The sequence below is a fragment of the Scomber japonicus genome, chromosome 6, assembly GCF_027409825.1.
Source record: "Scomber japonicus isolate fScoJap1 chromosome 6, fScoJap1.pri, whole genome shotgun sequence".
Classification (NCBI taxonomy): domain Eukaryota; kingdom Metazoa; phylum Chordata; class Actinopteri; order Scombriformes; family Scombridae; genus Scomber; species Scomber japonicus.
Window position 1 is genome coordinate 17,698,529 of NC_070583.1, and position 72,089 is coordinate 17,770,617.

A 72,089-nucleotide genomic window follows, 5' to 3' on the forward strand; every position below is an offset into this window, starting at 1 on the left:
ATTGTCTTACAGCACCGTCACTACAAAGACTTTAACCAAGCTTTAACCCTGTTAGTTAAGCTTTAAAACAGCTGCTGTTTGTGAAGGTTTCATTTCTTTGCTGCAGACAGACCAAAATAAAATATATAGAAATTGCACCACTGCTGTGTCACTGTTTTATTAAAGTAATCTTAAGGCAATAATCTACTTTGGTACAACAATTTTCTCTTTGGCTAGAACCAGGAGCAATCTGCCTCTAACATAAGCTGACTAGCAGGGAGCTGCAGGTACCGGCAGCATTTTGGGATTTTCGATTTTCTGTCTGACTCTCAAGTTCTGTGATTGCAAACAATTTGGTCTGACTCATACTTATATATATATATATGTATGAAAACCCACTCAAACTAAGTCAAGGGGATTTGAATGATGTTAGAGAGCAGTACAGCTTAAAAGGTATGAGCAATTTGCAATCAATATATTGTTAATATCAGTGTTTTCAAAAAAAAAATGAGACGGAAACGTTCTGTAACTTAATGACTTAAAGCACATGGGGAATATTGGGTTTCTGTGTATTAAACATTAGAGTCTAGACCTGCTCTATGTGACAAGAACTATGAGATAACATCTGCTGTGATTTGGCCCTATATATATAAATAAATCTGAGGTGACTTGAATTGAATTAATAAAAAAATTGGAGGTATAGTTGATGTTTTTTTGTAGTTGGCATGTTCTTTGACCTGCACAGCTTTGAGCAGACATAGTCCACCTGATATTAAACTGCAGCTACAACAAATAATAGCAGATCAGTGCACAGCGGATGGATTGTTAGTATCCCCCGACGCAGTGGTCATTTTCTCGCCCTGCACCCGCCTTGTCTAAATAGCAAATGCACTTGCCCCGGGCTGTGTGCCCATAGGTGTTACACACACAGGGACAGGCAGCAGCACATAAACATGCCACAAATAAAATAAAAGTAGCCTATTACATCAACATATTGGTTAGTCATAATATGTATCAGATTTAATCAATTGTAAAAATAACTGTGTATGTTTGTTTGTGGGGGGGTCAGCACCTTGGACAGTGCCTCTGCGGACAGTCCTAACAACTGTATGAAAGGTTAAAAGGATTAAAACAGTTTTTCAATATTTAAACATATTCTTGAGATGACATGTATCAGGTTTAGATATTTTCAACAATTAAAACCTTGCTGTGTTTACCTACATGACTGAACAAAACGATTTTAAAGAGAACCAAAGTTGTAATTAAAAGATAAATAGACGAACATAAAGCACCACGATGTCTGTGTGGTGCGCTGCTGTATGCACAGTGACCTGATGGGAGGAGACGTGAAAATATGCAGCATAGAGTGAGTTTTTGGTGTTTTTGTGGAGAATGGGTCTCAGAACCACGTCTGCTTCTGGAGGAATGACGCTCCGCTTCCACTTAGTGATTTTATCAACAAGAAAAGCATCTGAACATCTTAACATTAAAATGAGGCCCTGAATCTGTCAAAAACATCTGTAGCAAAGATCAAAGTTTACAATAGGCAGAGATGCAAATTCTTACAGTGATGGTACTCTAAATAGAGGCAATGCAGCTACCGAGTGGACGCTCATACATCCATCTTTGATCCAGGGCAGAAATTTCACATAAACAGTGAATTAGTAGACTTAATCTTGATGTATTTATCCATTTATCCATGTGCATGGTTTATTCATTTGTACACCCAGTTTTCTAATCTATGTGGACTAAACTTCCTTAAAAAACACTTCTTCGTGAACTGAATGTCACAGGTTGCTAATACAGGGGTCATTTCCATTGGTAGCTAGGCTAAAATGGCACACAGTAATAGACACATCCAGTAATAAAATGTTCATGGTGTTGTCTCAAATGAACCAATCCACAGGGAGTCTGTGAGTTCTCAGAGAACTGAACACACAAAAAATATCTACTTTATGAATTTATGGAAGTCATCTTACTACCCTACCAGATTCTGATTTTTAGAGAGTCTGTCCTTCCTCTCGTCCGCAGCGCTGGTTGGCCACCACTGTCCCGCTACGTCTCCTCGACCTTCATCTGACAAATCCTGAGAAAAGGCTGTCCACGTGTCGTCTGATTGGTGGAATGAGCTATCCGTCCAGCTTGGCGTCCAGTGGGTCGACTCTCCGGCGATGGCGTGGTTTCCAAGTGCTGTTTTCAAGACACAAACACACACACACACACACACACACACACACATGGTTCGTCATATTGTGTAGATGTCCTTGTAGTGTTGTGGTGACATGTTTCCTAAAGGCTTTGCCCTCATTCAGATGACCTGGATGCATGTCCAACTAAACCCACATTGCTTTATTTATGCACTAGCTCGGGAAAGACAGCTCAGATGCTGCACTGTCCTTGAAAATTAGATTAATTATTAGGATTACCTCATTTTATCAAGTTTATTTGTATCAATTTACCCTCCAAAAACATTTTCCCTCTTACACCCAATGAATGAGCCATGCAAGTAGTTTTAATACACACTGTCTGTCACTTTTAGAGCTGCAACAATTGTCCAATTAATCAATTAGTTGATGAAAAGAAAATGAATCTGCATCTATTTTGATGACTGATTTTTTTCAAGCAGAAAAGGCAAAAATGTGGTGTTGGTTTAAGCTTCTGAAATGTGAGGATCTGCTGCTTTCCTCTGGTTTATATCACAGTAGAGAGGCAATTAATGACAATTTTTTACTACTTTTTGACATTTCATAGCAGAAAAGAAAATAATCTGCAAATTAATCCGTTTTGAAAATAATCATTAGCCCTAATCACTATAAAATACCATCAAGCTCTCATAAACCTTTTAGACAAATACAATGAGCTTGTACAAGCCCAGAAAGAGTGAACAATCATTTATTATCTAGTCTAATCTAATTTATATGTCAGAGTTAATGTGTCTGATGTTATGCTATATGAGTGATCAGTCAGATTAAAAATTCAAAGGTACTGGATCAGTATCAGTCTTAGCCCTGTGTTTTACTAGAATCTGTACCAGGAGAGGAAAAATGGGATTGCCGCACCCTAAAACCTTGTTTTTTTCAGCAGCTCTGATCATAAGCAGTGTGTGATACTGTAAGTTGTCTTCCTTATATCGTTATTCGTATTGACAGACCTTGCAGCGAGGAAACAAGTGAGTGAATATTTATGTCATCGTGCCGTCTGTTGCTGTAAATGTTGTCTGCCTTTGCTGAAAAGTTACCTGCTGTATCAGACACAGCAGGAAGGTTTGCATGTTTGACTTTAATCACACTGACATCCCGCTGCAAGGAAACATTTCAGCGAATATTTGGGTCTCACTTTGATGCCTGCTGCCTTCGCGGCTTCTTTTGTTATCTTCCATTACTCCGACGTTACATGATGTCTCTATCTATTGGACATTTCAGTCGTCTTTGTGCGTGCTTGTGTGACTTTGTCTTTCACCCACTGATTCATAACCTGAGGCTGACTGGAGCTTGAAGTCCCAGGCTCTGTGTTTCTCCTCCTCCCTCTCTTTCGCTTTCACTTAACTCAACTCTGAATGATTAATATCATGTAGGGAGAGGGAGAGATTGGTTAGAAATCCAGGTCAGGCCAGACTAGAGTCTCACTTCTGCTGCAGGGCCAAGTGGTGCTTATTGTACCAGGGCACGAAGCAACTCTGCATGTTTACAACAAAACTACCGACATTGTGGGTTAGATTATTTCATATTCATTTACAATAAAGTTGGAACTAATATCATCAAATTATCTCTGTATTATTTTTCTGATTGTTTTCTTCATTCAGTTTGTCGATAAAGTGTCAAAAGTGCAAAAAAGCCACAATTTTATCTTCAATGACATCTTCAGAAGCACAAAAAAGTAGCAAACTTTCACATTTAAGAAGCTAGAGCCTGTTAATATTACATTTTTTCTGTTTTTCTGTTTCTCAAAAGACAAATCAATAATTTAACTCATTGTGTCAGCACTACAGAGTCCTTGGTTATAATTAGTAAACTAACTGAAGCTTAGTGCATTAACAAAACATAGGACAGGATTTAAAGAACAACAAAAGAGATTTCGAATGTTCACATTAAAGTTCAATATTTTGCAAACCTGCTTGTGTTTTAGATTTTTCCACACTGTTTCAATTCATTCCTGTTTGGAGTAAAAATTAATCAGAAGACTCACCAAAGTTAAGTAAACCATCCTAGTGACCATAGAGTATGCATTTTTTTTTGTTATGGGGTAATGCAATGCAGACTTTTTAAATCAATCTGCACTCCATTCATAATATATAACAAAAAATTAAGGCGAATTTGATGTGTGTCGTTAACTTGAAAAATACTGGAATGGCCCTTTAATTCATTGCAATTAACTCTCACTGCTGTCTGTCAATGTTTAAAGTCCCTGCACTGACAAATCTTCGGCAATATGTTAAAATAATTGCAGGAATGTTTATGGGCAGGTAAACTAAGAAGGCATAAATCATGAGTAAACCCCAGCTTAGCCTTCATTTGGCCCTGCAGTGGAAACAGGGCTTAGGTGATTAACTGAAGGGAGCATAATGAGGGAACATAAGGGCTGATTAACACGCTGGCTGTTAGAGAAAAACAAAAAGGTACAAACACTCAAAGATGTCACAAGCAGCTGCATGTTTGTGTCTGCATCATGAGTGCGTCGACTACATAAGAGCTGTCTGCGTTACCCCATAACAACAATAATGTCCCTGTGCATAAATGAATAGAAACCAATGGATGTATATTCTAGTGCTACAACTAGTGCTGATTTTATTGCACTTAATCTCCAGATGATATCTCTAATTAATTGATCAATTTTCTGTCGACAAATTGATTAATCAACCAATCATTGCAGGCTTACTACATTCACATTTCTGGCATATATAACAGCATGTATGTATGTGATATGTAAATAATACACAAGTTACATGCATTCCTGAAATTGTACAAAAGTTTAAAATTGTGCTAATAATCTCAGTGAGTGTTGTGTTACTCCAGCAAACAGCTGACATTTTTGATACCTGTAATCCAAACACTTTTAACTTATTTTAAAAGACACTTCTTTACTTTACTGAAGCCTTTTATGTGTCAGCCATGTTGGTCTTAACTAAAGATCCTGCGACTAACAGGAAGGCAAACTTACTAATTCTCCCAAAGGGGCGAGATAGACACTGAAAGAGAAAGAAAAAGAAGAAAGGGAGACAGAAAGAGAAACCAAAAAACCGTGAGACTCACCAACATTATCTATGCTCCCACAAGGCACTGAGGCAGACATAGCAAGCCCCTTGCTCCAGGCCGGCTCTCCCTCCGCCTGCATGAACACTCCAAACTCATCTTCTTCCTCCTCCTCCTCCTCTTTCCTCCCTCCCTCAGTGGCCACGGTCTCCCCCTCACCCTGCTTCTGCTTCTCCTCCTCTTGGCTCTCCAGCTCTCTCTCGTGTCTCCTCTTCCCTTCCTGGCCTCGTACTCTGTCTCTTGCCGGCGCTCCAACCCGCCCCTCCACTGCCCCCAGACAGGGCAAGCCGGTTGCCATGGATCCCAGGGGGGGCAGAGAGGGGGCAGGATTAGCCACTGAGAGTGCAAGAGAGGTGGAGGAATCAGCACAGGCAGCATTAGTGACGTTAGCGCCGGTCTCTCCATTTATTTCTCCATCTGTTTGCCCGCAGGTGTCTCTATTCTCTGTCTTCCTGCGGCCGTCGGCAGACTCATGTAACCTGCAGCTGTCTTTTAGAGCACAGTCTCTCTTTACTTCTTCGCAGTTATCCTCCAGTATGGCACTGACATCTATCTTTCCTGCTGTGGTCCACTCTTTATCACCATCACCTTTGCCATCCACTTTATCCCTCCTCCAAATCTCCCCGTCTCCATCCCCTTCCTCGGGATTTACTCTGTCCTTTTTATTGTCTTCCTCTGACTCATCTTCTCTATTTTCCCACACCGGCTCACCTCTCTGCTCTGCTCTGTTAAGTTGACTTTCACTACAGTTGTATTCTGTTATGATCCTCCTGTCTGTCTCCACCACGATGGACGTATCTTTCTGTCTAAGACCTGGAGGTGAAGCTTCTCTCTCCTCTAGCTGGATGTTGATGTCCTTATTTTTAAAGAAAAACAGAGGTTGGTCACGATGCTCAAAGTTGCAAACATCCAGTTCATCTTTACCCCCAACTCCAGGGTCTGCTTCCCCTTGTTGATACCCCTCAATATGCTCTTTGATGTCCTCTTGCTTGTCCTGAACCCAACAAGCCTCATGATCTGCATTGCAAATGCTGCCCTCTAGAGGAATGGAGGACTCAGCAGTTCTGGTAGGAGAGACTGCAGTGCTGGTGGAGACGGAGACGTCCTCAAAGCAGTTGGACACAACTTGCTTCCCTTGCTCCACTTCGACATCCAAGCTGTCCATCTCTTCTTCTGAGTCTTGATCTAGTCCCACATGATCAGAAAATCCATTTACACTGGCAACTATTTCTTCACCGGGCTTCTCAGAATAGAAATCATTGTTTCCTGTATGTATTTTCACAACTTCAGAGTTTGTATCCTCTTCTTTCTCTAAAGCCTTGCTGTGAGTTGTTTGCGTTTTCTCTCCAACATCACAGCCGCTGTGGGACTCTGGCTCAAAGTGTTTAGATTCCACGTCGGGGTTTGGTAAAGTTGAAACAGAGTTAGAATACTCTCCCCTTCTCCTGCTTTCCTCGTCCTCCTCCTCCTCCTCCTCATTTTTTTGCTGCTCCTTCCTCACCCCCTTCGCCTCACTGTTCAACCTAGTTGGGAAGCCTCTTCTCAGACTTTCGCCTTCCTCATGCTCCTCCTGGCTCTCCCTTCTCTGTGCTCTCCTTCCACACTGAGTGCAGGTTTTAGGGGAAGCATTGTGGCAGCATCTGGGACTTCTGTATGTCCCCTCTTTCTCCTGTCTGGCTCGCTTGCCATCCTGCTGTGGGCTGGGAAACTGTTTAATATCCAGGCCTCCTTTGTCTCGCTCTTCCTGCCTTTCTTCCACAGTGATTCCCCCAACAGGATCCTCCCTGCTCCTCTGCTGCCTCTCTCTGCTCGAGCATGTTTTCTCTCGGCCTGCTGCATTACCGGACTTCCTCCATCTCCGGCCTGAGCGCACTCTAACCCGGTTTGCTCCAGTCTGTGCTGCTGGAGCTGGCACATTGTCCCTCCTCCCGGCTAGGGTGTCTCTGCCTCCTCCTCCTCCTGTCTTCCCTCTCAGCCATCCCCCGACCACACTGGAGGCTGCACTGGTTGTCACACCAGAACCAGGCTTAGCTGTCGAGTACAAACAGCTTCCTTTCTCTGTGCGGAGAAAGAGGCATTGAGTCTGTGTCTTCCCGTTGCCCTCTGAGGTCTTCAAAGTGGCAACTGTTACCAAAGCTCCAATCCCAGTCTGTCTGGCATCTAGCCCCAAGGGAAGCCCGTACCCCATGCGACCCCACTCCCCACTCAGGTACACATCTGCAGGCCTGGGGCATGAAGTTGAACTCCCTCTGCCAGCAGGTGGGGCTGTGGGGGCTTGTCCTCCTCCCAGCAGACCTCCAGGCTTCCGGCGGTTTTTGGAGCACAGGGCCCAAGCTCGGAGGCCCCGGATCAGCGGCAGATCTCCCAAGCCCAGCTCCAGCCGGCTGGGGAAAGGCAGAGAGGCTCTGGAGCACTTCTGGAGCATCTCCCGAGTGGAGCCTGACACATTCAGGCAGGGGTAGTTGTTGTTGTTATTCTGCTGGAGCATGGTGCCTGTTGTTGGCCTCATCTATGTTTTATTGGTTTGTCCTCGCTTATCCTTTATTAAAATGCAGCCTGTCAGGTCGAGTTGAATTCTCATTTGTGAGAGGGAACGCTGCCACTATCAAGAGTCTATTCTTGATTCAGAGTATGAAAGCTCAAAGGTAAAAAGATCACAGTCTGAAAAAAATCCACTGAGCATTATGAAACCACTGAAATACTCTCAAGAAATTCTTACTGATGCATTCTGACAATGGAGAACGTGGCACTGCAAGAAAGAGCCAACTCTCCTGCTAATCTCATTTTTTAACAGTTCCTTCTGTCAATTTTAGGACAAAATTAAAAAAAAACCTAACAAATCATTAATTTTCTTGACAGAGAGCCAGAGTCGTGCCTCTGCTTCCCTTTTTATTGCTCCTTTATTCTGGGAGCGTCCTGATGAAGAGAAACTCTCTGTCAGACACACAACTGTCAGTGTTGATGATCGAGAAGATAATGAGAAGCTTGTTTTCTTCCAGACTCATGCTTAGCGATGGCGTCATTAGAGCTGGCCTCTCACCACTGAAGACTGACTCAGCTGTCACAAAACAACCTGGAGGGGGAGTGGGACAAAATAAGGAAATTAGAGACTCATAGTGGGGAACTTTGATGTCCTGATGCACTATTTCAGATTCTGAAACAATTTCACCCTTAATTTTAGTTGTCAGATTAATGGAATAGATATGTCATGTGAAAATATAAACATAAACGAGGCATGTTTTACTTCAGATAAAGAGGTGATTTTGTTTCATTTTAGTTTTCGCTGTTGCTGAACCAAATAAAACTACAGATGAGTGAGGAGAGCTCAGTGGATGACAGCTACCCTGTTTGTGGAGGTGTGAGTCTGTCAGAGGTCATGCATCTGAATCCAAGTGGCTCCTTTTCATGCTACTCCTACACAAACAGGCCTTATCTTTTATGTAGAATGTGAATTCACGCCACATCCATCATAATACAAATTAGACTGGTGGTTGCATCAGCCTTACAGACTCCACTTATCATCAGCAGGGCTACACATTTAAACCCAGGTGGTAAATTCACTCTTCATGCCCACACAGTTTTAAAGGATTTACTCCAAATGACTCAATAATCCACCACATAAGAGGCAAAAAAATAGGTTTGGGCCACACATGTCACACTTAGCCTGCTCATATCAAGCAGGCTGTGTACCACAATGATGAAGATGAACCACGTCAAACCACATTGTACCAGCAAAACCAGTACACCTGCCAACATTTCCTGAAAGGAATGCCCATAGAAAAGCTTCTATTGTCTCTCACCTCATTCGAGACCTCGGAGTATCAGGTCCAGGCTTGGGAATAAGTGTCCTTTACTTAATGTCTCTCTGCTTCCTTATTCTTCACACAAGCCTATTCAACCTTTCTCGGGCGCTGGAGCATCCTTCCGCTGGATCAGCGCCACTGCTTCCCTCTAGTCGGCCTGCATCTCTGTCGTTACAGGGCTACAAATCTGTTGAAAACGTGTATTCAGTCCTGTCCCACCGTCTAAATCAGAGCATCACAGAGGTGTTTTTTTTCTCCCTCCGTGTCTCCCCCCGCCTCACTCGTTCGGCCATTGCGCATCATCTCATCGGCATTGTGCGTATACGCCGCATACTGCAGTAGCCTCCGGTGCGTTCAGCGAGCAGGATGACGGAGAGCTCATTTGACTTGCAGCCCACTCTCATGTATGAGGGGTGATCCGTGCCACAAGAGCAGCAAGGGAGATGTGAGGATAGCGGAAGTGTATGGTGTGGTTGATGCCACAATCCGGGTGAGATGGCTGCAATTTCAAAACGGTTTGTGAAATAGCCATGAAAATAAATATAGGCTACAGATTACGGGGACAAGAAGTACTTTCAAACTACTTCATTTAATATTCTGTCAACTGGGATTTGGAAACATTTACATTTACAAATCACTGTTAAACAAATGTTAACAGTATGTTTTATGGTCTGGTTAGGGTTTAGGCACAAAAAAAGACTTAGGTTAGGTTAGGAAAATATCACAGTTTGGGTTAAACGATGACTTAAATTATAAAGTTATTAACATTCCTTGCTTAAAGTTGGGCAACTGTCATGGTCATGGCAACATGAACACAATGAAAATAGTTGTTGTTGGACATAGGAGGCAAATTGTGGTCTCCTGCAGCAAAGTCCACTTTTTGCCACTTATCTATTTAGCCATCCACCCAACCCGCTACCTCCAAACATAGCCACAAAAGAGTCTTCCAACTGAAATTGTTTGAAAGTTGCAAATCAAAGTGTTTAAAAATTTGTGACCATGTACATGAATCAATCGATTAAATTTTCAGGTTCATGAACTGTTGTGAAACTGGGTTGGCTTTTTGTGCCTCTCATGTGTTCATTAAATTGGAGTCACAGAGCTTAGCATCTAATTTCCAAAAAATAATTGGGCCGTTCTTAAAAAACCCTGATGCTCATTTAGCAACACTTAGCTACTGCTGTTTTAAAGATTCTTGTCTTTAAAATTATTATCTAATGATTTTTCTCACCAGTTTTCCAGGTTATGGCTGTATTTCCTCCCAAGATTGATGAATATTACATATGTTGTTGCTCTTTTTGTAAAACAGAAACACAATATGAAAGCATTACATTGGATAAAAATATAAAATATTGGAAATGAATGTCAAAATATAGCCTTCTATATGACTGATAATTAAAGTTTTTGTTGTTAAAAACTGTTGTAGCCTACATGTTGGTAAAGGTGATATGCTATTTCTGGCTACCATGTTTTTTGAATCAGGGAAAATAAGGTACAACTTGAGAAGCATGTTAAATGTATTTTTAATCAAATATTTTTCATAAAGAAAGAAGAGTGACATAATGACAATGTGGGTTACAGATGACTTGTTTTGACAGAGCAGTGTTTTGGAGGGGGTTTTGGCATCAGGAGTGTGCTACCCTTAAAAAAGACAATTCCCAGAATAGTTAACAGTGCAGTTGATGACGCTGCAGTCCTTCGCTTTTCAACCCCCCTGTGGCATTGTTAATATCACATACAGCATTAATCTCACCCTCACACACTCATCCTTGTAGCCTACGTGGCACAGCATCATCAAAGCAGTGGATGAGTGGATTGAGCACACACACACACACACACACACACACACACACTCACACACACAATGAAAAGACTTGATGCACCCCTGCACATGGTTCATCACTTTCTCCTCCAAACTCCATCCTGGTTTCAGGCATTACTCAATAAGTCTTATTCATAAGGTCTCTGATCTACAGCAGAAAGCTCCTTATTCTCACTAATGCAGAATCCCAAAACAGTGAATCCGCTCAGCTTTGACTGATTTAGGCTTAATTTTAAAGGTGGGAATAATGTCCTTTTTCCTCTGCAGGTAATACCAAGAGTTCTGATTTTAACTCAAGTAATCTATAATAATATATTATATATATTATATAATACAGGTGACAATGATCAGTCTTTCTGCATCTGTTACTTTTAACTAGCCATGACTGAAGGGATTCACCATTTTCTTTTATAGTGACCAAGACGTTAAAGCTGCACAGAGAATATGAATAACTCTGGAGGGGTGTGCGTAGCTGCTTTGTTTTTACCATGACTGGAGTACACCAATTGACTTTGAGCCTAAAGTGCCTCTAGTTATTTTTTTTTTACATTGCCCTCAAATCACATGCATAGTGCAAATAAACTAATACAGCCCTGACTGGTTGAAGAAAAACTTCTTGTATCTGTTGTTTTTAAGGAGTTTCCCCCTGAAACACTGACATTGGGTTTCACATTCACTGAGTGATTTCATGCTAACCTATTAGTGTGCACGAACTGTAAGTACTCTGTTGGCCTACCAAGTTAATCAATACCATTGAATTACAAAACACACCTGTTATGACCTGGCCTAGGGGAAACCCTGCTGCAACATGAAAATGAGACTCCCCTCCTCTCAGCTCACAAGAACCACCAACAACAAGGATTTTTTTTTGCAATCCTTTAAATGTTAATTTCATACTTTTGGCTTCAGGGTGAGCTAACAGCAAAACAACAAACAAAAGAGAACTAAAGCTAATCAACCCAAAATTACTCACACAGAAAGAAACAATAATAAATATCACTAACCTAACAGAAACAGGAGAAAATAAACAGAAATGCTACCCACCCCATGGTTGGGGGTGGTTTTGACAGTGGAGCAGTTGAGAAAAGCCCTGGTAGGGGTGCATACAGCCTCAAACTGTACCTGGAACCTCATTTGGTTCAACACAGCTTCATTATCCTAAAGTCAAACTCTCTAAAATGTTTCCTGATGGAGACTCGACCTGTGATAGATGCAGACTCTCACCTGCCTCTCTATCTCAGACATTTTCACAATAGTAATTCAGTTGTATCGGATGATAGCCATTTTTGGCATTGTAGGAGAGAATAATAATAATCTTTGTGGGACTAAACTCAAAATAAAAAATGTCACAGGGCATGGAGATTGATCCTTCTCCACTGAATCCTCATCTACCGTAGCTGGACTCGGTGGCTCAGGGAGGTGATCCAACATCTCAAACTGGAGATTCACAGTACAAGGTTGCTCCGATAAATTTGAGAGAATTTGGAAATCATTATAGGATTACATAAGGGCAAAGCTCCAACCCCCCACCTTCTAAATGGAAAAGTCACATTTAGTTATTATCTAGTATCTATTTCTGTCTCTGCAGCCCATCACAATGAGATAAGCCTCAGGCTTTCACTTTTTACATCTGCTTGTTTGTTAGTATGCATGCATGTATTTGTTTTTTGATGGGTTTTTTGTGTTCTTTTTCTATTGATGTGTGGCTGTTCTGTGTTTTCTTAAAAAAAGCCAATGAAAATATATTTAAAATGGTGATGTGTACTTTAATGGTTACCAAGTTTAACGTTTTGAGTTATTACAAAATTGAGTTGTAGAATAAAAATGTGAGATAGTTAATCCAAACTTTAATTTACAAACCATGAGCATATACATTTTTTATCACTAACTTTTAACATTAACTTTATCTGTTTATTAAGTAAGGAATTTGAGTTTGTCACTTGTCACTTTTTATTTCTTAAGCCTCTCTCGGACCTGCAAAGAACATTAGAATTTTTGGGTGGATTTGTACCTAAAACCTCAAAGGCCACAGCGATCAAAAACAAATCACACATTGTGTAGTGAGAAAGAGACACAAATACACTTAATTGAATCCATTTTTGTGTGAATATTATTTTATTGATGTAACATCTTAACCAACAGTCTCCAATGCAGCTTTGACAAACACTTGGCACTGAAACCCTTATTGTCTAAAAGAAACAAAAATCAAAGACTTGATTAAACCAGAAAGGTAAAAATCTCTATACACATAGATACTACTCAGTGCGTGTTACCTTAACATGTCACTACTCTTGTTCCAGCTTTTTGAAAAATCTATTGTTTTTTCACCTGCAAAACAGGCACAGTGTTAACATTGTTAATGGAAAAACTTGATATGGAGTGGATATGTTAGGACTTCTCGATGCATTTCATCACACATTTTCATTCCAGCTACCAGCCAAGTAAACTAAAGGCAACCAAGTAAAGTAAAAAGTAAGGTGTTCATTCTCAAATGCTTTACATCTTGCTTGAAAAAATAGCTCATTATTTAGGAAAATCTGATCTTGTAAACTGTTATCTGGTAAGTAAATGGCTATAGTTCGTGTAAAATCATCAGTATTCAAAAGTGTATTTTATTTTAATGTCAGCAATATTACAGTAGATGTTTTATTCTGAAATGGCAAGTATTGCATTTGGGAATGAAACCTAAACATCTGAATGTTGAAACAAAGACAGCACAAGGCTTTTCACCTCCTTCTCAAAGCAATTTGGGGCAAAGGTAAAGGCACCTAAAAATGCTTCTATTAATCTGATACCAATCTTTTTAACATACACAGTTTCTTAATAGAGCTTAAAATATGTATATATTAAACTGAATAATGTCAGATTATCAAAAACAAGGAAAATGTGCCTTGGTCCTCTTGTCTTAACCCCCTCTCTACTGTCTTTAGATGAAATAGCTTGTTGGCTTTAGTACAAGATCAAGGCTTGCCGCTTGTTAGCCAGTCTGTCATTGTAGCCTTATGGTAAAGTAGTTTATAGGAGGTTAGTTATTGTTACAGAGTCAAGTTAAAAAGGTTTTTACCTTTAAAACTCCATTCAGTTATTTTGTTATAGTGTCCAACAACACCCCTAAAACCCCAAATTTCCTCCCAGCTCAATGCCAATGTTTTGAAACTCAACACAGTACACAGCTGAGTTTCAAAACATTAACGTCAGTCAGGAGATTAATCTTGACGCTAAAAACCCAATCCTAAAATATACAGTAGTGTAGAGTCTTTTTCTGGCAGTGTACAGGAAAAAAATAAATTAGATTAGCAGCAGGTTGACCTAAATGTTTGAGAGCAACCTGTAACCAGAAGGTCACAGGTTTGATCCCCACAGCAGAAAAAGAGTCCAGAGTGTCCTTAGGCAAGACTCACTCACTGTGACTAGCTCTGGGTAACAGCACCAGCTAAATTCTTAAAATATAATAAAATTATATGGCAGAAAATGAGAAAATCCTATAATCTCAAAAAAAGCTCATGCCTCTTGCTCAAGACAAACAGAAAAGGTTATCAGGTCCAAAAATATAATTTCTACTCCTGACACTTGGTGAATATGAAAATAATTACATTTTGTACTGAAGGGATACTGCTTCAAAAAAGCAATTATAAGTTGTATTTACATAAATATTATTCTGGCCTGTAGTGTAGTGGTTCAAAATGAACTATTTTGAACTTTATAAAACCACAATCAATGATGCTGATGATCAATATGAAAATATGATGAGTCACTGCAGCGCATTTTGAACACATGAACAACAATACATAATGAAGCAATCTGACATGTTTACATTCAGAGTGAAACCTTTAAAACCAAACAAAATCTGATAAATAATTTGGACTAAACTAACAAAACTTGAAGAACAGTAACAAAAATAGTCACATTTAAAATGAAAAAATGGAAGTATATATTACTCTGCTGCTGTAATAATGACAATAATGCTGGTTGATGAAATGTCATTGCTTTTCATCACATTCATACCTCACCTATTAAAATATAAAATAAAGACTTTTTATTCAATAGAGGTTTGCCATGTTGCAGGCTTAGCTTACAAGAACACTGCAACCTCACCAAAGAAAAAAAAATATTAAAAGACATTTAAGATATCATTACAGCATCCTCAGTAGTTCTCAGAAGTCCGACACTTGACGAGTTGTTGTCGTGGTTGTCGAAGATTCACCTGTTTGCATTTCAGTGGTGACCATTTGATGGGTGACTCTGGAGGTTTTTGTCACCATGGTGACTGTCCCTTCCTCAGTGGTGGAGACATGGTGCTCTTCAGACATTTCCTGGGTGGTGAAGTCGACTCCTGAGGTGTGGAGACAGAAAGACCCCAAGACGTTGGCCTCACCTCCAACCTCCCCCTTCCGCTGGGCTTGAGGAGAACCCTCTGGGGTTATCTGGAGGAAGCCTGGGGGAGGAAGTGAGGAAAGGAAATAAGTGAAGAAATTAGAGGAAAGGAAACAAGGAGAGGACAGCAGGCCAGATATCAAGAAGAGGGAGTGTAGAACTAAAGAAGGAAAAGACACTTAGTCTTTTGTAGCAGAGACAAAACAGAAGGTGATAAATTAATCATTTGTACAACAAACACAGGCAAAACACAACACAACAAAAGTAAAAGCAAGGATGAATTGTGTAAAATGTATTGTATATTGTCATAAACTCTGTTATAATAGGTATAAAGTATAAAACACACATACAAGGCAAATACAGCATATACATAGGCATTGAGAACTATTGTTAATTTTGGGTTATTGTGCACTTTTCTCTTTTTTAAAAAGTGGTTTAATATTGCACCTCCATAAAGTTGTGAAAGACTCAAGACAGATTAAGTAAAGCAGTGCAGTGACTTTTAGTCCTTAATAGGCACATTTCGACCCAAGGATCTTTCCTCAGGGGCTAAGAAGCTTTTGAGGAACTCAGTTCCTCTACTTGCATTTCCATTGGAGGAACTAGGGTCTAAATGAAGTTCCAGGGATATTGTTTTATCCCCTGAAAAATCCTTGCCCGAGGGTGAGTATTTTATAAAAGTACAGGGGCTGAAACACAGGCATTCCTAAAACAAGGAAGTACTCTGGTATCAATATTAGGATGAGGGGAAGATATTTCTTTTGGTATTTGTTTGTTGATATCAAAAGTGAAATTAGGCTTTGTTGTTGGCTTCCCGACTCATTTTTAAAAAAGAGAAAAAGAGCGAGGTAACAAGCAGGGAGTTTTTTTCTTGTGTGAATACTGTTTGTTTTTTTATCTGTTTTTTTATTACTCACAGGTCTTATTAGCATGATCTACCTGGTTCCTCAGATGTGGTGGAAACCCAAACAGTATTTCGCAACAGGGATTTTTAGTTTCAAGTTTAGTTCCTCTGGTTCCAAAGTACCTACAACTTTTGATCAAAAAGCGGCTAATATGGGTACTACACTTCCCATAATGCAAATCGAGAGCAGGTGTTTACCAGGCAGGGAGGGTCCATGTCTTTCAGTCTCAATTCCCTTAATTTGTCATACAGTGGTCCGTTAAAAAATCTCTATTCTCTAAACCTAAACTGAGGTAAGCCTGGTGACATCAGTCAGGTAATTTTTTGGGTATGGACAAAGAACCACCAGAGCAAAAGTCTACTAATAGTAGCCTTTGAAAATAATGGGAGTTCCTCTTTAAGAAGTACTACAGTAAATAAAACACTATTAGCCTGTGTCTGTGTCAAGTTTTTCAGGTTGTAATTTCCTTTATCCTTACCTGTGGAGTGTGGCTTCAGGGTCAACTTAGGGACCTTGAACCAGGGGGAAGACCCTTTTTCTTCAGACTCCCACTCCCTGCATTTGCTCTCCACCTTTCCCGAGCTTAACTCCATGGTAAAACCAGAGGGGGACTCTGAGCTGTCCCTGTCCAGCATGTCTGTTCTGGCGTGAGATGACACCACATCCTTTGAGGACTCCTCATGGAAAACTTTAGTGTCTCCCCTCATTTTTGCTGGTGATGAATCTTTTTGTAGTTTTGCACAACTTTCGGTGTGCTTCTCCACTGCAGCCAACTTGCCATATGGAGAGGTCAACTCCACATTTGGAAGTTTGATTTTACTACTGAATGTCCCTTTATTGTCCTTGGAGCCCTTGTGAGGATCTTTTTCACCGTTGAGACTTGAACTTGAGCCTTCGCTCTTGACATCAAATGACCCTGATTTGCCGGGAGAAAATGACACTTTAGGCATTTTCAACTTCCCTCCCCTTGACTTCTCCTCTCCCTCCCCCTCTTTCTCTGTGCTCACAGCAGCTGATATGTCTTTGGACTTCCCAAAGCTTGACTTCATTTGGCTTTTGGGCACCTCTGTTTGAGCATTACCTGTTGTCTCCTCTACTTGGACGCCTGCGCACGCAGCAGGTTCATCTGTTTGAGGAGGATTTACCAAGACAAAAACAGCTTTTTTTACTTTGGGCATTTTAGGGCCCTCATACCGAATTTCTGGCCCATGGATTTCCATCCTTCCTTCAGGAGAGGAGATGGAAGGTAATGGGACACCAAACTTAGGGATTTTGACTTTCTTTCCCTTTTCTGTTTTGTTCTCATCTTCATCCTGTGATGTACCAATATCAAACTCTATGTCTGGAATCCTGGGAGCTTTGATTTCTGCAGTGGATGATGAGAGGCCAACGTTTTCACCTGTTCCTGAGGTGGTTGAGCCTTGTTTGGTTTTCAGACTAACACTTGGTAATGTAATTCCTGGAACTGGGATATTAATACGATCTTTGTCCTCTGTATGCCCATTGGGGCCTGAGATTGTGGGACCAGAGATGCTTACATCAACGCCATGCTGTAATTTTTCTTTAAGTTGACCATTGTCATCATCACCATTTTTGCTTGATTTCACTTCTGTTGTCACATCTTTTCCAGTTTTCTTTTTTGGCATCCCAATCTTGAATTTTGTGCCTTTGACTTTAGGCCCTTTTACTTTGCTGCTAGTTCCTGCGTTGTTGAGATCCAAGTAAGGTAGTTCAACTTTTTTCCTGTCCTTCTTGTCCTCTCCCCTATGAAGTCCTAGATCAAGCTCTATGTCTCCTTTGGGAAGTCTGATATCTATTGTTGGCATCTTGAATTTCAGACCTTTGTGCTGTCCCACAACATGCAAATCAGCTTCCCCATGACCTTCTGTGTCTTGTTTTTGTTTACCAAGTGTCACATCAGTGTCCAGATCTGGTGATGTGACTTGTGGCACTTTAAGTTTCCCTCCTGTCTCAATGGTTGGTGAATTAATTTCCACTTCACCAGACTTACCCTTTGGCACTGATACATCCCCCTTTAGGAATTTAACATCTGGGCCTTTGACTTTTCCTCCTGTGGCTTCCATCTCCAGAGCAGGTGCTTCAATGTCTTTACTTTTACCTTTTGGAAGTGAAATATCAACCATTGGCATCTTGACATGTGGCAACTTTATGGTCCCTCCTTCTGCCTCCACTTTCTGCTCTGGTGTGTCAACATTTGCCACTCCTTTAGGGATAGTTATGTCAACATTAGGCATCTTGAACTTTCCACCCGCACCCTTAATTTCAACTTCAGGACCTACAGTCTTCCCCTTTGGCAGTGACATGTCTACTGAGGGCATTGTCATGTGTGGCATTTTAAATTTGCCTCCCTCTCCCTCAATCTCCAGCTCCACTCCTTCAATTGTGCATGATTTTCCTTTAGGTAGTGAGAGGTTGACATTTGGCATTTTCATATGAGGCATTTTGAAATTTCCCCCTGTGTCTCCCTCTATCTCAACATCTGGACCTTCAACCTTTCCTTTGGGCAGTGAAATATCAACTGAAGGCATAGTAATGTGTGGCATTTTAAATTTGCCACCTTCTCCTTTAATCTCCACCTCTGAACCTTCAACCTTTCCTTTAGGCAAAGACATGCCAACATCTGGCAGTTTCATGTGAGGCATTTTGAATTTTCCTCCTCCATCTCCCTTTATTTCAACATCTGGACCTTCAATCTTTCCTTTTGGCAGAGTGATATCAATATCTGGCATTTTCCAGTGAGGCATTTTGAACTCTCCTCCTGTACCTCCCTCTATCTCAACATCTGGACCTTCAACCTTTCCTTTGGGCAGTGAAATATCAATTGAGGGCATGCTGACATGTGGCATTTTCATGTGAGGCATTTTGAATTTTCCTCCTTGTCCCTCCATTTCTATTTCAGGTGTCTCTTTTTCAGCACCTTTGACTTTTGCTTTAGGAAGAGAGATGCCAAATTCTGGCATTTTCATTTGAGGCATTTTGAACTTTCCTCCTGTATCTCCCTCTATCTCAACATCTGGGCCTTCAACCGTTCCTTTGGGCAGAGAGATGTCAGCATGTGGCATTTTCATGTGAGGCATTTTGAATTTGCCTCCTCCTTGTCCTTTCATCTCAACGTTTGGACTTTCAGCCTTTCCTTTGGGCAGTGAAATATCAACCGAGGGCATGCTGACATGTGGCATTTTCATGTGAGGCATTTTGAATTTTCCTCCTGTGTCTCCCTCTATCTCAACATCTGGACTTTCAACCTTTCCTTTGGGCAGTGAAATATCAACTGAAGGCATAGTAATGTGTGGCATTTTAAATTTGCCACCTTCTCCTTTAATCTCCACCTCTGAACCTTCAACCTTTCCTTTAGGCAAAGACATGCCAACATCTGGCAGTTTCACGTGAGGCATTTTGAATTTTCCTCCTCCATCTCCCTTTATTTCAACATCTGGACCTTCAATCTTTCCTTTTGGCAGAGTGATATCCATATCTGGCATTTTCCAGTGAGGCATTTTGAACTCTCCTCCTGTACCTCCCTCTATCTCAACATCTGGACCTTCAACCTTTCCTTTGGGTGGTGAAATATCAATTGAGGGCATGCTGACATGTGGCATTTTCATATGAGGCATTTTGAACTTTCCTCCTGTACCTCCCTCCATTTCAACATCTGGACCTTCAACCTTTCCTTTGGGTAGTGAAATATCAACCGAGGGCATGCTGACATGTGGCATTTTCATGTGAGGCATTTTAAACTTTCCTCCTGTACCTCCCTCCATTTCAACATCTGGACCTTGTACTTTTCCTTTGGGTAGAGAGATATTGATATCTGGCATTTTCACATGAGGCATTTTGAATTTTCCTCCTGCATCTCCCTCTATCTCAACATCTGGACCTTCAACCTTTCCTTTGGGTGGTGAAATATCAATTGAGGGCATGCTGACATGTGGCATTTTCATATGAGGCATTTTGAACTTTCCTCCTGTACCTCCCTCCATTTCAACATCTGGACCTTCAACCTTTCCTTTGGGTAGCGAAATATCAACCGAGGGCATGCTGACATGTGGCATTTTCATGTGAGGCATTTTAAACTTTCCTCCTGTACCTCCCTCCATTTCAACATCTGGACCTTGTACTTTTCCTTTGGGTAGAGAGATATTGATATCTGGCATTTTCACATGAGGCATTTTGAATTTTCCTCCTGCATCTCCCTCTATCTCAACATCTGGACCTTCAACCTTTCCTTTGGGTGGTGAAATATCAATTGAGGGCATGCTGACATGTGGCATTTTCATATGAGGCATTTTGAACTTTCCTCCTGTACCTCCCTCCATTTCAACATCTGGACCTTCAACCTTTCCTTTGGGTAGTGAAATATCAACCGAGGGCATGCTGACATTTGGCATTTTCATGTGAGGCATTTTAAACTTTCCTCCTGCATCTCCCTCCATTTCAACATCTGGACCTTGTACTTTTCCTTTTGGTAGAGAGATATTGATATCTGGCATTTTCACATGAGGCATTTTGAATTTTCCTCCTGCATCTCCCTCTATCTCAACATCTGGACCTTCAACCTTTCCTTTGGGTAGTGAAATATCAACCGAGGGCATGCTGACATGTGGCATTTTCATGTGAGGCATTTTAAACTTTCCTCCTGTACCTCCCTCCATTTCAACATCTGAACCTTGTATTTTTCCTTTGGGTAGAGAGATATTGATATCTGGCATTTTCACATGAGGCATTTTGAATTTTCCTCCTGCATCTCCCTCTATCTCAACATCTGGACCTTCAACCTTTCCTTTGGGTGGTGAAATATCAACCGAGGGCATGCTGACATGTGGCATTTTCATGTGAGGCATTTTAAACTTTCCTCCTGTACCTCCCTCCATTTCAACTTCTGGACCTTCAACTTTTCCTTTGGGCAGAGAGATGTCAACATGTGGCATTTTCATATGAGGCATTTTGAACTTTCCTCCTGTACCTCCCTCCATTTCAACTTCTGGACCTTCAACTTTTCCTTTGGGCAGAGAGATGTCAACATGTGGCATTTTCATGTGAGGCATTTTGAATTTTCCTCCTCCTTGTCCCTCCATTTCTATTTCAGGTGTCTTTATGTCAGCACCTTCGACTTTTGCTTTAGGAAGAGACAGGTTGATATTGGGCATTTTTATGTGAGGCATTTTGAACTTTCCTCCTGTACCTCCTTCTGTTTCAACATCTGAACCTTCAACCTTTCCTTTTGGAAGTAAAATATCAACTGAAGGCATATTAATGTGGGGCATTGTCAATTTTGTTTGTCCTCCCTCAATCTTCGCATCCACATCTGGTGTATCTACATCTGCAGTTTTCATTTTGGGCAGATTAATGTCAACATGTGGCATTTTGACATGTGGCATCTTCAACTTTCCTCCCTCGATTTCAACATCTGGCCTGTCTAATTTACCAGTCTTTCCTTTAGGCAGAGATATGTCAATATTAGGCATTTTGAATCCATGCATTCCGAATTTCGCCCCCTCTCCTTCTACATCCCCATCTGGTGTATCAATTTTTCCAGTTTTTACTTTCGGCAGGTTAATGTCAACATTGGGCATTTTGACATGAGGTATCTTAAACTTTCCGCCTCCATCACCATGTATATCAACATCTGGTGCTGCAAGATCTCCAGATTTCCCTTTGGGAAGGGATACATCTATTGTTGGCATTGTAATGTGAGGCATTTTGAATTGTCCTTCACCTCCCTTTAGTTCCACTTCTGGTCCATCAATGTTGCCTGTTTTTCCTTTTGTAAAAGACAAGTCAATATTAGGCATCTTGATGGTTGGCATGTTGAATTTGCCACCTTTCTCTGGCTTTACATCATGCTTTACTTTAGGCAAGGACACATCCAGATCTATTTTGGGGATGGAAACATCAATTGCTGGAATTTTGGGAATTTTGAGGTTTCCCTCATAACCTCTTAGATCAGCCTCTGAGACATCAACTTCTGCTTTGGGGAGAAGAACTTCAGTCTCTGGTGTTTTAGCTGCTGGTAGAGACAGCTCAACAGAGGGCATCTTGACCTTGGTCTTGGCTTCAAAGTCCCCACTTGGCTTTCCTAAATCTCTTTCTTTAGAGCCAAATCCTGGCATGGAGAACTTGGGTAGTTTGAGTTTCCCCTTTTTCAATTTAACATCAACATCAGGAGAAGATACAGACACATCTGCATTATTTTTTGATATTCCAAATGAGGGCATTTTGATTTTAGGTTTTTTCACCTTGACTTTTCCATCCCCATCAAACTCCACCGATGGTGCCCTAATTTCTCCCTCTACATGTGGTGGGCTGAGGGAAATGTCACCCTTAGGGCCTTGTCCTGATAGTCCCAAACCACCACTCTTAGACTTTCCACCAAACCTTGGAAGAGTGAAGCTGGGCCCTTTGAGGGAGACATTAGGTAGATCAAAACTGCCCCCTGAAGAAGGCCTGCCGCCCTCTGCTTTCAGAAGCTCCACTTCCACATCATCACCTTTAGGTTTGGCATGGCCAAAGTCTAGATCCACCTTCGGAGCTGAGATGTCAACTGTTGGTAGTTTGACAGTTGGGAGTTTGATGGATGCCCCTAGATCTTCTACACCACCTGTCTCAATATCTGCGCCCTTAACTTTCAACTTGGCTGTTTTAATATTTCCTTTGACACCAGAAATCTCCAAATCTTTTGAAGCGTCAGGAATACTGGCGTCCACTTTGAGGCTTTTGTCTTTCACACCAGAGGGGAGGCTGAGGTCGAGATCAAATTTGGGGAAATTTATGTCAAGAGTTGGCATGTGGAGCCTACCACTCTTTTTTCCGGACACATCAACTTTTGGCACTTCAAACTTTCCCTTTGCAGATAGTCCTTCAATATCGATATCTCCCTCCACTTTTCCCACTGGAACTGAAATGTCAACAGTTGGCGTTGCAATATTTCCTCCCTTCATATCCAGTCCTTCCAATTTGACACTACTCTCTGGCAGGTTCATCTTTGGAACTGAAACATCTATTTTGGGCATTTTGAATTTGCCTCCTTTCACTTCAGGGCCCTCAATACTGAGATCAGCTTTTCCTTCAGGTAGTGAAATATCAGTACTTGGCAAGTTTATTTTTCCTCCCTTGAGTTCAGGGGCGTCTATGTTGACCTCTGGCCCTTCAGCTTTCATTTTAGGAAGAGAGATATCAAAAGAGGGCATATGGAACTTGCCTCCTTTTCCACCATGCCCCTCAATTTCTCCTCCTGCCTTTCCTTTGAGGAGTGAAATATCAGTGTCTGGCATCTCAATCTTTCCTCCTTTGAAATCTGGTCCTTTTATTTTGACATTACCCTCTGGAAGACGCACTTTTGGTAAAGACATATCAAACTTTGGCATTTTAAACTTGCCCCCCTTCACCTCTGGGCCTTCAACATTGAAGTCTCCCTCAACACTCCCTTTGGGAAGTGAAATGTCAACAGTTGGTATGTTGATCTTTCCACCTTTTATTTCAGGACCCTCAAGGCTGACATCTACCTCTGGAGATTTGATTTTTGGAAGAGAAACATCAAGTGATGGCATGTTAAGCTTTCCACCTTTACCTTCAGGACCTTCGATGTTTATCTCTGGTCCTTTAGCTTTCATTTTGGGAAGAGAGATATCAACAGAGGGCATATGGAACTTGCCCCCTTTACCAGCATGTCCTTCAATTTCAATTTCTCCCTCTGCTTTTCCTTTGGGAAATGAAATATCCATATCTGGCACATCAATCTTCCCTCCCTTGATATCTGGGCCTTTTATTTTAACACCCCCCTCAGGGAGACTCACTTTTGGCAATGAAACATTAAATGTTGGCATTTTGAATTTGCCTCCTTTACCTCCAGGAACTTTGACATCTAAGTCACCCTCAACTTTTCCTTCTGGAAGTGAAATGTCACCTTTAAGTTCAGGTCCTTCAATGTCAACATCTCCCTGTACTTTTCCCTTTGGGAGTGAAATATCAATGGTCGGCATGTCCATTTTCCCCTCCATTTCTGGTCCTTCCATTTTGACATTACCCTCTGGCAGTTTCATCTTTGGGAGTGAAATATCAAACTTTGGCATTTTGAATTTGCCTCCTTTTAAGTCAGGTCCCTCAATATTGAGGTCAGCTTCAGCCTTTCCTTTGGGGAGTGACAAATCAATATCTGGCATGTTAATCTTCCCTCCCTTAATATCGGGGCCTTTTATTTTGAACCCCCCTTCTGGAAGATTCACTTTTGGCAATGAAACATCAAATGTTGGCATTTTGAATTTGCCTCCTTTACCTCCAGGAACTTGGACATCTAAGTCACCCTCAACTTTTCCTTCTGGAAGTGAAATGTCACCTTTAAGTTCAGGTCCTTCAATGTCAATATCTCCCTTTACTTTTCCCTTTGGGAGTGAAATATCAATGGTCGGCATGTCCATTTTCCCCTCCATTTCTGGTCCTTCCATTTTGACATTACCCTCTGGCAGTTTCATCTTTGGGAGTGAAATATCAAATTTTGGCATTTTGAATTTGCTTCCTTTTAAATCGGGTCCCTCAATATTGAGGTCAGCTTCAGCCTTTCCTTTGGGGAGTGACAAATCAATATCTGGCATGTTAATCTTCCCTCCCTTAATATCGGGGCCTTTTATTTTGAATCCCCCCTCTGGAAGATTCACTTTTGGCAATGAAACATCAAATGTTGGCATTTTGAATTTGCCTCCTTTACCTCCAGGAACTTGGACATCTAAGTCACCCTCAACTTTTCCTTCTGGAAGTGAAATGTCACCTTTAAGTTCAGGTCCTTCAATGTCAATATCTCCCTTTACTTTTCCCTTTGGGAGTGAAATATCAATGGTCGGCATGTCCATTTTCCCCTCCATTTCTGGTCCCTCCATTTTGACATTACCCTCTGGCAGTTTCATCTTTGGGAGTGAAATATCAAATTTTGGCATTTTGAATTTGCCTCCTTTTGAGTCAGGTCCCTCAATATTGAGGTCAGCTTCAGCCTTTCCTTTGGGGAGTGACAAATCAATATCTGGCATGTTAATCTTCCCTCCCTTAATATCGGGGCCTTTTATTTTGAACCCCCCTTCTGGAAGATTCACTTTTGGCAATGAAACATCAAATGTTGGCATTTTGAATTTGCCTCCTTTACCTCCAGGAACTTGGACATCTAAGTCACCCTCAACTTTTCCTTCTGGAAGTGAAATGTCACCTTTAAGTTCAGGTCCTTCAATGTCAATATCTCCCTTTACTTTTCCCTTTGGGAGTGAAATATCAATGGTCGGCATGTCCATTTTCCCCTCCATTTCTGGTCCTTCCATTTTGACATTACCCTCTGGCAGTTTCATCTTTGGGAGCGAAATATCAAATTTTGGCATTTTGAATTTGCCTCCTTTTAAGTCAGGTCCCTCAATATTGAGGTCAGCTTCAGCCTTTCCTTTGGGGAGTGACAAATCAATATCTGGCATGTTAATCTTCCCTCCCTTAATATCGGGGCCTTTTATTTTGAACCCCCCTTCTGGAAGATTCACTTTTGGCAATGAAACATCAAATGTTGGCATTTTGAATTTGCCTCCTTTACCTCCAGGAACTTGGACATCTAAGTCACCCTCAACTTTTCCTTCTGGAAGTGAAATGTCACCTTTAAGTTCAGGTCCTTCAATGTCAATATCTCCCTGTACTTTTCCCTTTGGGAGTGAAATATCAATGGTCGGCATGTCCATTTTCCCCTCCATTTCTGGTCCTTCCATTTTGACATTACCCTCTGGCAGTTTCATCTTTGGGAGCGAAATATCAAATTTTGGCATTTTGAATTTGCCTCCTTTTAAGTCAGGTCCCTCAATATTGAGGTCAGCTTCAGCCTTTCCTTTGGGGAGTGACAAATCAATATCTGGCATGTTAATCTTCCCTCCCTTAATATCGGGGCCTTTTATTTTGAACCCCCCTTCTGGAAGATTCACTTTTGGCAATGAAACATCAAATGTTGGCATTTTGAATTTGCCTCCTTTACCTCCAGGAACTTGGACATCTAAGTCACCCTCAACTTTTCCTTCTGGAAGTGAAATGTCACCTTTAAGTTCAGGTCCTTCAATGTCAATATCTCCCTTTACTTTTCCCTTTGGTAGTGAAATATCAATGTTTGGCATGTCCAGTTTTCCTTCAATTTCTGGACCTTCCATTTTGACATTACCCTCTGGCAGTTTCATCTTTGGAAGTGAAACATTAAATGTTGGCATTTTGAATGTGCTTCCTTTACCCTCAGGAACTTGGACATTTAAGTCACCCTCAACTTTTCCTTCTGGAAGTGAAATGTCACCTTTAAGTTCATGTCCTTCAAAGTCAACATCACTCCCTTTTGTTTTTATTTTAGGAAGAGAGATATCTAATGATGGCATATGAAACTTCCCTCCTTTAGCCCCATGTCCCTCAATGTCAACATCTCCCTTTACTTTTCCTCTTGGTAGTGAAACATCAATAGTCGGCATGTCCATTTTTCCTTCAATTTCTGGTCCTTCCACTTTGACTTTACCCTCTGGCAGTTTCATCTTTGGAAAAGAAATGCCAAATTTTGGCATTTTGAATTTGCCTCCTTTTACCTCAGGACCTTCAATATTGAGGTCAGCTTCAGTCTTTCCTTTAGGGAGTGACAGGTCAATGTCTGGCACATTGATTTTTGCACCTTTAAGTTCAGGACCTTCTATGTTGACATCTGGTGCTTTAGCTTTCATTTTAGGAAGACGGATATCAAAAGAAGGCATATGGAATTTGCCTCCTTTTCCACCATGCCCTTCAACTTCAATTTCCCCTCCTGCCTTTCCTTTGGGGAGAGAAATATCAATATCTGGCATCTCAATCTTTCTGCCTTTGATATCTGGTCCTTTTAGTTTGAGATCACACTCTGGGAGACTCATTTTTGGTAAAGACGCATCAAATTTTGGCATTTTAAAGTTACCCTCCTTCATCTCAGGACCCTCAACATCAATGTCCCCCTCAACATTTCCTTTGGGGAGTGAAATATCAATAGTTGGTAAGTTAATCTTTCCTCCTTTAATATCAGGACCCTTGAGGCTGACATCTACGTCTGGAGACTTAATCTTAGGGAGTAACATGTCACCTTTGATTTCAGGTGCGGTAATATCAACATCAACTCCTTTTGCCTTGATTTTTGGAAGAGAGATATCCACTGAGGGCATTTGAATTTTTTCTTTCATATTTGGTCCTTCCACATTGGCATCAACCTTTGGAAGACTCACTTTTGGAAAAGACACATCAAATTTTGGCATTTTGAATTTTCCTCCCTTCACCTCAGGGCCTTCAACATCAAGGTCAGCAACAACTTTTCCTTTGGGGAGTGAAATGTTCATATCTGGTCCTTCCACACTGGCATCAACCTTTGGAAGACTCACTTTTGGTAAAGAAATGTCAAATTTCGGCATTTTGAATTTCTCCCCTTTCACCTCAGGGCCTTCAACATTGAAGTCTCCCTCAACACTCCCTTTGGGAAGTGAAATGTCAACAGTTGGTATGTTGATCTTTCCACCTTTTATTTCAGGACCCTCAAGGCTGACATCTACCTCTGGAGATTTGATTTTTGGAAGAGAAACATCAAGTGATGGCATGTTAAGCTTTCCACCTTTGACTTCAGGACGTTCAATGTCTATCTCTGGTCCTTTAGCTTTCATTTTAGGAAGAGAGATATCAACAGAGGGCATATGGAACTTGCCCCCTTTACCAGCATGTCCTTCAATTTCAATTTCTCCCTCTGCTTTTCCTTTGGGAAATGAAATATCCATATCTGGCACATCAATCTTCCCTCCCTTGATATCTGGGCCTTTTATTTTAACACCCCCCTCAGGGAGACTCACTTTTGGCAATGAAACATTAAATGTTGGCATTTTGAATTTGCCTCCTTTTAAGTCAGGTCCCTCAATATTGAGGTCAGCTTCAGCCTTTCCTTTGGGGAGTGACAAATCAATATCTGGCATGTTAATCTTCCCTCCCTTAATATCGGGGCCTTTTATTTTGAATCCCCCCTCTGGAAGATTCACTTTTGGCAATGAAACATCAAATGTTGGCATTTTGAATTTGCCTCCTTTACCTCCAGGAACTTGGACATCTAAGTCACCCTCAACTTTTCCTTCTGGAAGTGAAATGTCACCTTTAAGTTCAGGTCCTTCAATGTCAATATCTCCCTTTACTTTTCCCTTTGGGAGTGAAATATCAATGTTCGGCATGTCCATTTTCCCCTCCATTTCTGGTCCTTCCATTTTGACATTACCCTCTGGCAGTTTCATCTTTGGGAGTGAAATATCAAATTTTGGCATTTTGAATTTGCCTCCTTTACCTCCAGGAACTTTGACATCTAAGTCACCCTCAACTTTTCCTTCTGGAAGTGAAATGTCACCTTTAAGTTCAGGTCCTTCAATGTCAATATTTCCTTTTCCCTTTGGGAGTGAAATATCAATGTTTGGCATGTCCATTTTTCCTTCTATTTCTGGTCCTTCCAATTTGACATTACCCTCTGGCAGTTTCATCTTTGGAAGTGAAACATCAAATTTTGGCATTTTGAATTTGCTACCTTTTACCTCAGGTCCCTCAATATCTAGATCAGCTTCAGCCTTTCCTTTGGGGGATGAAATGTCAATGTCTAGTGGAATAATTTTTCCTCCCTTAAGTTCAGGACCTTTAATATCAACATCAACTCCCTTAGCTTTGAATTTAGGAAGAGAGATATTAACAGAGGGCATGTGAAACTTGCCTCCTTTTCCACCAGGCCCTTCAAATTCAATTTTCCCCCCTGCCTTTCCTTTGGGGAGAGAAATATCAATGTCTGGCATCTCAATCTTCTTGCTTTTTATCTCAGGTCCTTTTAATTTGACATCACCCTCTTGAAAATTAACCTTTGGTGATGAAAGGTCAAACTTTGGCATTTTTATCTTTCCTCCTTTCCCTTCAGGACCATCAACATTTATGTCAACCTTGTCTTTTCCTTTTGGAAGTGAAATATCGACAGTGGGCATGTCCATCTTTCCTTTCATCTCTGGTCCTTCCACTTTGACATCACCCTCTGGCAGTTTCATCTTTGGAAGTGAAATATCAAATTTTGGCATTTTGAATTTACCCATTTCTCCCTCTGGGCATTCAATATTTATGTCTCCTTTGGTTTTTCCTTTAGGAAATCCAATATCACAGGCTGGTATTTCAAAATGTCCATCTTTTCCAGAGTGAATGTCAATATCAATATCTCCTTGTACATTTCCTTTAGGAAGCGAAAGGTCAATTTTTGGCATTTCAAACTTCCCACCTTTAACTTTCGGCCCCTGAAAATGTACATCTCCCTCAGGGAATTTTAGTGCGGGGACAGCAATGTCTACAGATGGCCGGCTGAATTTGCCATCTTTTCCTTCACCTTCTATGGAGATATCACCCTCAAATTTTTGCTGAGGGGGGGAAATATCAACAGAGGGTCCCTTAAGGCCAATATGTCCCTCAGGCATCTTCATCTTTGGTAGGGATAACTCAAATGTAGGCATCTTAAACTTGCCTCCTTTTGCTGAGGGTCCTTCAAAATCTATCTTATCCTCTGCTTTCCCTTTTGGAAGAGAGATATCAACTGTAGGCATGCTAATTTCCCCTCCTTTTATCTCACCCTTAAGGTCTAGACCTGACTCTGGTGATTTGACTTTAAATCCAGGACCTTCAACATCAACGTCACCTCCCTGTGATTTAATTTTTGGCATTGTCACATCTAAAGAAGGCAGATGTAACTTTCCTCCTTTGACTTCAGGACTTTCAATATCTGCTCCTTCTTTGGATTTCATCTTTGGGAGTGAGATGTCAAATGTGGGTTTCTTGAACTTAGTTCCGCTACCACCACTGCCCTCGAGCTCCATGTCACCTTCTACATTAGTCTTGGGAAGTGAAAAGTCAACATCTGGGAGTTCAGGGCATTCTAGCTTCACCTCTCCTTCACATAGTTTCATTTTCGGGAACTTGACACTGCCATCGATGTTCAAATCTCCCTCTATTTTTCCTTGGGGAACAGAGAGGTCGACTGTAGGCATCTTGATCTTTCCACCTTTGATTTCAGGTCCCTCTAAAACAACATCTCCCTCAGCCGATTTCATTGTGGGAAGAGATATATTACATGTAGGCATTTTAAACTTGCCTCCTTTTCCCTTGATGTCAACCTTACCCTTGGATTTACCTTTTGGTAGAGAAATGTCAACAATGTCATCCATTTTTCCTTTTGGCAGAGATACATCAATAGAGGGCATCTGCATCTGACCTCCACCCTCAAACTCTGGCCCTTCTATGTTCATGTGAGCCTCTGGTTGTTTCAGCTTTGGTAAAGAAACATCAAAGGTAGGCATTCTGAATTCTCCCCCCTTCCCTTCCTTACTTTTGGGCAGAGAAATGTCAAGTGAGGGCATTTCAAATTCACCACCTTTCACTCCAGGGCCTCCAATGTCAACTTCCACCTCAGCCGTTGCTGCTTTGCCTTTTGGAAGTGTTAGGCCTCCTTTGGGCAACTTGAATCCCCCTTCAATGTCTTGTCCTTTTACATCTACTTCTCCCTCTGTCGACTTCATTTTTGGGAGGGTTAAGTCAAAACTAGGCATCTTGAACTGTCCATCTCCGCCAACGTAATAGTCCATATCTACATCTACACCCTCAGTTTTCAATTTTGGAAGAGAGATGTCAACAGAAGGCAGACCGAGCTTCCCTCCACCCTCTGCATCTTCAATATTCACATCTGGTGATCCCATCTTTAGTAATGTGATATCAGCTTTTGGCATAGAAATTTTGGGCGCTTTAAAAGTGCCCTCCACCTCATCAGGGATTCTCCGTCCAGTGTCCAGCTCTAAATCAACACCAGGCACAGAGATGTCAATGGCAGGCATTTTAACTGCTGTCTTCCCATCTGCTTCATACTCTGAGAATGAGACATCCATGTCAGACTTTCCCTTCATGTTTGGTAAAGAAATATCAACTGAAGGCATTTTAATAGATGCAGCATTTCCTGAGAGATCTCCTTCTATCTGTGGTTTGGTTAAATGTGCTTCAGGGAAACCAACATCACCACCTCCTTTGATTTCTACTTTTGGAGGTGTTATGTAAGCGTTAGGCATTTTCATTTCTTCTGCTTTTACCTTGATGCCACCATCTATCTCATCTGAATGACATGAGAGTCTAACTTTGGGTAGTTTCAACTTTGGCATTCTGAGCTTTGCATCTCCTTTGCCTACATCTACATCAACTTTTCCCCCAGCTGCCTCTGCATCAACCCCTCCTTTGACTTCAATTTTAGGAGCTTTGATTTCAGTTTTTCCCTTAACAGCTGGCAAAGATGCCTCACCTTTTCCAGAAGGGAGTGAAAACTCCACATCAGGTGCATTAAACTTAGCTCCCCCCTTCTCCACATCCATATTGCTGCCTTTATCACCAGACAAACTGAACTCCACTGATGGTGGCCGGATGTTCAGATCTGGTGGCTTCAGCTCCAAAGATCCAGTTTCCAAAGCCGAGCCAGACTTTGTGTGTTTAGTCTTAGGAAAGTTGATTCCAAACTTGTGTCCTTTTCCTTTGGTTTTCACTTTAGCGCCAGGTATCTCAGCTTGAGAGATATTCACCTGCCCCTCGAGTCGTCCAGTGTCCACATTTCCTCCTGTCTCTGCGCCAGTGTAACCCTTAGCTTTCATGTGGGGAAACCTAGTATAACAGTATAAAGGAAAGAAAAGAGAGAACAAGGAAGACATTGTAATATGGCCAAATAAAGATACACATATTCCTAAATGCTCTGTAAAAATTAACCATAAAACAGAAAAAGCAAAAACAAAGCGAACCTGATCTTCCTCTTTGCTTTCACTCCTGCTCCCTCTGCTTCAACCTTTGCACTCCTCCTGGGTTTGAATTTGGGAAGAGAAAATTCCACATCCACGTCACTCAGCTCCAGCTTCGAGGGTGTTCCTTCTATGACCAGCTCCTCTCTGCGCTTCTCTTTAAGCCTCTTCAGACCAAAGCGACCGCCTCTCTTCTTCTTGGCCTTGAATGGCTTGGTGCCTTTCACACTCTGAAACATTCATACAATTTGAGTATGACAATGCTGTTCAGGTGCTGGCTTTGTGTACAGTAGCTCAAAGTATTCAACAATGGACTATGTGTGGCAACTATGGTTTAAAAACGATGTTTAAATTTAATGTGAAGATTGTACTAAATGTTTATATTTCTTGAACTGGAGCAACATTCAAAGTTATGGTTTGATCTGAAAGTTAAAACAAAACCCTTAAAAACATTTAGGCTTCAATGAAGCCTTTGACAGTCTGAAGATAAACTGACATTACTACATCTATCTATAAATGACAGGAACGTCTGTCTGTCTGTCTTGTCTGTCTGTCTGTCTGTCTGTTATACACATATCTCTCGAACCATTCATCCGATTGATCTCAAACGTGACAGGTGTCTTTCTAGGAGAACGAGTAAGTGCAGTGTCAAGTTTGATGTTGTTTGGATAAGAAATGTAAAAGATATAGATAAATATATTGGTAAAAGAAGCACACATTTGCTGTTGCCGTTCTAGCCGCTGGCCACTCTCACACAACACACTGAGCACAGCGCAGGACCAGAGGAGTTAGAGAGGGTATAAGGCAGCGGAGCATTGGCAGCTAAAATATGAAATACACTTCAGACCCTCAAAAAAAATGGAAGAAAGGGTGGGGGGTGGGGGGGGGGGATTGCTCTGATAAGCGGCAACACAGAGCTATAAGGATGCTTTGCTCTAACACGCGCTGCATTAATAGTCGCACACACACACATACACGCGCAGTCACTCTCTAGCTCACACTCATGCTTGCACGCTCCAAATTCCGGTAGATTGGATCTCATTTGCGCGCGTCAGGGAGCCGCTATCAATATACTGGAGAGTCGGGATGTCCGACTTTGTAGTAAAAACACACATAAAAACAGATTTTGCATGGGCACTGCACTAGGTATATAAACTACACACAACTTATAAATACAAAATATAATGATCACCATTTTGGCCATCTTAGCTTTGGGTCCTTTGACCTCCACGCTGGGAACTCGAGGCCGCACGGTGATCTCAGCTCCTTGGATGGTCCTTTTCAGCTGGAAGCTGACCTTATATGGCTCGGCACACTGAAGGATCTTCAGGGCGTCTTCATATTTCACGTTGTCGAAGTAGACCTTGGCACTCAGCAGCTGGTCACCTACAGAGAACAGTATGAATTCATGTGTCCAGTGTTGAAAAGTCATATGTTAAATTCCACGCCAGACCATCTTAATTTGTACTTTCATTGAGTTGAGGTCAACACATTGACCAAACCAAATGTCTGCATACCTGAACATGTAACTGGTGCATTGGGGGAAACTTGTAATTTTGGATAGTTAGGTATTACATGGATGTTGGAAGTGGATCTTATTTACCCTTGTCATTTTCTAATCCTTTTATTATATGCTTTAAAGAAGAAAAACGTGTCTTCTTTACTTAATTAAATGGATGATCGCATGTGCATTTGCTTATTAACCAACTGAACAAAATTCTTCGGTCTTGTGATCAGGTGATTTGAGGAGCATCCATGTGCTCATATGGAACTATTGTGATGCTTGCTCGTATACCCAATGAAAGCCAAGCAGATGGATATGTCATAAATCAATAAACATACCAGCAGTGTGCAGGATGGGGTTGTGTTGAGGTTAATAATTCTAAAATCAATAATGTATACTTACTGGAGTAATGTGGTGCAGTGCTAGCAGTGTTGTGCCTGAACGCGTTCAATGAACGATCGTTCATGAACTCGTTCGCATAGTTTCAGTGTTAAAACTGAAACTATGCATCACACAAACAAATAATTGCAGAAACATATTGAAAAACAATGAACTAGTTCACTTTTGGAACTGTGAACTTAGTCCAAAATTTTGAATTATGAACTACGAACTGAACTAGTTCATTTTAAAATTTGTGAACTGAACTTTGAACTAGTTCATGTAGAAAGTGAACTTTCCCAACACTGAGTGGTAGGACTATTAGAATTACTTGAAAACAATTCAAGAACAAGCATAAGAGTGGTCCTTAAAATCAATATAACAAAATATTGGTGGTGTTATGCAAATAAATAAGCAAATCCAATATGCATGGACCAATAAAAATTGAACGTAACAACCACAGAAACCAAATCAGTTTATATTCTTACAGAAAACAGGCCTATAATAATAGTGCAGGTCCATGCAGCATCCACAAAGGTTCAGCGGCAACCTTCAAAAAGTCCATAGACCAAAAAGATCCAAAATCAAATGTACAATTTAAGATAATTAGGAGATAATGGTGTGAAATGTCATCATGAATTGTACAGTATAGTATAGTACAGTATAGTATAGTATAGTGTCACATACACTTCACTTTTATCTGAGGATGTCTATGTGTAGTTTGAATTACAACAAACAAATATTTTGTTGTAATTTGTGCTCACATAAAATAAGCAGTTTTTTGAGTGTCTTTTCTAAATTGTGTCAAATTCATTCTTTATTAGCCTACATTTTGCTTAATGCTGTTACACAGATGCACTGTTAAGTTTGGCTTCTATTTAAACTGAAGCATTAAAAGCACAACACTTTAATACATAGAATGTTAAATGACATCTCTCATCTAGTCTGGGCCATGGTTTGTTAGCAAGTGAAACTACAACAGACAAAACTAAAAACAAGTGAAGCTATGGAGCTTTTCTATTATCTAAACATGTGCCCTTTTGTAGTTACAGTGAGGAACTGCAACACTATACAAATTCATAGCTAACGTTAAAAAACAATGATGTAATTTTGTTATCTTAGAATGGACCCTTTACATCTACATACGGTGCAAGTCCCCTTTTCACGGACACTGCCATGTTGCACTGCCATGTTGCACCACTATGCTTCTACAGTAGCCCAGAGCAGAATTTCACAGCTACAGTAAGTAACTCCTTCAAGCTCACCACTAGGTACCACTAAATCTTACATTGTGGTCCTTTAAAATTACCATCACTAGTTTCTCTGGGTGGGTTTAAAGTTTTGCTGCAGTAACTCTGTGCATCATCATCTATCTATGAATGTCAGTGATGTTGCTACAAGGGTTTTAATGCCTCAAATTTCTGCAGTTTCACAACCTTAATTCTAGCATTAAGGCTGTATTTTTATTTTCTATTTATTGTAATTTATTTCATGATTTTATTATTTTATATTGATTAATGAGAGGTCTGTCCGTATTACTTGTTTTTATATTGTTTGTCTAAAACGTAATGCTGCTGCCTGTCTCTTTTAATCTCAGTGAGGTTTTCAAGTCAAATAAAGGTAAATTAAAATGTGTGGCATTGTTGACGTAATTATTACAAATGACGACAGCAATATAAGTATTGACAAATAGTATAGTTTTCTGGTGCAGTGATTATGCTATAATGCAGAAACGTGGGTGACTTACTGCCTTCCTGTGGCCATACTGAGGGACTGCAACTACAATAAATGCAAAGCTAACACTGTCAATTAATGTAATTGTTATCAATGTGAATATGTACAGATAATTGTTATTGAGATAATTATCATTACAAATAACAAAAAAGTTTGTTATTTTAAAAAGTTGTTTGAATAACAGGTTTCTTGTCTGAAGATCATGTGCTCATGTATGCCCTTTTGTTGCTACAGCAAAGAACTACACCATGGCAAGAATGTCAAGTCAGACCCAACACCATACGTGAACTTCTAGTATTACATTAAAAATAAAACTAAGTGGCCAAACTGCAGTAATCTGAAATGAAAGTCACTTTTGTGGTGAGACCTTCCTTAACCCTAGCCATAACCACTGCTTGCTTAAATCAGCATTACCCTACCCTTAACATGACATTAACCACTGACTCACAAATCAGCTTTTTCCCAACTGGGGACATACTTTTTGTCCCCAACTGCTCTAGCCACCCCCAATCAACTGGTCTCAAGTCTGGTGTGTTTCCCTGAAAGTGACTTTAGTCATACCCCCCTCCCACTTACTAAGCTAGAAGTTCTCCCTAAAAGGGTTAGGGTCAGGGTTAGTGTAAGAGTTAGGGTAAGAGTTGACTGCAGGTACCTTGCTGTAGACTGAGATGCTTAGCAGCTGGAGAGTCTTTGAGGACATCCTTGACAAAGATCCCTCGCTCTCCTCCGCCAGTCACACTGTAGCCGCTGGCTCCGGCCTCCGCCTCGGTTTCCACCACGATTTCCACAGGGATAGAGGCTTCCTCCCCACTCTGACACACAGATATCACAAACACTTGCATGTAAAAATAACTTTTAAATATCTCCTTTACTGTACAGGAACAGAATGTGCCCCAAGAAAAACATTTTATCACTGTTTTATTTTGGTCTGTCATGATTTGTCCTAGTTAGTTTGATCTCAGGCTCTATAGTGATAGAGTTAACCTTTAAAGGCAGGATCTTAAATTCCCTGGTCTTATTACTCTGCATCACATAGCTCCATAAAACCAACAAGAACACAACAGGAAAAAAACAGTTCCTATTGATGCCGTGTATTTTTGTCATTTTTCTTTGCTGGGCAGATTACAATTTTAGTTTTAAGTGCATGTGGGCTTTACCACTGTTTTATAACTTGTTTCACTTGCTCCTGTGAGTGAAAATCTACTGTACTGTAACTGTTATTGTCACTTCACACTTTGCTGCTGAATCCATTTCATCCATTAAGCTTTCATGAAGAAAAGGTCCCTCAATTCCTGGACTGTATCCACTTTTCCAGTGAGTGACCAACAAATATACAGTTTCCACTCAAAGGAAAAAGTGAATTGTGTACTTTATCAACCGTAGAGTGACTTTTAGGTCAAGTGTGGATCTTAATTTATCTCATGCATTAATTTATTCATTATTTTTTGTAAGTGCTGACCTTCGGCCCAGTTATGGCCTCAAACTTTTCATTATTTAGATTAACTGAGTTTATCAGACTCCTGCTTACTGTCTGCTCGTCTGTGGCCTCTGAGTCCATCTCTGGTTGGGCCAGTTGGCAGGTTGACTCTCTCAGATGACTTCTCTTCTGGCTCAGCACCTGTTTTAGCTCTGCATGGAGCTTCTCCTTCTGCACCTGCAGACAACACAAGAGAAACAAGGTGAGATGATCCACAGTGCAGGTAGATCTCATGAAGCTAAAAGAACAGAAATTAACCCAATGGGTACTTTTATCACCTATTTGCTGACAAAAGTTCTAGTTAAATGGTATAATCAATAATTTTTCATCAGGGTTTACTGCTTTTACCTGAAATATGTTACTGTACTCCACCACTGTTTCTTGATTTTATCAGTCTTAATGAATAACTATACATGATAATTGCTGTTGTTAAATACTATGTGTGTGTATCTATATACATATTACTGATTTTACTTCCCTCTGATTATTTGAATATATTTAATATTAGCTGTTTAAATCATCTTCTCTTTCCTCTTTTGTTGTTGTATATTAATAGCTGCAAAAAACACATTACGTTGTAGTGTTTGGTGTAACTGTGGTCTTGTTCCTGTTCAGGAAGTGTTCAGCCTGTTAGCAACACAACACTCATATCTGAAACCAGCAGATGTCACCGTCTTGTGACAAGCAGCAGCAGCAGCAGCAGCACTGCTCGTTTTCATCAAAACTCTTGAAGCGCTAACATACAACTTTTTGGTCCGTGAATGTGGGTCAGAGTGTTTACAGCTTCTCTGAGTGCCTGACAACTGCAGCTGGTTTCAGATCTGCCACATTCAGATGGTTTTTGTTGTCAAACTTGCAGCCAGCGGCCACCTGCCACAGCGTGAAAAGGCCACGACTGGCATCTTTGCTGAGCTGGGAGAAATGAAAGGTTGTTTATGTGGTGGACAGTGACCTCAGCAGATTGGGCCTGGGCTATTGTAATCCAGTTTGTATGGGTCTGTTTGCTGCTGGGGTCAGGAGGTCAATCACAATGCTGAACTCCTCTCTCTAAATATCTGAATAAAGGTGTAGCTCATAAAAATCTCAAACATATGGTCTTTTTATGTGTGTACTAATGAGGTCAATGTCAACAGCACTCTCCTCAGTCCAACTATAGTAAATTACAGTATGTACAAAAGTACCATTCAAGTACCTGTCAGATACACTGAACTGACTTGTGATGTTGCCCTGTGTTCCTAAATGAAGTTGTTCTTTTCTACTATTTCATGTTGTTCACGGCAGTAAAAATCACTGCTCTCATCTCTCAGATTGATCAGTTGTTTATCACACATTACTCATTTAAGTTTACCTGCAAAATTCATCATCTCATAGACAACCACATACATCTTTAAACCTGCTTTTTGGCCACTAGGGGGAAGCAGAAAAAGTAGTCAACACAACACTGATCATCACCTTTTAAGTTGCTAACCCTAACCCTAACCCTGTCTGAATGAAAATTCATGACAATATATTAAAGTCAAGACAAAAGTGTTGGAGCAACAAAACACATGTGCATCAACAGCATGTTTCTACACATCTTTATCAAGACACTGAAACATTCCTGTGTATTTGTGAAAGTGTTCCCTGTCTGTGTGTGTTAGAAGTGTGTTGATGCAGGTAGGTTTGTGCCTGTATCTCACCACTCTCTCGGGGGTCTCCTGTTCGTCTGCGGAGCCGCTGTGGTGAGGGTTGCGTTGTGGGGAGGAGGGGGATCGATTAGAGGGGGGCGACCGCCTCTTATCTTTTACCTGCACAGAGTAACAGATAGTGTTGAATCTCATTGAAATGGTTCATGCAACAGCAGTCTCTTGTTCTTTGTGTTGGATTTTACAATTCAACTGAATTTCAGCCTATGGGCGACTCAAATGGGAAAGGATAAAGACCACGAGAACCATAATGTAAAATATCATGGGAATGTTTTTAATATAACCACTGACATTCTTGGCTTTCAAGCTTCCACTGCTTCAGTGAAGCTGCTCAACAGAAGAAATCTAGTTGTGCCTCAAAGCTCCTGACTTCGAAATTTGAATATTCAAAGTCAGCACTTTTTTTTGCGTGAATAGTGTTTTTTATACCATCCACTTAAAGTTGTAACACATGACATTCAGCCACTAGATGTCGGACTATAGCACCAACATCTCAGATCAAAATTAATTTGTGTTGTTTACCCAATAAATTTGGAAAAAAAGAGCTGACAGCTTATGAAACTCAGATCAAACTGTTAAACTAGGCGGTGCTGATAAATATGGATCAAGATTATAGTGATGTGTCATGTGCAAAAGATGCGGCTCTGAGAGCCGATGCTTTGTAGTGAATCAGAAGAGCTGGCTCGTATCGAGAGCCGGCTCCCAGTTATTTCCTTTCACTGCTCAGCAGTGCTCAGCCCCAGCTCTGAGAGTGAGTGAGTGTGTGCTTGAATTTGGTTCTGGTTCTGTTCTGGTTCTGCTCTGTGGATTTGTTTGCAGTTTTTTGTTCATTTGTGCAATAACAAAGTTTGATTAAAATATTAAACAATTCGGGAGCTGGCTCTTCTTTGGGAGCCCTCTGAAAAGAGCCGAACTTCCCATCAATACAACATTCTGTTTTCAAATGTTTTGAGATACATATTTAAGTGCACAATATTGCTGTATTTTGAGAATGTTTGTGACATAGCCGCAATCTTGGAAACGGACGTGGAAGACACGTAGGGAAATGCATAGCCTACACTAACATGCACACGCAGCAGGACCAGTTACCAAAACAAAGAACAGAGAAGCTTGGATAACAACACACACAGTGGGAAAGTGCTTAATTCACTGCTCAGGTCGCCATTACTTCACTATTTACTCACACTATTTACTTGTACTTACTCACTATATTGCACCTTTAAGTTCACGATGTGGTCATCACACACAGTATAAAATCTATCTGTGTGCAGATAGTTTTGTCTCTTGGCTTTAACCTCCTGGTCCTGATGGTTTTGGCTTGAGTTCAGCGACTGAAGCAGGTTTTTCATGAGTGAGCTGGAATGTAGTATTTCTCATGTAAATTAAACTCCTAATAACCTAATAAACATTTAATCTGAATATAGATCATCCAGTACCTTTACTATTGTTATTATCATTATCATTATATTGCCTTTATTGATAAGAATGGTTTGCTGTAGAGTATCTGTAATCAATGTGTTTCATTATTCCCCAGTCTGCTAAAATTAATTTAGCTGGACTGAATCCTGAAGTGGGTCCAGGTGACTTCTTCCTTTTACTTCCCTTGTGGAGGAAACTTGGCATGTCCCAGTTTCCCATATCTCCTTCCTCTTCTTGCTTCACAAACGCTAGCATACATAATCTTTTAAAAACATCCTGTCATAACACTACCTAGTATTGTCAGGTAGCTGCGACCGCTGACACTTGAGCCAGCTACCAGTTTCCGATGCAGACTGTGAGCTGAATTCCTAAAATAAAGATTTCTATAAATATTCCTCTCATTTAAAAAAAAAAATCTGTTGTGATATTTTTGATGACCATATTTTCCATGTTTTAATCCACCTACACCGACATACATACATTTCATTTATACATTCACATTCAGTCAACAAAAACACACTTGGCATTATAATCTAACCAACTTGTTCGCAATTCATGCAAACACACACATTTACTCAAATTCAGCAGCCAATAAAAATTAAGATATAATGATTTAGTAGCTTTTTTATATGTTTAAGTACACCATCAAAAATAATACACAGCTCTCTTTATAAAATGTAATAATACACTTCAGCTAAACATGTTAGATTAGAGCACTTTTAGATCCTCAATGAAGTTAATAGGCCCTAGCTATGCAGGACAACAAACATTAACATCTGTCGACACTCATTTCAGTAATCAAGCCAAAAGCACATAAACAAATTGCTCCACTGAGTTTAAGAGCCGGCTGGTATTCACAGATGAAGTGCAGCGTGTTATTTCTGTGTGAAGGACAGATGATGCTTTTAAGAGGAATGAGAACATGGAAATATAACATGAATCATTCTCAGTGATTACTGATGTTTGCCATTTTGATCATTTATGGCCTTAAATCTTTCATGTTTAACATTTGACCTGCTTCCTTTGCTACTATTAATACGTATTACTTTCCTCATCAAAGAAATATCATCAGTAGCATTAGGTTTGTTTATAAGTCTGACTATATCATTTTAGTTTCCCCCATTCTCGTATCAGAAGGAGAGATCTATGTGTTTACTTACGGCTGGATCTCTGGTCTGGTTGAAAACATGGCCGTCCTCTTGTTCTCTGTCAGAGTCTGCAACAGAAAAAAAAACTCAGGTTATTTTGATTATTACAGTGACTTTATGCTTATTTCACATATTGTCCAATTGAGTGAAGACTACAATTATGAAAAGCACTCACTCCTTGGTTTTTCAACATTTTGCATAATGTGAGACATAAAGAGTCTTGCAGATAAAGGCACATAAACAATAAAACTAGCACATGTCCAATAACCTCAAACTTCTTTTACAAGAACATAATTAATGCATAGGAAAAGAAATAAAGATAATTAAGCTGTGCTAACTTTTAAATTAAACATAAAGGAGCTGAATAGTTTTTCCTTTTATCCTTTACTGGGTGTTTCTAAAACTATCTCTGCTCTTTCTTAAATTTTAATAGTACAATATGATAATATAACTAATTTAAATTTATTACATGTTTTTCTTGTCTCAAATTAAATAAAGAACAGTTTTAATAGATTTAGCCTCAGTGGACAAATTGCATTTATTATTACATAAACCACTATCGGTATGCAGTCAATGACAGGACTGTCCTTATAACAGTAAATTAGCTCCAGTAGCGTTCTTAAGAAAGCGAAACGTCAGATGTTCATGTCACGCTTGTGCAAAAGCAGCATCTGATAAAGTGACACGTCCGTCAGTCTGAGACTTCTGGGACGGCAGTCTTGAGATTCTTTCCGTGTTCCCTGACATGCCTCTGCACCAGCTACCCGAGCCCAAACCATCTGCCCATGCTCGCTACCCTGTCCCCTACCAACAGCACCACTCAAACAGCCCTGGGACATCAATCATTGTAGTGACATTGTCATGATAATCAAAAAAAGTTTGTATTCCTGTGTATAAATGTCATTGCAAAATAGGTAGTACTGTATCAGATTTCCTATTTTTCAACATATGTGCTTGTTAAAAGACTGAGAGTGCTCTGTACTACATTACATATTTATAAAGTGAGACAGCAGCGTCTGCATCAACTAGTCCAGCATGTCTCGAACTGAATCCCGCCAACCAGTCACGTTATTAAACTGATGCCAGGAGCCAAACACTGAATTACTTCACCTTAAGAGCCAACAAAGACAGACACCAAACCAAAAGTTTCTGTCTGTAACATCTCAGTGTCATGATCACAACCCTACCTCTACGAACAAATGGTCTTTTTAATTGAAATATAGACTGATAAATGCACTTTTTTATGTAATGATATATGCCTTTGTGATGTTGGATAATGTTGGTCAGCTGCAGTATGGCCTCTGCAATTACTCCTTATGTTTTTGTTTTGTTTTTTAAAGATTTATTTTGGGCTTTTTTTGGTTTTTATTTACACAGTAACTGGGAGAGAGGCCAACAGGAAATAGGGAGAGAGAGATAGAGTAATGACCTGCAGCATAGGTCCCTGGCTGGATTCGAGCCAGAGATGCTGTACTTATGTAGCATGCACTCTCACCACTTGATGACCAGGGAGCTCTATCCTTATGTATTTTAAGTATTTCTAATATTATCATATTTGTATTTTTGGATTGTCTTTGTGTGTGTGAATGAACTCTAAATGTAGTCTCTGTTTGCTAACTGGTTTACTTGCACATTGTGGGACAAATAAAATATTTATTTTTATTTTCTTAATTGAATTGAATGGAACAATTACGATAACAGGTTCCAACTTTACTTCAGTCAGTTAGTGACCACTGGCCATATTAAGAAAGATAATTATCTCACAGTGAAACCAGTAAAGCAGAATGAATGAGACTGATTCAATAGATCACTTTCTGATTCTTTGATGCATGTCTACTCAGACATTTTGGGGTTTCTAGGCTGCCAGCTGTTTGATATTCAGTCACCAAGGATGTCTGATGTGAGCAATAAATGCAGAAATGATGCCGGCAGGAACCGATGAAGCTGAGGGTTTGTAGCACTGACTGTAAAACAAACATTCACATTAGTTTTGACCGTCACTTGGAACTGCATGTTCAGAATATTTAAGCCAGCGGAGAAAGAAAAAGCGTTGCATTAGAGTTCTGCACAAATAGGTTGGATGTATTAAAGATTTCAAAACTTCCTTCAGCTCCTCTGAGAGTTGTGCTGTGAGAGAAATAAACAGTAACTCCAAGCACCTGGGCGGTGCCTCATCTGAAGGAATCATATTTCTTAAACTCGATTAGTAGCCAGTACTTTAACCGGAGCTGAACGTGTAGAAGCTCCTCAGTTTATCAGCAGCATAACTCTTGCAGTTTGGAAATCACTTGGCCTTCTGACACTGCGGCCCCCAGCTATCTCATTCCATGCAGTCCTGCCCTCATGTGATCACTTTTTTAACTGCCTTAGTTAGTATGTGTGTGTGCGTGTATATTTGTGTATGTGCAAAGGATAAAGCCCATCTATGTGTGTGTGTTTGTGTGTTTTTGCAGGACGTGTAGAGTGTCAGCGTGGATGTCGGGCCTGTTTGGGTGGGTTGGAGGTATCTGGTTTCTAGCAGGTCACAGGAACACATAACACACATTCATTGCTGCCCAGCCGTCACTGTGTCAGCCACAGAAGAACAGGGACAGGCACTCCTGGAATAGAAAAAGTTTGAGGGATCAACCAGTTTAACATGAAGTGATGAGCTCTAAAGTGATGAGAACAAAGACGTCAAAACCGTCTGTGAGCTCCTGATAGATCGCTGACTCTACTGCTCCTACATGTTGAGACTATCGTGTATTGGATTATGTATGGTATCTATGATGGTTTAATGACAATAGTTATTGTTATATAAACAAAAATATAATAACAATCTTTTGGACACTGAGCAGATCCAGAATCAAATATTTTTACTCTATCGACATCTCATTCAACTGAAAAACTGCTTAAATAAATAGTAGGCACGTGTTATATGATGGAAAGAAATATGATTCTGGTGCATTTTTAAAAGAGTAGACACATAAAAAGCAGCTCTTACATATTTTAGAAATACCAACTGACTTTTGGTAACAAAATTAAGCAAACAGGGTTGTCAAACGAGATGTTCAGCTGGCCGTGTTGAGAGAGAGGCTTGCTAACTATTATTTTTGTACTGAGTGACTGACATTGTGTCAGGTACAGCAGCAACAACAGGTGCAATCACTACATTGCTGCACTAATGGCATGTAAGAGGCAGCCCGAGTACACATGAGCAGTCATCACTGCAGTGTTTCATTAACCTAAAGCACACACAGCAGTGAGAGTAATGTGCAGGATGACATTGTTGTCATTTAAAAATTTAGCAGCCAAAAAAGTTCTTTCAGTCATCAAAGTGGTCATTTTTTGCATTGAAAACATGATTTTCCTTAAAAATGAAAGTTCATAAGCTTTAGCCACACCTCTAAAGGAAAGAGAGTCCTTCACTTTATGTAAAAAGATGATGTGGAGGTTTGCACCAGACAGCAGCTTTAAACTGCAGCTCTGTGTGACAGACAGACAGACAGCAGCAGGTGGGGGAGGTGGCACTCCCTGGACGGAGAGAAGGAATGGAGGGATGGTCAGAAGAGAAGGAGAAGATTTGAAATGCCTTGCAGCCCAGTCTTTATATAGATCAGACTCACATCTGCAGGCCCCCACATGCCTAATGAGTGCCCCAATCAGCAAAGGAACTTCACCTTTCTGCACATGTAGGTGTAGTAGTGAGGTGGGAAGATGATGTGATGATAACCTTGATGGTTGTCAACATAGAAACACAGAGTCTCCTTAATGTCAGCAATTATAAACATTTCAACTTAATTTCAGAAAAATCCCATTTGTTCCACCATTTAGGTGTTGGCTCAGGCTTCAGCAGGCTTACTGAAATACATCAGTTGTGACACAGAAAATCTGAGAGGCTTGTAAAAAGCAGATTTCATCTCAGAGGAAAATAAATAAAAAAAATGTAAAAGTATGTACTTAGGTCGTGAAGTTGTTTGTATGATTGATGTAGCATAGATCAGCATCAAAGATAAACAGGCTCACACATCCAGTCTGAAATCTGTGTGGTCTCATTGGTTGCTTACATCCTGACAAACACCACAGACTGTACTGATGAACACACAGACCTCAAATCTGATCAAAGTGCTTTGTACCAAATCGAAATGAAAAATGAAAGCCAAGAAAAAATATCCAGGAGGCTAAATCAAAAAGATCGAAACAATCTAACACCAGTTTACTTCCTGTCCCTTAAAGCATTTTCAAACATTAATTTCCACTGATTCTGTTGATAAAACAGAATTAATATTCATTCTGAAAATTGTCCAGCTGGTGCAAAATCTTTAAATTCTTAATAATGTGCCAGGCAAAGGGCATCCAGCTAAAATGATCCAAAGCAGCTAATATGCAGCCAAGGGGTCTTGGTACTGGTTGCCTGACTGCTCTCATGTTGAGTTTTCCATTTGAAGATTAAGAACAAACCAGAAAGCTAAAGAGCATTGTGGTGCTGTCAACCACTCTGCAGTTTTGGATTAATTTGTCTTGAGCACATTTGATAATGCTGGTGGGTTATTGAGGTCAGAGTGGAAAAGACAGTATGACAGCACCTTTCAACTTCAGCACAGAGCTTAATGCACAAAGCTTCTTTGTCCGTTTTACATGTAATCACTCAGTGAAAGAACTAAGGACATTTACATACAAAAGTGCTGAACTGCTGTGACATTTCTCTCTTAATGTGGGATACTGAGAAGCACCAGTCCAGCAGTCTGGAGTTAGATGCTTTGAAGTTTTTTTTTTCCAGTATCGGTTTCTCCAAAATATGTGCATGGTATCTAGTGTATGGTTAAGATCAGGGAAAGACTGTGGTTATGGCAAATAAAAATCAAATCTGTCATAAATCAAGTACAAGGTGAGGTTTCGCTCACTGTAATCATTCTTCCCGTTCATATTGACCACTGGAAAGTCCTTTGTAATCCACTTTCAATGTAAGTGATGGGGAGCAAAATCTGCAGTGTTTATCTATAGCTAATATTCAGCCATTGAAATTAGTAAAATCAAGTGGAAATCTGTCAAAATTGGTCTGTTTAACATAAAATTCTCTTTCTTTTTTAAAATTATTTTTTTATTTTACTTTCACTCTAGCTCTAGTAAATAGCCAGTATGAACAGGAGGAATGATTACGACATGCAAAGCCTGTTTAAATATTAAATACCCAGCCATTCAACTCCCAGTCTGTACTTGTATTTAGTCACCTGTTCCTCATCGAGTTATCAGTTTAAGTCTTGGCTTTCAGTTCAGTCCTTGTTGGATCCTTTGTCAAGTTTTGTTCAAGTTCATCCAGTCTGTTCTGTTCAGATATGCTGGGACTACTTTTGGGTTTTGTATGCACATTCCAGGAATAAAGACCTTTTTCTGCAACCCTGCTTTCCCTTTGGTCTCTGCATTTGGGTCCATCTGCTCCACTATCCCTGACATATGGTTAGCAACACACTTGGTTGAGGTTAGGGAATGATCTTGATTACAGTTAATGAAAAAAGCAAATGTTAATTGCAACGTCTACTACATGCAACTTTACTCTTACCGGACACACTATTAATGCATTGGCATTGAACTTTGGTACTGGATGTAAATCATCAAGGGCGGCTTTATCCAGGATGGATATAAGTTACAAGGTCTTACAAGGTCTTACAAGGTCACACGCTTTGTACAGTATGCTACTTTGTCATCATTCACGTGACAGGAAACACAGTTCGATGTAAGTGTTTGAACAACCTATGTCCTTTTTCTGGAGGCCATAGGTTGTGGAGGACATCATCTACTTCCAGATATCTGTGAGGGAATGTGATGTGACATGTGAGCCAAATAGTTTTTGTTGCTCTGCACAGTCCTGTGCTGACTTCAAGCAGCAGCCTTGTGAAACCGTCCCTGCAGCTCTAATCCTTTTGAGAGGCTGCAGTAAGCCTATTAGAGATGGACAAGTTAATGATGTTTTAGTTGGCCTCGGTAATGGCAAGACTTGAGCAGGTGTCCGCCTAAAGAAAACAACCACCCATCTGCCCTTTAAAATGCTGATAACATTTCTTTGACACAGTGCCGCAGTGATGCAGCACATGAGAGACAGCTGAAGATGTGAGTTTGTGATTTATTTGTCGAGGGAGGTATTATCAATAGAGGCCAGATATCAACAAAAATACATTTTCTTCTCACTTACTTACATAAGAGCACATGTATACAGACACACACACACACACATACACACAGAGGAAATACCAAAACACTTTTTCACAATTGGTGTCAGGCTGACAACATAACACAAATCTTATTGGATCTAATTTTAGGACAATCACAAGACCAGAGGAGGGAAACAGTTTGTTTTCCAGACACCGGGCAGCATGTAAAGACTTCCACAAACAACAAAATCAAGACTGTAATTTAGAAATCACCATCACTCTGAGAGCAGTGCATGGCACACATGCATGGACACAGATAGCTTATATAAATGAAACACCAGCACGTTGATGCTTTATGTATTTTGTCTCTTATAATATAATCTATTTGTACACTTACTCTGTGTATTTTATGTTTGGAGGCAGCCTGACCACAAACATTTCAAACTATTTGAAATGCATTGATCCTAATGAATATTGCAGTAAACTTGAACGTTTAACAAACAGAATTTCTGTGAATTCACATGCACATCACAGACACATAATCTGAGATAAATAAATACCAGAGGGAGAGGCTTTTGAGTGTGTTTATGAGCTTTGATCAGTAGAGTACAAGCAGCCTGGACTGGCTGCCTTTCTCTCTTTAAAACAAGCAAAGCACCGTCATATTGTAATCATAATGTCATCGTCACTACGTCTCCATGGCAACATCTACTCAAACACCGCAGAAGACTCGCCCTCTGAAACACGAGAGTTGTCTCTGACATAAATAAATCCTAAACACGTCTTGGCAGTGTACACTAAGAATGAAAACCAATGTACGGTATTAGGGAGAGCAGTCAGATAAACAGCCAAATATAGAAAATGAATGTCAAGATACGGCTCAGTCGAAGGGTCAGATCACCCAAATTACAAAAAAACATATTGCGCCACTTTCCCGTAGTGGTATGAAGTCATGCAGAAAGTTTCGCTGACACATGCTGAATCAAAGCTTATGTCACCATCAAAATATAATGATGGGGAATGGAATTCAATCTCAACAGTTTTTTTTGAGAGTGTTTTATTAGTAACTGCAGTATTATACACCTTGAACTGTTTCCAGTGAGGTTCGGACATATAAGGTTATTGTTTTGTGAAAAGAAACTTGTTTAATTTTAAGTTTAAGTTTTAATTTTAAGTTTGGAGACAAAATGGATGAAAGATGTGGCATTGACCAGACTAGGGCATTTCCAATCACAAGAGTTTGATTGGTTGCAATATGAGAAGTGTAGGATTTAGTGTTTTTTGGAGCTTGACCCAAGAAACTAACAAGAAACAGTCAGGATATCTTGGCCATACATCGATTTTTCTCTTTTTAATCCACCTCTTGTGTCCTTCATAAGTTTCTAGCTGCAGTTTTTACTGGCATCACACCTGACTGACATTTAGTCATTTTATCGTATACTATGACAACCAAAGATACTGAGTAATTTCCACGAAAAAAAAAGGTCACTGTTATCAGGACAAGGGACAACAACAACAACATGATATCACTGTTTTTGATCTACAGTAGCTGCTGTTAGCAAAGCAATAACCGCCTCTATCTTCAATAATGACAGACTATGTGTGTGTGTTCATTTCAACTGGCCAGTGCTGCTGCTGCTGCTCCTGCTGGCAGAGGATCCTCAAGAAATGTAGAGTTAATCTGTTTTTGTTGTGATTTTGTGTTTTGAATCCAAAACTAATATAAGTAGAGGAATGGTGTGAAAGCAAAAAGGCTTAAATGCTACAAATACCACTAGACCACTTAACCAACAGTGATACAGAAGGAGCATGAGGGGGAAGATGCATGTATTGTGAGCACACTATAATAAATGGATGGACAAACGGTGCTGCACCATTTTGGGAGTAAAAGGAAGAGAAATGTTGTGGAACTCAGTAGCTACAAAAGAGCACCAACAGTGCCATGGCTTTGACTCCCACTGGGGCTGTCCAAGCTGAAAATTTAGGATGCAGTGTTGCCGTGAGCCATTTAGATAAAGAACTCCACAAATGGCATAATGTCCAAACCATTCAAGATTAGTGAGATAGATCCCAGCATGTCTCCTGCCCATTTGAGACATCAGATGGACAAAACAAGACACACCCGCAGGCGTAAGCCTCAGGACAGGAAATGCCTCCATGTAAACAGGAAACAGTGATATTTTTGACAGATTTGGCCCATGACGAGAGACACAAACAGCTCTGGTCATTTTAAATCAAAATTTGCCATAAACCATCAATTGTGTCTTCCATTTCAGGGATATAGATATATTTAAATAATATCTCAAATATTAAATGACATGTATGGCAAGTCGTTGGTTTACATGAGTCTTCCTTCCTGAAAAATCCTCTTGGCTTTCTGTGTACACCTAGGGAAGTTCACCCTTGTACGTACGTCAAACGGTGTTTCCTCATGAGGTCTCCCTCCCAAGCCGCCCAATCGACTCTTGACCCTTCTTTCTGGTCTAAAATTAACCCCACCCACAAGTGCAACCACCACCACCCAAAGTCTGTCGCCAGGAAACTGCTATCAACATCCATCATTTCATTTTTGCCAACGTTTACTCTCAGCTCATGGACACACACACACACACACACACACACACACACACACACACACACACACACACACACACACACACACACACACACACACACACATACACAAATTACTTAGTACTGTTTTTCATTTTCTTCTTGGTATTTCTTAGAGGGTCCACAATAAAATATTACAAATACTACAGTTTCACACCTAAAATGGTAGTTGTAGCAGCAGACTCAAAGCTGTGATCCCTGCACAGACAGCATTAGAGGAGAGTCCAGTTACTGGCCTCCATTTAAACAAGTGCAGCTCGAGTGAACAGGGTTTGGCAGCTACCATTACTATAATGCAGAGACATTAACATTGTTTAAAGTACCATAAATACAAAAATATTAAAACATGCTCAAAACAAGGACATAAAAGTCTACAAATGTTTCCAAAAAAGTAAAGCAATTAAATCTGTTGCAAAACTGTACGTATACTTAAGTCACACACTTAATAATTGGTAAGTTCATTATAAAAATTGACGGGAATGGTTGACCTTTGACCTAAGGTTCTTCATGTAAGCTCACAGAAGCAACAACATTGTATGCACTGTACAATCAATAGACATGACTAGCTTTTGAATTAAATTGTAAAAGACTGAAACTGATATCGCATTTAATCTAATTACTTTCACAAAACGATATACAGCTTGTTCTTGTAGTTGAGAGCTGAAAACAGTAATAAGGTCCAAATATGTTTTGTTGGAACCAGCACAACCTAAACTGGTTAATAAATCTGTTTCAAGGACCCAAATGGGAATTTATTGTGCTAACAAAGCCAAGAAAAACACCCCACCAGCAATACTCATGAGCAAAAGTTCTTGCCAAGTAGAATCTCTTCAGAAATTAAGCTTTTTATTGCTATGAAATCAAAAAGTCAGATAGAATTAAGCACAAATATATGTTGCTTGGAAATGATGTAATCCATTATGTAAGTCAGTGCCACAAATGTGTATCCTGGCGTGTTATGAATCTAGCAGCCTGTGTACCCTCATTGGGGGCCGACATACCAGGCTGGTGGGTGAGCTCTCCAGTAGAGCTGGAAGTGGGGGGCAAACAGATCCTGTGACCGTCACGCTGCAGCTGTTGTTGCTGTGTAACATTGCAACAGGGGCTATTTGAAATTACCGTACTGCCACCAGCAACTCTGACAGCTCTGCAGCATGAAGTCGTATCATTACAACCAGAGCTGGGTCAATCACTGTTTTTACAAAAACGTATTGTTTTATAGAAAATGAATCATAGGAGTAGCTTAGTCCTTTAATCATTTTGTTAGTGTATGCAAAAAAACAACATTAATGTATTTTTATAATAGGATTAAGAATTATTTTTAAACATACGACATAATATAACTCTGTTTCTTTGTGTTTTTCTATAAAACTTTATGGTACCCATGGTGTTTAGTTTTGGAGGATCCACACGTATGGCACTCTCAAAGGTTTTAATAAATATTACAAATAAATTTTAAGTGTTACTTAGCCCAGGTCTCATTACAAAACACTCTTATAAACTTGGAGACATAGTGACATACCACGCTGTAAATGGTTACCATAAACCTTCATGAATACTCAAGTGTTTGTAACCAGCGACAGGCATGTTGGAATAAACACAAGCAGCAGCTGTCTTACTGAAATTATCTTTGCGTTTAAACAGTGTGCTATTGTTATGCTCTCCAAAGTCAGCAATGTGGAGTCTGCAGACTGCTGCATAAACTGTTCTGCAAATCTCTCAGCAGCTCCTGAGCTGCCAAATGTTAAAAGCAGAAAATAAAACAAGTTCTCAGACTGATTAAAACTTCATTATAAAGGCACAAAATAATGATAACAAGGAATTGCTGAAAATGCACTAATACTGCTGCTACTCCAGAAAATGAGTTGTTAGTACCTTCATCTGTAATATCTGACACCTGCTTTCCTCTCTGCAAAAACCAGCCACAAAAATCTTGCCGCACGTTTTCCAAGAGCAACACCAGAGAGCCTTCAGGTATCAGCCAGACTGCACTGGGTCATCAGGACAGACTTTATGAAACCTCATCCATTCAGCCTACCTTAATTCTCAGCCTCAGCGTGTCTCCCTTCAGAAGTTCAGAGGTGACAGACCTCCACCTGCAGCCGCAGAGCTTCAATTTCAGCCTCTCTCTCTTTTCTTATCTTATTATGATTACCTCTCTGTATCATTTATTTCCTGTCTGTCCTCAGCTGCTCTCCGTTACTTGTTATTGTTGGTGTTCTTACCCTTTTCCCCCTCTCTGTCTATATTTTTTGCCCCTTGTCACCAGCCAGCCTGTTGCTCCCCTCACTGAAACCTCAGGCCTGGCTCGGGCCCATGGCATCTCTAGGAAGGACGCATCCAGCTGCCTGATTGGCCACAGGGCAGAGACATGCCCCCATATTAGGGCAGCAAGAGGCGGGGCTGTACAACTATGATAAACGAGGGAGGAGAAGAAGATAACAAAGTTTGTGAAATAGTAGACTGTCTGTCTGAGTAGTGAGACTACCAAATGTTCCTCTGTCTGTCTCTCAGATGCCTGCAGCATGTCTGCACACAAAAACCAGTAAACTTGTGGTGGTTCTGTGAAATGCATCATAATCAGTGTTAAATATACCACAGCAGAACTGACAGACACCATATAGTAACATAGCTGTGATAATGGGTAACTTACATTATCTCAAAGCTGATAAAATGAGACTTTTCTACACTTTTTTAACACAAATAAATTAAACGGATCTTCTTATTTTAAATTATTTGAGGCCAAATATTTTAATTAATTTTTCTTCAAAGCACAATTGTCTGAAAATATGATTATAAAAGTACTATTTAACCATAGGGACTCCCTTTTCTTTTATATATAATCATTTAAAGTGTAATTGTTCTTCAGGTGGATCTGGCTACATCAGTATTGCTGAATTGATGATATATAATTTCTGAGAAGACTACAAGCTATAAAATAGAAGCTTAAAGCTGAGTTTTTCTACTTTTGATGAAGCTCCTTCTCATCTACAATCTGATTCACTTAGTTAGTATGACCTGCTAGAGTGATTAACCTGCATTAAAACTTTATCCAAATGTACAAAACTGTGATGTACTCAGTTCATGGTGATGTGGAATCCTTTGGATAAAACCCAGCTAGTGCATGTTGTGTTACATTAGGTACATCCGTTTCCTTTCCAGTAACTTGTCAGTATCAATGGCAGCTGGTGTTTTAGATTAGTATTTCCCAAGTGAGTGATCCATCTTCATACCCGGAAGCCGAAATAAACCAGAAAGCGGGCAATAATCAAATCCCGACAGTCTTTAAATGCCTGGATGAACTTTCCAATAATAAGTGATGATGTTGCTATTCTTATCCCAAATGTCTGAAAATAGGAACAGCAGGCCTTGGATCTCATTTTAGAGAAAGTGTGACGCCTCCTTTCAGGGACACAGCTGCTGTTGTGTGATGAATGGTGTGTGTGTGTGTGTGTGTGTGTGTGTGTTTGTGTGTGTACGTGCGTGTGTGTGTCAGCATGTCCCTGGATGTACATTTGTATTCCTGTCTGCATTTCTGTATGTCAGTGTGTATCCGTCATTATATTTGTGCACATCTTTGTTTGTGTCCTTCCTTGTATTCCCTGTACAGATGATTTGTAGTAAATCCTTTGGGCTGCACAGTTGAGGTAAATATGAGAATGTTTAGGCATGCCAGACGCAGAGCCAAAGTCAGGCCAACTGCCAACTACAAACCCCAATCCCAAAATATTACCTGTTGTAATAGGACACCTTGTTGATTCCTGTGGCTAAATTCTCTTTTCCCTTTACAATGAGGTCAGAGGTCACCTGCTCAGCAGGATTCAGTATCTTCTTCAGGGACACTACAATGGGGGGATGGCCAACATGACAAACCCATCCATACTGTACTGTATCCAGTCACATCTGCCACCCAGAGAAAACACTAAACATGGCATGAATGTGAACAAAGCAAGACTGACACAACTTCATGCTCAGTGAGGTGAAATGATGCGAAAGACATTCACTTCACATTGAAGTAATTCAGCTGGATAAAAGGAGGTTAATTGACAATGTAAAGTAAAACCCAAACAGCTTTAGATACAACTCAATAATGTCAATAATGTTTGTCTGTAAATTCTACCCATAAATGATTATTAACAGCAAGAAAAATGTCTTAGTATTTTTGAAAACTTGCACAGACTTTTTTTTTAAATCCTCCAAAGAAAATGCTGATTGTACCAACAGCCAATTCAATGCAACACAAGGATTTAAATTGAATATCAAATCAACCAAATAATCAGTCAACTAAAACATAATCAAGAACAATGTTAAACTCACACAGGCCGCAGGTGCTTCCAGTAATTTTGACTGATTCCATCTCAGATTGAAGTGGGAAGGAGCCAAGTTACTGATTGTGATAAATAAAAATGATTTGATTAAGCCTCAAACTCAAAAGGCTCATTAATTATTCACAGTGAATAAGAACTATTGCAGCCCCTGCACACCCACGGTACACCTGCAAATCCTCCAAATTAAACAATCAAATACATCATGTGACTGCAGATGAGTGGCACATATTGGCACTAAGTGGCAGGCAGTCACTTTTTTAACATCACTGTTAAAAAATAATGTTTTAGGATGTGAAAGCTCATAAATATTTAAAATGATCACTTTGTTAAAGTTAGAGAAACATGTGAAGTGGGTTAAAGGTAATACTTCCTTTGTTATCAGGGCTACAATAATAACCACAGGGTTAAGATTAGGAGACATTCGTACTTTTTGTGTTTTTTAACCTCCTAATCCAAGCCTCTGGCTCACGGTCCTGCTCTAAAATGACATACCCAAAATGAATATAGTATATCTCTGCAACTACAAGATCTATATGAATAATCTTGGTATCATAACAAAGGTAACACTTATGAGATATTTGTAGAGGTGAAAGCATCAGCATATATGTTACTGTTGTAGCCAATAACCTCTAGAAAAACTGTGCCGACTCACGGTTAGAAACAGGAGACAAACCGTTGCCCTCAGTGACAAAGTCAGAGACAAAGACAAAGGTTAGGTAAATGCCTTCATCCACTTCTCCTCCTTAGGACATTTGTCAACATAAATAGGCTTAATTTGGACTGTCACACTGCTCTGTGTCATAATTATTATGACCACTAGATGGTATCTGTCACTCAAATGTAACTATGTCATCTGACATTACGACCTATTGTGTCGTTTTTCTCAGGGGGACAGGTGTTTTGCCTGATTAGACCTCTTCTCCGGGCTGTGTACTTCATTGACATCTTCCCCTTTGCTGTTTGTTTTGTTGCACCTGTTACGGCTGGACAAGTTACAACTTTGTTAATCTTATTCCTGAAGTTCGAAGTTTGGTGACCTTGTATATTCCCCATCACATTGATTAATCTACAACCTGAGCAAGAATATAAAAGCTAGGTTATGCTAGAAAATAAGTAGTTAGTATGATGTTATAGCAGATTAATTAGCCAAAAGGACCATTAAGCATCTATCCAGACCCCAGAGCTTTATGAACCGCACCACCCCTGCCAGCCAGCACAAACTGTACCCAACCCACAGCCCTACAAATGGATGTGTCTGTTGCCAGTGAGCTGGGCAGAGGTGGTATGGGTAGGTGGGGTGGGGGTTGCTGTCAGCACAGATCACACAGCCAGTACTGTGTCAGCTAACGTGGTCATTGTTGCACAAAGCCAGGATTTAGACACGAGTGAGGCCAGGGACCCTGAAACAAGGGCTGGGCTGGACAGGGAGGGATGGAGGGTGAGAGTGAGGAAAAGGTATCTGGATGCTTATTACCTATAGTTGCTAATTTTTAGGTGATTTTCATGTTTTATTTGAACTGTTCTTATACACTCCCATCTGAAACTTAAAAAAAGTATTTTTAAGGCTGATTATATTGTATTATACTGTACAGTAGCTGTGCAGATGCACCAAGATCTGCATGTGTTTTCCTGGGATGAGTGGCAGTGAGGATGGCCAGGATAGTATGACAGAGGAGACCAAAAAGGGGGACTGAGGATGGGTGTGGTGCTGAGGGTGGGGGTTGTTGATGGGTAAAGAGGGGGGTGAGGGAGCGCGGACAGTTTGGTTGGCATCGGCCATGACATACCACCAGACCCCAGCTAGCTATGCCCTCGTCAGCACTTAAATGGGCCAAGAAAGTAGAGCAGGCTCTGTGTGTGTGTGTGTGTGTGTGTGTGTGTGTGTGTGTGTTTTACAGTAAAAATCCATTCTCAAGGGATACAACCCTATAGGTCAAGAATTCAGCTGGCAAAGACGACAAGTGAAGTTCCAGTGACAGATGCCATGTAATGACCGTAGTAATTATGCCTAGGAGAAGTGACTCAGTTCATATAACGTCAATATAAGGTGACAAATTTCCATGATGGGAGGTAGCTTGTTGGGTGGATGGCGAGGTAGATACTAAAGATTGCAAAAAGTGGGCTTAGCGGCAGGAGGGGGTTGTTCACTTCCTGTTTACAAACGTGAGTGTAACGCCTCTAACTGTGGATCGGAACAGATTTTTAAAAACTGAAACCACAGTTGTTGTGGTATGTACAGTTGACATGATGACAAAGGTTGCCCAAATTTAAGGGAGCAGTTACTTTAACCTACACCATGTTTCAAGCGATCATTTTAACCCAAACAATGATCTCTGTGTTTTTTGTGCCTAAACCTTATCAGACCTTAACCCCAGTGTTTAACTTTTTTTTTAACAGTGTTTTAACAGTGATAAGTACTTAAAAACACTCCTATGAGTCATTCTGGAGTGTATGGTACAATTGACTTATGTGGTCGTCTAATTATGAGGATGTGTTCGTTAAAAACATGCCTGGTCCAAGATGCAGGATTTCAGAGGAGTACAGCCGCCATCAGTACTCTACAGGTACTACAAGTTCAATTTATGCCCACCATGGCCACTGAGATGCAGTTCTGGTCAACATTTTAACTCAACAAGTCAATGATTAATACATGAAGTACAAGATGTAAACACTTTTGGCAAGTGAATTACAGTAACAATGGATGTTGTTTTGTTCCATTTTGAAAATAACTGTGATTTTGTTGTTGTTGTTTTTTTTCACATTTCAGATATACTGAGATCAAGAAAAGGCTCAAAAGTAATTTAAAAAGTGCCCAAATCACTACATCACAACACAAAAACAAGTAAATTCGTAAATGATCACTTACAAAGTCATGAATACTAGCCTGGGTAAACCCATGCTCTCTTTCCAGCAACATTCCACTTCACTCAGAAAGGTTTTTTTTTAAAGATTTTTTTCGGCATAGACGCCTTTATTAGTAGACAGACAGGAAACATGGGAGAGAGAGGGGGGTGTGACATGCAGCAAAGGACCTCTGGCCGTGATTCGAAGTGGGGTCGGCTGCGTATATGGCATGCGCTCTCACCACTCGACCACCTGCGCGTCACTTTGCTCAGAAAGTTAGCATGGCCACCAAGACAAAATCTTTGCCTGAGATAGGGAACCAATCACAGAACGGGGAAGCGGGCTCAAGGCAATGACGACCATAGAGTGACTCTGTTTACATCCAGCATGGCGGCCATGGAGGTGCAGCAAGTTCACTTTGAAAATAGAAAAAAAACATGATTTTCCCTTCATAAAAAGGATGTGTTCGCACTGCTCCCTACAGGCTCTGAATACGTTATTGTCTATCGTTGATATGATTGGCTGTAAGATTGTCCAGTAGCGTACAGAAGCACTTGATCGACATTCGTTGATCCCGCCTCAAATACGAGGAAATTAACGGTTCCCTGTGAATCCCTACCTAGAGGTAGGGTCTGGCGTTAGCCAGGCTACATGAATACCACATCAGGTAAACAAGAGAAACACAATTCAATTTGACAGCACCATTACACTGCCAAACTGAGGAAGCTGATACAAACAGAAAATTGATGTCCTTTTGTCTTGATAAATAACAGAGAAGGCAGAAGAGAAAAACATTCTCTACTAAGTTATTTATTTGCATATATCAAGACACTCCAGGGTGTATTATTGCCTCCTTGACAGACAAGAGTAACCTGCTGTGTGTATGTGTATGTTTGAGTGTCTTTGTGAGAATATTTTGAATATGTGTTCATATATGGGATTGTATGCATTTCCCTCATGCAATTGCACACACACACACACACACACACACACACACACACACACACACACACACACACACACACACACACACACACACACACACACACACACACACACACACTCAGCTCGAGCAGATAAACTAAACAGTAGCTGGAAACTGTTGTCAGTGACACAATGCTCTTTTCCTCCCCCGGTTGAGCCTTGACCTGCGGCTGCTCGACCTTTCCGTGTGCCGAACTAACCCCAGGCTATTAACAGAGAGGAATGTGAAGATATGTCTTTGTATATGTCTCTTTTAAATATGTGGGGTTTATTGTTATTGTTACTTTATTAGTTGTGAAGCTGTAACAAAGAAAAATATCATCTGCAATATTTGCGAAATTTATCTTGTTTTCTAAAATTTCAAAAAAGTTTCATGTTGAGGGGAAGTGATTAAATATGAATGTTTTTCCATCGACAGACATACCTGTAGTTTGCAACGAAAGTCCAACATTTAAAGAGCCAGATCATTTTCTAAAAAGAACAGTGAATAAATCAGATGGGTAGACACACTGGATGTTCATGTTACTGTTCTGCACTCTCATATTCAAAAGTCACTTATCTTAAATTATGTACTAACTTGGTTGTTGTGACTATTTAGATGTTGTGTAAAATAAGCAACTCTCACTTTCAGTTTTCATTTTTTCAAGAAAGAATGAAATCGCACAATACGTTTTTAAATGACTCTGGCTATTTGGCATCGCTGCATAGCTATTAGCAACCTCATCAACGTCAACGCCACATCAAGTTTTGTGATCACAGTATAACACATGACATCAAATTCATTATCACCACAAGCAGCTACAATACAGTCAGATGTGACCGAGCATAAGCCTAAGTATTCACAGTCACTAGAACAACAAATATGACTAAATGACCACATGGTCCATTCCCTATCAACCAAAAAACATCACTAGTCACACAAGTATTCATTCAATGCCGTAGTCCAACAAATTAACACAGGATGGTTCTGAAGATGTTTCTTTCATATAATCTGTGGTATATTTAGGAGAGTATGTAGAGTATCAAACTTGCAATCAACCCAAAATAATGTGAGAACAATATTTTGATAAACACAAAACTGTGTCATAACTACTCCAGGGTATGTGCATGTGTCTATTTCTCTAACAACAGGAGTATAAAGAGTAGATAAAGTACTTACAGTCTATACATATTTATTTGGTGGCAGCATTGAGCCACACCTCATATGACTCATCATCTGAATGATTTTCCATCTCATTCCCAGCATCAGCAACAGCTAAAGACCCGGAATGTAAAGGCTACTATGCACTTTGAAAAACATGGCCCATCAAAACTGTTCATGTCAGTGAGCATATCTAAAAAACAAATACAGTTTTTTCTCACCATAAATATGAGCCATGAGAGGGAACAGGTTGAAAAGAATCTTAGCTTAAGCTGCCTAAATTTAACCAAAGTTTTTATTTACCAAAATCTCTATTCTTAATCAAAGTATAACCCAAAACTCAACTTCTGTAAATCATCTTTATGACAAACAGGAGAAAATGGAAAGTCCATTTCAAGCTTTTGCCATATCATTCCAATATATGATGGAGTAGCGGGATCTTCCAATATTTTGTATAAGTAAAACATTGTGGTAGCTAAATTTTGAGTTACTTTTAGGAAGCTGTTGATCGATGGCCAAACAAAGTTATTCAAAGTTATTCGTCCTGACCTGCATTGGAGGAAGGCGTCCAGGTGACTCTGAATATTCCACGGAGACACTCACACATGGTCTGCAGGAAGAAGCCAGTGGAGGAAACACAACAACGGAGCAGCCCACACACGGGCCTTGGGGCAGGGAGAGCCGGGTGTCAGAGTTGGGGGAGGCAGGTGGGTGTTGGATGCGATCCGTGGGTTGCTTTGACTGTTTTGGACCCACGCTGGAGCTACACTGCCAGTGTGGATCACAAATAGAGAGAAAGACAGAGAGAGAGAGAGAGAGAGAGAGAGAGAGGGAGAGAGAGAGAGAGTGGGTGGAGGGGTCCCGGGCTTGGGAAAGAGTGATGGATGGATGGATTCATGTACTGAGAGAGAGAGATGGATGGAGAGCAGAGGGAGGAGGGGGAGATTGATCGATAGAGAGAGATAGAAAGACAGAAGAAGAGAGGCACTGTCTCATCAGTGTGTGTAAATATCAACATATGGACCAGTGAACTTTCTTTTTCTTCCACAAACCACCACAAAGTGAGAGATGGGTGAGACTTTGCATGTGTGTGTGTGTGAGTGTGTTTGTGTGAGGGAGAGGCGACAGCAGCGAGACAGGACAGAATAGGGGTGTATTAGCACTAGTGGACAGTCAGCAGTTTGCTCCGTCCCCCTGTAAAGCCCTGCTCCATTGTTTGTGGTGCTGGAGGCTTTAGCTGTGGCCCAGCAGGGCCTTGTTACTGGGCTTAGAGAGGCTGGACACTGGATACCAGTCAGACACAACCGCAGCCAACAAACCTCTGTTTATAGCAGTTTATTACTGAGTGATCAGAAAATTAAAGCTTATATTTTTTTCCTTTCAACTAGACCAAGACCAACAAGGTGTTAGTCCATTTCTTAATATTTTGTGACCTGACCTAACAAGCCTGTTTGTCTCTCAGTCCTGAGACCATCAGTTGCTGTAGAAGATGTAAATCTTTGAAAATGGCTCACAAATATTTAATTTCATTTTTAGAAAAAGATTCAACCACTTCCTAAAACAACTTCAGTATTTTTTGTAACAAAAATGATCAAATTATTTGCTGCATTTGATCTTTACAAGCAATTTGTTGACAATAACACAAATATGGAATACAAACAACCCTGCAACCAGTGAGATCTGATGTGTGTGTAACACTTTAATTACTTACACTTTGTGTATATTGTGAAAAAATCAAGTTATTTTGATTTTCCCAAATTTGTGTTTGTATCTGTACATTGGCACAGTTTGTTTCTCAAATAATTGGAAAGTTTAAAACAACTTTATCTGTTCTTTAAAAAAAACTCTCCTGCAGGATTTTTTTTAATGAATGATTTTTAATTATAAAGACAATTTAAAACATACATTACCTGACAGTAGTTAGCGCTGGGGATGCATGGAAGCAGGCGTGATGATGAGCGGCCTCACAGGTGATGCAAGTTTTGAGAAGGATTCAGATCCTTGTTAGAGGCCGTCATTCAACCTGATCTCACTGCAAATTCACATTTGTTTGTAAAGGAAAGTCTGACCGCAAGATATGCAGATATGAGTCACGTGTTGACAGTATGGATTCAACCTGGCAAGTACAAAATGCAAAAACTGATAACTAATATTATAAAAACATTAACTGAACTTTGAAAAAAACTAAACTAGCTTAAACTTGCAGATGTTACTGCAAATTAATGCTAAAGTTATATAGATCTGTAGGTATGTAGTAATCCTTTCTGTGGAGTATCATGTGAAATGTTGTTAAAATGTAGTATTTGCTTATTTTGATGGTAATTTCAATTTATTGCATCAGTTGCTGATTTCCCCACATTTATTTGACATTTGTTGGTATCAAAAGACATCAAAGATTGGAGCTCGGAAAATGGATGGTGCCTCAGAGAGTGACATGCCTATTGGGGTCTACATGAAAATAACACATCAAAAAAGAAATAGCCATGTTTGCTGATTCTTTTTTTGGATAAAAGTGACACAGTTCTCATGCTTCTGTGAGTGATGTGGGTGACATATGTGAGTGATGGTGATGATGTAAGTCTTGCAGCAAACTGGGAGAAATGGGTTTGTCTGTTCATCTGTAGAGTCTGTTAGTCCACCACAGTTTATTCATTACCTCTGTCTCTGTCTCCTGCTTATGTCACAGTCCTGCCTTCGTCTAATCGTAGGAAGAAATGGTCCTTGGCCTCATCCCTCCTCATCTCTTCAGATCCAACCCTGTCACACAGTCTGGCACATCTTGTTTGATTTCATGCTGCATCATGAGGTCAGGAGTTAAAGACTCAGGGAGTCATTTGCTCCTTGTATGATCAGACCAAACAGTTCATATTATGCAGATAGTTTTGCAAATTGCATTTATTAAGCTACTGACACTTATACTTCTTGTTCAGCCCACAGGAATGACATTCATACTGTGCATTAGTGCAAGACATCATTTATGTAAAATCCAATTCTGTGGCGAGGCAAAAAGGAAGAATGTGGAGGCTGTGATTGAAATCCAAATTGTATCTAGAAAGTAGAGTTTGTGTTCAGTCAGCCTACAATGAATGTTACATTTACATTTAAATGTTTGTCTTTTGGTAGATGCTTTTATCCTACGCAACTTACAAGTGAGGCAAGACAATCAGACGTTAGAGGACAGTGACTCAATAAGAACCAGCATGGTACAAATTCTCAAGTATCTTTTCAGGTACTAGTGCAAGGCAGAAGTTTCTTTTTTAGATTATTATTTTTTCATTTTTTATTATTAAGGATCCTCTTCAGACATATTTTAAGATGTCTGTCTTGTGTAAAAAAAGACTAGTAAAAGTAAAAGACAGTACAAGTACTGATTCAACTCCTTTACTCAAGTAAAAGTAAGAAAGAAAATGTACTTAAGTACAAAAGTAAAAAATAAAAATGAATTTTTAATTTTTTTTGTCAGTACCTCTCCTGATAACTGGACAAAAAGAAAGAAGTTATCTGCAAACAAAATCGGATTGTTTTCCTCTTTTGTTGACAACATGCACAGAAAAAGATCACTGAACACAGTCTGGTTTTGCTGCAAGCCAAATTTCAGACAGAATATATAGAAACATATAATATGTATATAGGCTATATAAATATTAGGCTTGTCAACTCACTCACTGTCACAGACTGCCGTCATAATCGACCTCTGTGAACTGTACACAGTGCACAGCATGTGTTCATATGGTAGGAGTCTTCTTCCTGCTGTCATATTCCTGCACTGTCTGCACACATTGTTGGGGCTTTCCTTCCAGAAGCGGATTTTGATATGAGCAGTTGTGATAGGTTGATTTTATACAGTGTTAAGTGTTTGTTTGTACCAAATTCATAAGGCAGTGAAAACACTCATTACAAACAGTAACAAAATCATCAGTGTCATCAGAAAAAGTTAAAAGAGAAAATGTAAATATACTTTTCATATTCCATAAAGGGTTAAAATACTTTTAAAAAGTTATGTGAAAGATGTTAAAATGGTTAAAAACTAGGAATATAGGGCGAGGGCGGCACGAAGCACTAAGCATGCATAATGATACAGTGTGTATATTAATTATATATTAATTAATTAATTAATTAAAACCCATGTTCAGCATGTATTTTGATATGTAGTAGTAGAGAGACACTTAAAGCAGGACAAATTCAATGGGAAAATCATTACATTTTTTAAAATTAAAAATGCATTTCATTCTTATTATTTTTATTGTTACATTTTTACACATTTTTTTGTTTAGGTTAAAATTATATTAATAAGGTAATGGCACTCTAAAATGTATACCAGGCATAGAAACTCATTATCATTATCATTATTCCATTCTCATATGGTTCTGTGAAAACTCCAATAATATCATTCGGTCCAAATACATACATGATCCACAGAGAAAGACGTAAACAGACAGTAGCGACTGCCAATGTCCGACCAAAGCGGGCCATGGCTTCCACCTCCAGCCGCTCCCACAGGGAAAAAACCACCTTGATGCAGCAAGAGCAAAAACAAGAGTCAACATCGGCTCTGCTTTTGAGGGATGGAGGAGTCTGATGAAGCTTCATCCAGAGCTAAAATGAGATGAAATGGTTGCAGAGTTTCTGCTGGAAAGGTATTTTTATTTTGCATAGTGCAACATACAACATCATATGTAACAATGTTATGTTTGACTGTATTTGCTGTAACATTACAGTTACATCACTTTACAAAACTGACCTGTTGCTAAAACTGCTGCCTTATCGCTCATGTATGTTTTACCTGTTTTTACTTGTTCCTGCTCGTCTGTCTTTGTGTTTGCTGTCAAAATGTCGTTGGGTTGCCTGACCCGTTTTATTTTTATCATGTTTCTTGAACTTGTTTTTCTTATGTCTGTCCCTGTTTATGCAGTTGAATTGTCCTGTTGTGTTACTGTTGTCCTGCTTCTTGTTTGATTGCTGCTCATATGTGTTTTACCTGCATGTGTCCATCTTAGCTCACATTAGTTCTTGCTGCTCCTGTCTAACTGCTCCGTAACTGTTTGTTTGTTTCTTGACTGTCCCTGACAAATAAACTAATAATAATACAAAAAATTAGCATTATAAAAACTCAAACGGTTCTAGTGTTAAAGGGACAATATTCCACTCAGCCATGCACCCAGCTTGTGCGCTCCACTCCAGAATGACGGTCATCAATGTACTGAAACTTGGGACCATTTGATCTGATGTGAACCAATACTCTGTAGTACCGACATAATTCGGTCAGTACCATTAAAAGTATCCAACCTTACATATATGGCCCTAATACGCTGTCATACTTATATGCACGTCATGTCTTCTTTTTATAAAGTCTGTAAGTACAGTATCAAAGTATTTCATATGGAGCAGGGTAGCTCATTCCACCATTGCAGAAACAGAAACAATAATAGTCTGGATTGTTATTTCATACAAGGCAGTTTTGGTATTAAAGACCGTCATTCATTTGCAGACCAGGAGGAGACACACTGCCTGATAAGTGTATCCATTGTGGCAGGGTGCAATTTTATTATTTCTTTCTTTTCTGATACGAAGTAGTGGAGTAGGAAACATGGGGGGAGAGTCAGAAAGTCTGCATATCTATGTACAGCAACTACAATGTGGGGAATACTCTGCAACAAACACTGCATGTTTAAAGTAAGGGATATCCACTCTGACCTCTACACTTTTATTGCCAAAGGACACAGTACTTCCTGCAATGGCACTGAAAGTCACAATTTGATGTAAATGATGAGGTGCAGAATTGCCAAATATGGATGTAATTCCTATAGGATACACTGTAGGGAGGGATACTAGCCTTACATAAATATTTGAGAAACAGTTAATGATTGGTATTGAATATTCAAAAATGTTGTCATTTAATGTGATCTGAATACTAACATATGTGAAATTATTTTCAAATTAGAGCTCAAGCTGAGTGTTGAAATAAAGTGCTGCAAGAGTTTCAACCCGTTAGAAGTTACAGGCTCACCAGTTTCATCAGGATTCATCCTCTGAGGACCAAATGTACCGAATATAATCCCAGTTAATCAATAGCGCTTGAGATAATTCACTCTGGACCAACAGACTAACAGACACATCAGTAGTGGTACACTGCTAACCTGGAAAAAAGGAAATCCAAATTTAGTCAGCATGGTAATCATTTCAATGTCCTAAATCTCCCAAAAGCATAGAAATTAACCTGAGTTACATATGAATAATTAAACAAATTTGTGATTTCTACCCCACAGAGTAAAAGAGAGCAAACGTGTTATGCTTCATCTGGTCTCAGGGTAGATGTGGATTCTGTACTCATTAGAAACTATGTTTGTCTGCCACATGCCTCAGTTAATCCCTACAAAGTGCAGAGTAGTTGAGAGCTGAGTCATCGAGGATGGAGCCAGCGTACGCACGCACGCACACACACACACACGCGCGCGCGCATGCAGCTAAAGCCCTGAGATTCCTGCGGGTTTAACAGAAAGTGACTCAGAAGGATCACACAGGTTTTCTTCTCCCGGTGCCCACTCACAGCTCAGACCTGGAGGCTTAAAACTCGTCGACAGCACTCCTCGACTTCTCCACTGTTCACACAGATTAATCATTTGTTTTGGGCCACCGATCGTCATTTTGTGAGGAGCGGGACCGCAAGCAAACCAGAGCACCTTGATGGATGACACTGACTGTTTGTGGTTGGTCACTGAGCAGCACTCAGTGGTTTCAGGGTGGAGATAAACTGCATTTTTTGGGGCCAAAGATGCCCAAGCAGTTCCCATGTGGAGGGCTGTGTTTGAGAACATCTGCCCCAAACTAAAATATGCCTAAAATTATACCTTTCATCAGTCTGATGAGGAAGAAAGAAACATTAACATTACAAACATTAACATAATGGGACATACTTATCATTAACTTTCTTTTATTTAATTTTTTCTGCCTTTTTTCTTCCTTTATTTCTGTCTTTCCTTTTAGAGAAAGCAATATCTGTCTATCGGTCAACCTTTTGGCTCTCTGTCCAGACTTAAAGAGTGTTTCTCTTTTGTTGTTTTCAGAGTAAATAAAGTTAAGCTTGATATTTCAGTGTATAAAGGGAAAACTGAGCTTTTTTTAATCTTTTTTTTTAAATAAAATGAGGAGGACTCTGTGGCCTCTAACTTTCTCTGTGATCGATCATTTTAAGTGTCAAGAACTCGAGAGGTTCACAGCAGGGATGAAATTTTGCTTCTCTGGGGCCAGTGGTGCTACATTTAACATTTAAGCAGTGTAAACAAGGCTGGCAACTTAAGGTGCAAAAAGGCAACAGTGCAAGGACAAGACAACAGAAAAATAAGGCAAAAAATATGCAACGACTCAGTGCATGAATGTGGTTGAGGTTAACGTTGAAATATATAACTAAACACATGCACATGCTTCTTTTTAAAATGTCTTTGTAGTGAAGCTCAAGCTAAATGAGTGCTGTTTAACATTTAGTGTTTATGAGCCACAATTTCATACTTGTTCTGTTGTCTGTTGTCTGATGACAGAAACAGAAACATATGTAAATGGGAACAATGATATTGTGTATTCAGCTGTTTTAAAGCACAGTAGAGGTGAAAAGAATGAGATAGAGATGCCTTAACAGAGGTAGTAAGAAGTATTTGTGGTGTTACTTCCCTTTCTTGTTCTTTTGTTTTTTCCTTTGTTGCTTCCATATGTTTTCACGGCTTTCTGTCTTTCCTTCCTAATTGCCTTCTTTTTATCAATTAACTGAGCAGGAAGGTTTGCTGGAAATACATCAAAACTTACACATCCCTCATCTGATGTTTTATACTTACATTTATTTCACTGCCAACATTTGTCTTTTAGTCAAGCAAGAAGAATATTTTTATGCTTTTGGTTTTTATCAACATCACCTTGTGGGATTTGTGACAGATTTTATGAAGAGACGTTCTTCAAGAGAGCCATCTATCATTGAAAAACAAGTTGTGGCAATTCCCTTCGCTGCCTCAGAAAAATATCTTTGCAGTTAATAAACTTAAGTGAGTCACAGTGGAGATGCAGTGAAGCAGGTTGGTGCCAGCCCTTCAGGCTTTTTATGGTCAATTGAATTAATGTGATTACATGGGAGATAAATAAATAGGTAAATCTAACTTGATTGATTGCAATCATTTACATATATAACCTTTATTTGATCAGGTAATCTCATTGGGATCAAAATCTCTTTTGCAAAAGAGACTAAGTACAGCATGAGGGGATGATGACAGGGGCTGAGAAACAAAAGTTTTTCTCTTTGGGATCATGTTTCCTGACCTGTTGGGGAACCCGATGAACTGTGATGAGCCAACTGTCAATCACAGCTGTCAATCCACACCCACAGGGAAGACATCAAAGCTACTATTTTCCACGTACACAATGCAGTGTGATGTATATCTGTTTCATGAATTCTAGTCTATTCACCTCCGATCAATCTGCAGTAACATTACCTCTGCCTCCCCCTTACAGTTACTTCACTTGTAACAGTTAATGTGTCAAATATTGTTTATAGTATTTTACGCTTTTGTATACAGTGTTTTCAGTATTTTTGATCATTTTCATTATCACCTCAGTGTCTTAGATAACCAACATTAGAGACATTAGCCAGTTGAGTCAGTGTAGCACCAACGCAGATTTTAGAAAGACATTGACACTTTTTGAATTGGAGTCAGTTAGAGACATAATACTCTTATAATCTCGTTTAAAGCTGTTTTCCAGAATGACTGTGAGATTAGTTAAGAGTAAAATGTTTTGTTAAGCTATTGTTAAATTATCCATACCATACATAATGACAAAAGACCCAGGTTGTATACAAACTAAAGAATCCTTTAATATTCGTTCCACTCTTGGATTTTTCACAATACACAATTATAGTACAGAAGTACTTAGGTATGATCCAGTTTATGATTTAAAAAGCTGTGTCTTTTATGTATGAACAAAACCTCTGTTAAACACTGTAGTATACAGTCAGTCCAGTTTAGTGTGTGGTTGTGATTTGGCAGTTCTTCTCCCGGCTGAAACACGGCTGCTCAATAATTCCTGGGAGAAAAAGAGAGAAAGAGAGTCCTTCAGTTAATATCAATACTCAAACATATTACAATGCAGCCTGAAAGGTTATGAGTTGTTTCAGGGTCCAACAGAGACAGGCAGCAAGTCTGGTGGTCTTAAAATATTTAGACACCATTCAGACTCACATTAACAAGGGAAGGCAATTTTAATTTCTAATTAGTCTAAGGTCAGAAGTAATTTCTAATAGGAAACAACATTAGAGTGCTTTCACCAAAACATCCTCCCAGACTTCTCATATTTCTCTCTCAGACTGCAGCTCATTCATTCCTCTCACTGTTTGCACAGAGCTACAAATTATACACAAGTTTTGTTTTAATCACCCAAACCTGCACAGGTTTATATGTTTCATTCACACTGACCATCAACACTCAATCATCAAGGTACCACTTTCTTATAAAGCAGACTTTATTAAGGGTTTATAAGTTAAGAGAGTACCCAGTGGCTTTATTCATTTAAAATCTGAATGCTTCATAGACTAATAATAAGCCAAGGGAAAGCTGGTGTCTACCCTCCTTTATTAACTTATTTTTCTCCTTTAACTCTTTCATTCATGCAATAAGAACCTCCAATGTTTGGTCAAATGTCCAGTTTGACCATTTTGGGTGCTTGAGAACATCCAGACCAAAATCCAACACTAAGACCATATATTTAATGCAGATTTTATCATTAAACATGCAGATTTATTTTTCATGGCCAAGCACAACTGGTCTGTTCATGGGACAACTTTATTTAAATTACTAGTATAATAGCTTTTAATATTAGCAGTAGCAGTAGAGTCACCGTTTTTACTGATGGCTTAGTGGAGGAACGTTTAATAGTGACTTGCTAAATTTTACTAACACAAAGTGAGAAATCAATGGCCCTTAAAGGAAAGTTTCAGAATTTTTCAAGTCAGTCTTAACACAACAGTCAGGTGCCCAAAGTAACATTGACTGTTGTGACTGTGGATTTTGTCCCCCATCATGTACAATGTAAGTGCATTATGGAGGGATCTTCTAATGGTCAGTATGAACAGGAGGAATGATTACAGTGGGCACCAGACCACCAGGCCAAGTGTCTCAACCTATAATAAGCCATCAATTCAAAAAACAGAACAATTAGGTTTGGCTCATTACTAATCAACAAAACAATTTTTTAATGATTAATTAAGCAAAAATCACCATAGTTCCAAACTATAAAACCCATAATTATATAAAGTGTGCCTCATTAGGAAGTGGTAGCAAAGTCACATAATCAACAAGCTTCCAACCAGTGCTGAATATGTACTGGAGCTCCATTTCCTCCAGACCATGGACAGGCAGAGTCAAAACCAGCCATGCGAAGGGGCTCCACCATTTCCTGTTCGCACCCTCGTCACCACACCTGTCCACTGGGAGGACACCGTGGTAATTAAAGTGCAAATTACTTTGTTGTTTTCCTATGGTCAATACACCAACACACACATCAGCATCCCAGCTTCCTCCCACTGATCATTATCACACTCATCCATCCACACACATACACATACACATACACACACACACACACACACACACACACACACACACACACACACACACACACACACAGTACCTGCATCTGATTGGTAATTTCATCCATCTAGCACATCTTCGCAGCAGGAACATCTGCATGAAGAGTAACAGAAAGAAGAGATAATCTGTTGTAACATTGCATAGTAAATTAGCAAGGGTGTCTCCAATTTAGCTGGGTGTTCCTTGGCAGTGCACATACACAAACACTGAAGCTGTCCCCAGGCAGAGACACTCTTTCCATTACAGCATTGGCTGGGTGGTGCTGTTTGATGCTACAGTGATGAGATCTGAATAAGATCTGAATAAACTGTGAAGGGTTAGAAATACAATATTCTTTAACATTTTTTAACCCTTACATACTGTTCAGGGTCAAATTTGACCCATTTTTACATTTGAGAGCTGTAAAAACACTATATACACATTTCTGCTAGGTGGACTTTTCCTAATGTGACTGCAGCTGATACACATTTTTGTGTAAATGTCCAAATTTGACTTTTTTAAATTAGAAAATTCATTTTCATATTCATATTCTATAAACTGTTCTCCTGGACCATAATAGAGTGATTCTAAATGTATTCCCCCCCCACCCCCATTAATAAATAGAATACACTTTTCATTAAGCATTTAATCAAATTAATTTAATCAAATATTTATCAACGACTGAGAATTTATGAATGTGAATTGGTGTAGAGACTAATTATGAGTCAGAATATGAACAGTATGTGAGGGTTAAACAAATACTGAGCTGAAAAATCCCATTGATGCATCATTGTACTTTCATTTATGTTCAATGCTGATTTTTATTTGTTTGTTTGTTTTTATTTATTATTCAGACAGTAATGTGTCTGTAGTTCTTACATTATTGTATATACCACTGGAGATGCTTCATTTTGTTGTACATTGTGCAATAACAATAAAGGCATTGAATGAATGAAGTTTTTTCTCATTATTCATTTTATTATTAGTCTGAATGTTGCCATTATTAATGTACTTTATTCATAGTTATAGTTTGCCTGATATTTCAAAAGACTAACAAAAAAGTCTATATTCATCCGATGTATGTTTTTTTCATTAATTCATAATTATTTCTTTATTATTAGTATTTAATCTTACTCAAGTATTGTCAATATTTATTTTCTTATTATTTCAAGTTTTATTTTATTTTATTAATTTCCTTATTTATTTATTATCCTCTGTTTCCTCTGTTTGATGTGCTGTATGGCTGGCGGGTCGGGGGGCATTGTATGTTGTTCTGGTTGTTAAACTTAATTTAAAAAGTATCTTTAAAAAAAAAGAAAGAAAGTTTCGGTTTGGATGGGGATTCAATAGTGCCATGACTCCTCCTCCCACCATCCATCCAACCAAAGCAAGCAGACAAACTAACCCGAAAAACAAAAATGCTTTTTTCCTGATATATTTTGCTTATTTTTTGTAGGTGTGGCATATTTCACATACATTGCCACAAATCTGTGAGTGCTGCTAACACTGTTTTCACATTAACCTGCAAATTTTGATCAAATCTAACCTGCAGGAGGCACTACAGCAACCATTATAATTTCAAATGATTTTAAGCAGCTGAATGGTCAAGAAACATTTGGGATGTCAAGATAAGAATGACATTTGCAGACATTATTGTAGATGTATCTTTGAAGAAAATTTGTGGTTCAGTGAACACACACAGTATCTGATTGGGTGTGCAAAATCTCTCAAAATGAGTTCCAATGGTGGTTTGGCACAAGATCCATCAAATGCTGTCAGGTATAGCTAGATTTAAATTTGAATTACCCCTCCTTTCCACACACACACACACGCACACTTCATGGGTCACTAGATGGGTGGGGGCTGGATGTCTTTGGATGGTTAACAGGGAGACAGAAATAACCTTCTGGGTTGGGCTCTGCTGCATTCCACGGCCCCTGACGGCACTGAATAGTTTACACACTGGGAAGTGACATGTTGGAGATACCTCAGAGGACATTTGTGTGTGTGTGTGTGTGTGTGTGTATGTGCGTGTGTGTGTGTGTGTGTGCATGTGTGTGTGAGCGAGAGAGTCCTGGTTTAGTTAAAACTGAGAAACCCTGATTTAAGATGTGATGCAGAGCAGACC

General features: G+C 39.8%; 1 protein-coding gene across 1 annotated transcript; it reads right to left on the reverse strand.

Moving 5' to 3' along the window:
• Nucleotides 1-12,945: 12,945 nt before the first annotated feature.
• prx (periaxin) lies at nt 12,946-56,168 on the reverse strand. Its single transcript, XM_053320169.1, has 23 exons — nt 55,998-56,168; nt 51,041-51,143; nt 41,332-41,387; nt 38,747-38,854; nt 37,119-37,244; nt 36,243-36,402; nt 33,167-33,360; nt 31,978-32,204; nt 31,491-31,843; nt 30,613-31,445; nt 29,630-30,294; nt 26,512-29,425; nt 25,773-26,277; nt 25,588-25,712; nt 24,915-25,422; nt 24,486-24,854; nt 24,208-24,425; nt 23,785-24,132; nt 23,175-23,613; nt 20,601-21,980; nt 16,875-20,483; nt 16,611-16,829; nt 12,946-15,288 (listed from the first exon to the last, which is right to left on the reverse strand). The coding sequence occupies exons 1-23, from the start codon at nt 56,166-56,168 to the stop codon at nt 15,008-15,010; spliced, it is 13,911 nt and encodes a 4,636-aa protein (XP_053176144.1). The 3' UTR covers nt 12,946-15,007.
• Between the last annotated feature and the right edge of the window lie 15,921 nt (nt 56,169-72,089).

Bases quoted from the DNA above. Each gene is read 5' to 3' on its own strand.
- prx (XM_053320169.1), bottom strand. From the start codon at position 56,168: ATGGCCGATGCCAACCAAACTGTCCGCGCTCCCTCACCCCCCTCTTTA. The intron at 31,844-31,977 runs GTTCGCTTTGTT...CTGTTATACTAG, and splicing joins AAAGCAAAGAGGAAGATCAG to GTTTCCCCACATGAAAGCTA. The intron at 31,446-31,490 runs GTGAGGCATCTT...CTGAAATCAAAG, and splicing joins TTCACTCCCTTCTGGAAAAG to CTCCTAAAATTGAAGTCAAA.